The sequence below is a fragment of the Phalacrocorax carbo genome, chromosome 3 (assembly GCF_963921805.1).
Source record: "Phalacrocorax carbo chromosome 3, bPhaCar2.1, whole genome shotgun sequence".
Lineage (NCBI taxonomy): Eukaryota > Metazoa > Chordata > Aves > Suliformes > Phalacrocoracidae > Phalacrocorax > Phalacrocorax carbo.
Window position 1 is genome coordinate 22041577 of NC_087515.1, and position 72089 is coordinate 22113665.

General features: G+C 39.0%; 1 long non-coding RNA gene across 1 annotated transcript; it reads left to right on the forward strand.

The window, feature by feature from the left end:
* The first annotated feature begins 3888 nt into the window (after window positions 1–3888).
* On the forward strand, window positions 3889–35298 carry LOC135312823 (uncharacterized). Its single transcript, XR_010372440.1, has 3 exons — window positions 3889–4027; window positions 31502–31694; window positions 32904–35298. It is a non-coding gene; the product is annotated as an uncharacterized LOC135312823 (long non-coding RNA).
* The last annotated feature ends 36791 nt before the right edge of the window (window positions 35299–72089 follow it).

Here is a 72089-nt window from a genome sequence, read left to right on the forward strand (position 1 = left end):
AACACAGTGACAGCACTTGTTAGTTATAAATAATTATTTATCAGCAATGGGAAGCCCGTGGTAGCAGCGGAAGCCCAGGGCTGGTTGCCTTCCAGGTACCTGGCACATGGAGCGCGGTGGGAATACCACCGTGGCTTCTCCCCTCGGCAGGCTGAGTGCAAGGTGTAAACTACTGAAACAGAACAGGGGTAACAGCTTATTCATGGCATTGCAAGGCCTTCTTTCTACTCATTTATCCTCAGTCTGTCAGGAAGGTCTAATTTTTCTCTGAGACGCAGTTAAGTCCAGAAGGAGCAGGGCGAGCTCCCATTCAGTTCAGCCTAAAACTGAAAATGAAGTGCTTCTGAGCACCACTTCTCCACCTGTATTAGGAAGACTTAAATCCCTTTTAAAAAAAAAATCCCTGAAATCTGTTTTTCCAAATTCGAGCCTGATGCTGTTGCCACTCATTTGGTTGGATCAACATGTCTACTACACCAACACCCAGTTTTTCAGCTTTCCCTGCAAGAAATGAAGTCCTGGACATCACAAGACAGTTTTGGACAGGTAGCATATCTAAAGTTTAGCTTTTTGGAATTTTCCCCACTAGCAACTAGCCAGAGTCTGACTCTCTCAATCTGTTCACGGCCTATGATGGTGGCAGTATTATTACATTTAACATAAATGCAATAATCCAAAGAAAAGCAAAATAACTTTTGGTGCATTTTCAGGTACCAAGGGATCACCATTTACTGCTGTGGTTATTTAGAGATACATACATGTAACCTTTTTAATTCTTTCAAAAAGAAAAAATAAAGAGCTGGTTTATATCAAGACAAACTAGCTAAACAACTGTTAATGTAACTAAAATAATTCATGATTCATCCCACTGTTACGACCTGTTTGTATACTAAAGTTTGATTCATTTCTCTCAGACAGACTTCTACCTTTCTCCCTATCACTGAGAAAGGATTGGGATAATCTTCGCATTTGCACCAGGTCAGGTAGGACACTGACAGCAGCAGCCCTTTTGCTGACACTGCAACACTTTTTGGGTTCCAAACAGCTGAAATGTGGTAGATGCATCCCTGACAACTGTAATATATTAGGAAAAATAAAACATCCCTGAAAGTTTCTGTTCAAATTTTAGCCAGCAACAGATTTGGCATAATTTGTTTTTCAGAGATAAACATGTGAGTGCTTAGAAGGAAATACTCCTGAACACATGTAGCTGTTGAAGTTTACCTCTGATGACATCTTGGGGAAACATACCAAAACAGCCCACAGGTACAAAGCATGCATAAAGCCTACCAGCTCTTTACCAGGTGGAAAAGCCATTCTGTGCCAGCTAAGGACGAGATGAAACAAGACTGAGTTCAACAAAGCACACACATGCACTTTCTGAATGAAGTCAACTAAAAGGTCAAGAGAATAATCTGAGGATAAGCAATGTAGTGAGGTACATACTATTTTTAGATGTGATTCCAATCAGCTTCTTTTTTTAAGAAAACATAATTTCAACCTTATTTTTTGCACCTGCAAGCTAGTTACCTGGATTAGCTTAATACTTAACATGTGCCCGGGTACTTCACTCTCTTTCCAGTCAGGGTTGACTGTGCTGGCACCTGGTCTTAGTGCTTAGAGGTTGGGTTCAGGGTACTGTGCACTTTGCTTAGGTGTTCCAACACTTACATTGCTATTTCCTTGGCTTTGCTTCCAGAAATCTATCAACAAACCTCTTAATATTTTTCTTTTTCATCATTTGCTATTTCTTTTTCTGTAAAATGATATCTGTTACATCTTGAAGCTCAATAATGTCCTTTATTTTGCAAATTCTGCTCAAAATTCTTTGAGTTCTGTGTAATCCCTTGCTCTGAATGAGCTACTTGCTTTTAATTTCTAGTTACAGTATTTTCCTCATCTTCTGTCTCAAACACTTTGCTTCTCAGATAGTAGGATTTTTAATTTCTAACTTTGTTCTCTCTGGTGTTTCAAAGTGCTTGAAACTTTCTGATCCCACTTATCACAGCCTTTGCCTTAGACATACTTTTTCAGAGACTCAGCTTCTCACACCATATATTTTCTAAGATTTTCTTATTCCAGTGATTATTATCCCAACAGATGGATTTTCTATCTCTTCTGTTTGAATCTGGTAAGTAATCTAACAAAGGTTAGGGTGCATTTGTGTTGCTTGTGAGTTTAGGATTTAATTTCTTTTTTCTTTTACCAACAGCCAAGACTGTCATTGGTTTCTAAAGTGAATATGAAAAGTATGAGCCCTTCAAGTTAAACTGAGGTTCTGGAGGGACCATAGTCTTAAAAGCAGTGAATTTAGGAGGCAAATGTAAACTTTCTTAGAGTGATGAAACATCGTACACTCCTGTGAAATGTGCTTTAAAAAAATGAGATGTGCTAATTAATCATTTTTTGAACTTGGTATACAAGTTGACTTTTCAACTCTGACCTTGACTTAATTAGTTGGCAAAATACTGTTAATTAAAACACTCTTTAAATTTTTTTGTAAAAGATTCTTTATATGTTGCCTTGATGAAGATCATAACATAAATTTAAGCAGCTGTAAAACTCGTCATTCCATTTCTAAGCATTTACTCCTGGAACGAATCCTGCTAAGTCCCTGGGAGTAAGGGAGTAAACCACCTGGCCTGCAAGCTGGGAGACTTGCTACTCTCATTCTTACCATAGCTCTGTCTTGACTGGTATCCTGCTCTGTTTCTGTCAGGTTAATTATGAAAATAAATTATCCTTTGTCAGTATGTTTTTGGTAAATTTAAATAATTCTTAGCAGATTAGTGAGACACTAGTTTTCTCTGCAGAAATCCTGCTGATAACTCTGTGGTGTACTGAACATCCAGCTGTTTTATTACTTTGCTTTTAATGACCATTTCAAAGTAATGCCCTGAATAACTAGGAGACTCTTCTAAATAAAGGTACAGCACTTGCTACCTTCAGTCTTCTGGAACAGTGGTTGTTTTTGTAAAATTTTAGTTCCTTCATAACTTGCATGCCTTGTGGGTCTGGTAAATTTTCTTTGTTTCATATATTGGCAATTCAAAATCTTGTATAGATGCTCATCTTTACTGCAAAACCAAGCAACCAAAAAAAGCCCAACACGAAGGTTTGAGATTAGTAATCCTCTGATGTTCTGAGCAAAGAAAACTGATGCAGGAAAATAATTTAGCTCTTCAATAAAATACCTCAGCTTTTCTAACTGCTTTCTTTAGGCCTTTCTGATCTAAGACAATCACTGACTGTTGTGTGAGCCTTTTACTTCTAATGGACTTACTGATTTTTTTCACTAGCTTTCAGCTTCTGATAAACCCTCCAATTCGTGCCCCAGCTTCCTGTTTCTGATATGCAGAACACATCAGAACAATTGGCCTAACTAGACATGAAAAATAGTGACAGAAACTATAAGATGTAAGTAAGGAGAATTACAAACACCAATTCAGTATGAGCTTTAGGGTGTAAAAATTGAGATTCTAGAGCTTCAGCTGTCATGTAAATGAATCTGAGAATTTTTTGCTGTTAATATATAATTCTTTGGGTTGTAAAAGATTCAATGAACGCATGGCTGTTTCTCATTAGTGGTGGCTGTCACTAAAATGAATATGTTGCTGAGTGTTCAGTTTCTGGGAAACGTGGTTGAAACATGAGCAGCTCTCTCAATGCAGAGCTCAGAGTCAGATGTTTTCAGAGGGGATGTTCTCCATTAAGTAATGACGGAGAACCATACGGAACACATTACAAATCGAAATACTGATTGATGAAGTGCCTGTGGTCAGCTTTCTACAGAAATGAGAATTTTGAACGTATTATCACATCAGCATGGAACTGATCTCACGTACAATCACATTCTGTTTTAATTTCTTTTTTGCTTCACAGTCTCACACGTGCTGTTCCAGATCACGTTTATAGCAAGCAGAACATCAGACTGAAGGAAATAAAGCATCAAGTTTGAGCTCTGATGTTTCATTGATTCAGCCCAGTTCACAGAAGCCCAATAAGTCTGAGTTTGTTCACACAGCTGGTAAGCTATAAACTCTTTCTCCCCATACCAAACTTCTCCCCTCTCTCCCAAGAGCTGGGAGAGGTGACTTGGAGATTGCTGGAGCATGGTGTCAGAGAGGGAGAAGTGGGGTCACCTGGTAAGGCAGGGTGGGTCCTGTGCAGGTTTGAATTTATCAGACTAAAAGCTCTGTTTGGGCTTCCCAAAAGTAGATGTTTTCCTTTTCATGCTGAGCTCATTTCAGGGGGTACAGTGAGGAAAATCTACTCATTCATGCTGACTTTGGGGTGAGATTGCTTGATTTGTTTGCATTCAGGTTACTTATTACAGTAGCTTCAGGTTCAGGTTTGTTTCAGGTACAGTGATCTCTTCTGTTTTACGCAGAAAGGAAACAGGGCTGGTGATATGAAATGCATATAGCTATTCACTGTGTACACAGGTTGCAAGTGAATGTGTGGCTGAGTCACAGCACATTTAAAGAAAAATATATGGTCAAATGGTAAATTTAGAAACTTAGGTCAAACTATCAAATTCTTTTTTTGCCAAGCAATTCTTAAATGGTGCTTTGTAAAAGCCTGAACAGGAATAGACTTAGACACATATTTAGCACAGTGTTATGAACACTTGAGCATTTTTGTTTCTGAGATCTCAGCATGGGATTATTATAGTGCTAAGGCATGTCAGGTGTGAAAGCCAAGTCTTGCTTACACCTTTGCTAATGGAAACTCACTCAAGTGAATAGAGTTCCTTGGTTTACCGTAGCACAGCTGAGGCCGTGGGTTGGCCCAGGACCTAAAAATTTGAACATGGGGGGAGTAAAATCAAATATCTACTAATGCCTGGAAATGTGGACTGGGTCTAAAACTAAAAACAAGGAGAGAGAAATATCAGGTGTTCATGTAAAAACTGTGGAGAAATTTTAAGATCTAATTTTTCATAATCACTGATTTCAGACAATCAGGACCTGATTATTCAGAATTGTTAAGAATGCACAATCCTTAGCTCAAGTATTTTAAAACTAATTCTTCTAGGCTTACAGCAAAAAATTATAACAGTTGCCTAGCCTTCTTAAAAACAAGTAAGTTTTTTTCTTTTTCAAAAAGTTAGCTGTGGCAAACTGTTTCAGGGATCCGATTTCTGCCCTTCAGACTTCTACAGATGTTCTTGAACACGCAGAACAAATGTACCTTGCCAATAAGCAATTTGTTAGTTTTCACTTTGTGTTTATTCATGGCAGAAATCATGGCAGTATTTGTATGTATGCAAACAATAGTGTTTAAGTGCTTCATTAATTCAAATGATAAATAAATGTAGAATAATATCAGCAAACGTATTCAAGCTGTTCAAGGATATAAAATGTTAAGCTATCTGTAACCTTCATAATTATTTTGATGTTCTTCCTGTTATGAAAAAAAATACAATGCAGACATTATAATGATAGTCATGATCAATAATTAGCTGAGATTCTACTACCTTTCAGATATTTAAGTCATGAAATACTAGAAATATTTTTCATAGTGACAGCTAGTCATTGGTAACAGATACAGACTTTTAATGAGGCTGAAGAGCTTCATGGCAGGAGGAATGCTGAGAGAGGTGCAACCACCATTCGGGTCACCTTCCTCATGTATGGTTGTTTTACCGTACAAAAGACCCTACCAGTCTTCATGGCTCCTCATACCAGAGCCATGAGCTCTGCTCTCAGATGAGACTGTTGCAATTGTAGTTTTGGTACTGTCCAGAAGCACACGTTTGGGCTTAGATGGGGCACAGATCAGGAAAGACTCACTGAGTTGGTACCTGGCATGACCTTCAGATCTCATGTAATCCTGCTAGTCTTGGAGGATCAAAAGTTCCACAGGCCCCACTGAAACGACTCCCCTAGCCTAAGATGAGGAATAGGAATGACCCTTATCTAGACAGGAGAGCAGCTCAGATAAGGAGAGGAAAACGCTGATGGCATTTTCTCAAATCTTGTGTGACCCTCCAGCAGAAATGTCAGTGTGGGACATTTCCCATAGTATACCATTTGGCTTGGGATAGATGATTGAGGCTTTGGTGCCAGACCACCCCTGGACTGGGTGCCTACTAGCATGGGCACACAACCACATTTCTGACAGTGTAGCCAGAAGATAGGTTTTGTGACCTCTAGACTTCTTCTGTTATGGCATGTAGCAAGGATGTGGTCCCCTGGCGCTCAAAGCTGCTCCAAGCTAGAGCTGAGCAGGCTTGCTGTCCTGCCTAGCCGTGCATTTGAGCTGCTCTCCTGAGCTGGAGCTGATGTGAATGTGTGGTGAACAAATTTAGAGCTGTAGAGAGATCAGTCAAATCAGTTATCTGCAGGCTGATCTTTCCAGCGTTAGGTACTCTAAAACTGATAGACTATATTAATAAACCTGAGGTTCTCCCATGGATCAGATAAAATAAGGAAATTCCTCTTTCTCCCTCCACTGAAAGTTTCTAAGATTCTAGTGGGACTTAAATCAGGGAATTAAGAGTCTAGATATTATTGAATTTATCTTTTCCAGGGCTCAGCTTCTTGTATACATGGAGATAACACATTTTCTCTCAGATAAAAATGCTGGAACATAATTATATGTATTACTCTAGATGTTGTTACCATTTTCCACAAGTATGTGTTATGGAGAGGGAAGAATATAATCAGCATTATTACAGATTTCTACTTCCTTTAGTTATTGTATCTTCATATTGGCTTTGTTTGATTCTGTTCCTTTTGAGGAGGATTGCTTTATTTTTTTAACTTGCCAATTCTTATACATTCCATAAGCCTTAAAAATAATATTTTCAAAATGCTCAAGTAACTTAAGACCTTGTGTCTTTCTCAGATGTGATCTGGTGCTTACATGTGGGCCTGGAAATGTTATTACCTGCCAAAATTGTAGTGAAACTGGTGTGATATAGACATCTAAGACTTCTGAGACTCTTGGTCTCCTATAGAAGATCTGGCACTAGTACAACCATTTAAGTTACTGGTATGTGTTTTTATTGAGAAACATCCCAGTACAACCGCATTTATAGATATAAAGACATCCTATGTTGTTGCTTCCCTATATTGCTATTTCATTTCTAGACTGAAGTAGGTGTTACTGCTAAGAGTACCAGTATAACTGCATCAATATTAAATGCTGCATTAACTAAACCTGACATCTTGCTGAAAGTTGTGACAGAGGCTCCTAAGTGCCACTCTGTTTTGAAACTGAGATTTAAGGTCTAGTTCCACAGAACTTCTCTCTCTTCTTAGATTGGGGCTTTTTGTCTATTTGGCGCTCTCAAAAGTTTTTACAGCTAAGTTTATCCTGCTAAATCGGATCAGGATTCAGACTTCGGGTAGGATTTTGGGGGTTATTATTTCTGTCTCATAATAATATGACAAGGATTAGGAACAGTGTGAATGAAAGGTGAGGCTCAAAGCTTTTTAGAGCAGAACTAGCTCTTACCAGAGGTGAGTTCATGCTAATGCTGCACTTCTTTTATGGGGCTTATTTTGAGCTTCCTTAGAATATTTCTCAGTCATCTGAGAACTAAACAGCAGAGCTGCCTAAAAAGTAAACAAATGCTTTTAGATGTGGTGGGCAGGTCAGACTGGGTATGAGTTCTAAGAATGTACAAAATCAAGTCAGCTTTATTTAGCAACAGAACAGTTACTGCACAGCGGTAACACCACATGTGGCTCATCCCCAGTGTTGCAACACCATTAACCAGAGAGTTTGGACACAGAGATGACTGTTCTTGGCCTTGCTGAGAATACCAGTAAGATGTCTAACCGCTGCCAGTTGTACTGTTTCTCAGCTCACGTGTTAGTAATATACAGGAGAAATAATAAGGGAAAAAAAAAATCAAAATTCGGTTGTTCCCTACTAAGTCACACTGAGTAACACCAAGTATTACAGCTGCTAGATTTCCATAGGCCACTCCAGGACTCCTCCCATCAGAACACCACAGCTGGATGATCACATCTGGCCATCAGGGAGCAACTTTGGGCCTTCTGACTCAACAAGAAAACTAGTTTGGACCCAAGCTTCCCTGCAACTGTTGCAGTCACAGAGTCAGCCAGTCTATCATGTACTGATCTGCAGTCTCTGTCCTATTAGAGTATTGATTATGTGACATTAATCATTACTTGCTGTCAGAGTGCTGTGAAGTTTCCAGCACTTTTACTTTTCTGGGATGATGTGGGACATCTACCCCCTATTCCCCAAAAAATCCTTAAACCCCTTCTTTTTCTGCCCGTCTCATCTGTACAGTTCATAATCCCCTTTGCTAGAAAGGCCAGCAGTTGTTGCAAACCCCATCGTGTATTTTAAAATTCTGCTTCTTTTACCCTCTGATTTTTTGCTGAATTGTCTGATTACTGAAAAGCATTAAAGACAAAAGGAGAACATAAAGCAAAGGTAGGACTTCTTTCTTTTTCTCAGGGCCACTTAGCTTCCAAGAGATCTGAAACAAGAGGGCCCTTCTAAGTCCCTCAGCAAGAGCATGTTTTTCTGTAAATGCTCTCTCATTCTCTCTTGCTCTCACTTGCTTTAAAGCATACATCTGACACAAATTAATCTGCAGGGTTTTTAGTCATTTCCCATCCGCTACTGGGGCAAATTAGACTTGCTGATGATGTTTTGGCCTAAGCCTGAAGCAGCATGAAAGGAATGGCCCAGAGTGAGAGCGAGCATGTTCTCTTTGGCGCTTCTTCCATGTGCTCTCTGGCCTTTTCAACAAAAAAATTAGTTCAATTGACCTGAAAGGCACTGGGAGATTGAAAACCCCTCTGTAGTACCTTAAAGAACCAAAATTACTTAATTAATGTGGAGGCCATTATGTGCGGTTACCATATGAATGAGTAAGTGGACTGCCTGAGTTACAGAGCAGGAAAGAGGAGAGGATATCTGAGGTCAGCCTTGTCAGGGTAAAGGAATCCTAAACAATGAGGGCATTGGTTTAAGATTTGAGGAAGAATCTGAAAAAGAGCCCTGAGAGTGAAATTAAATGAAGCATGGGAGAGTATTAGTGGAGATTAGCAGTGCTGTGAAGGAACCCAGAGCAGACTGCCAATCGCCCCTAAGTGCAGGCAGCTTTAACTGGGCTGCTGCAGACAGGAATTAGGCAGTACGCTGCTGGAGTTTGACTGAAAAGTATTTTCCTGGGCAACGTTAAAGGGTTTCTGTTCCACACCCCCTTTCTTTCATTGACTACTGAAAGTGAACATGCCCCTTTCAGCTGCCCTTTTTATTTTTTCTTTTTTTTTGCCAGGCAAACTTATGACAGAAGTAGAAAAAAAGAGTCTCTGGCACTCTCAGTGTAAATGTGAGATTCACTTAGTAGCACAGGGTTGTCATCACAAATGTACTGCTTTAGATGAGCAGAGGACAAAGCCTAGCGAAACTAATAACATTAATGGCTGTGTTTCTAGTTGAATTTGATTAACAAACTGATGAGATGCATTTGCTCATATATAGATTGAAAAGGATGGATATTGTTTTAGTGAAAACTAGATTATTTTTCCAAAGTCTGAATCCTTTCAGTGATCTAAATTTTTTAGTTCTTTGAGGTCATTTCAAGATTTTTCTCTCTGGAGTTCATCTTATCAGCCATAAGTTCCAAAAAGCAGTACCTGCAATAGAACAAGCATGCATAGGACAAGAATGAGCTGAAGGCAGGCATATTTTGGATTATGTTGACTACAGCATTTATTTTCTTGGCTTTGGTTTCATTTGATGTCTTTTTGAAACAGTCTTGACTTACATGTTCCAGAGTAACATTCCTGACTGCTGGATATCAGTTTCTAGCACTTACTTTTCCTACCAGCTAAAACAGAATTGTTGCTAAAATCAATGAATCACCTCTCTGAAAATACTTTGATTGTGTTTTAAGTTTTCCAGAAGACAGTGGACTAGATCTTGAGTAACATTTGCAAAAGTAATCACAGAATCCCAAGGTGAGACCTGCCAGACCCTGTAGGGAGTCAGGGTTCATATCTAGACCACATTTTTCAGTTGTAACTAATGATCTTGATTGACTGTATGGATTGGTAGTGCCTAACAGCCTTGGAGAATTGTCATTTGGTGCTTTGGTGTCAAATGCTGTTGTACTGTGGTACCCAATAGCTGGTGGTATGGACATAATCTTAAGTATTCATCTTTGGAAATCTGCATTGTATCCTTCTCTATGTCTTTATTCCTAAAGACTGTACGTAATCTTGTATTTTGCAACTCTAAACTCAGTCACTGGGGCTTAGCCCTCCAAGGCAGCTCCTGCATGCTCCTAAGACACCAAGGGGAACCCATGTGCCTAAACTGCCTCTGAAGAATGGACCTAAATGCTTAAGCTGCCTCATGAATGAATAGGCACACTTAAAACCTCACAGATTTATGCCCCTAAAACTTTTAGGCCTTTCTGGGAAGGGGGGTGACAGAGGGAGGTCACAACACCAACTAGCTCTGACTGTTAATAATCCTAGGAGTTTTGAAGTAACACTAAAACTGGAGTCTGGTGGTGTTTTAAATTGGAGTAAATTAGTGGAATCCACACAAATGGTGCTTCATTGCAAAAACTGCCTTTCAGAAGCAGATTGGATGACATTTTCCAATGTTCCCTCTGCAGCAATTGTTTCATTCCTCTGCAAAAGAACAATTTAAATAATTGAATTTTCCCTTAGGATAGGAAAAAATTACTCCCCTTCCAGCCCTTTCTTTTTTATTTTCCCTTCTATTAATTTAATTGAAACCAAAATTGTTTGAAATATTAAATACCATTGGAGGCCTCCCATTACTAAGACTGGAGCTGTGTGGGAAATACTTTCCTAACCTGCAAAATGTTTGTGTTTTCCTAAACATTCCTGTCCTGCTCTGAGATAAAACCAACCCCCTTCAAAGGCAGGAGTATGTGTGCTTGTGTTTATATACAGGTGTTGGCATTATGAGAGTGGTATGTAACCCCCTCCCCCCGACATTTCAACTTCAAAATATCATCTTTTTTCCCTGACCAAGAGAAGAAAAAGTTGCCAAAAAAAAGTGAATGGATCCATGATCTCATTCTCTACCCAGAGCTTGAGCAGGCTTGCTGGCAGGGCACTGCCTTCCAGCCAAGTGCTCTGCAGGTTAACCTGAAGGCCATCAGAAGTCTGGAATGAGTAGAAATTATCACAGGCATGGCCCCACAAGTAATTAGCTAGGCTACCTTCAAAACATACCTTGTAACTTGGCTGAGCCAGAACTAAAGAAACATGGTTTCCAAAGGTAATTTAAAAGACTTGTGACTCACTGGTCACCAGTGCTATAGCTGGCACACAGGACTTCACGGGTAGTTTTCCAGGCTAGGCCTGACTAACATGTTCCACCTGGTCTAACGGAGTGTATACAAGTGGCTTAAGCTGAACGTTGCAGTGAAGCAGAGAAGGTCTGTTCAGGCAGTTGGCTGCAGGCCCAGCTGGGAGTTAGAAGTACCTGTTGTGCCATAGATGAAGCCAGTCCCTGACGGCATGTGAATTTGGACACAGCAGAAACAGGTCAGAAAGCCCTTCAGGCAAAACCCCTGACCAAATCTGTTGTGTGTTTCTGCCTTTTCTTTTTTTTTTTAACATAAAAAAGGAAAATCCCATCATAAAGATGAGAAACAAAGTTGAAGCTAGTTTGGGATTTTTAGTGTTTTGTTTGTTCGTTTTGGGGTGTGTTTTTTTGGTGTTTTTGGGGGGGGGGGGTTGCTTGTGTTGGTGGTTTTTTTTGGTTTAGTTTTTTTTGTTTAACTCCAGAGATAAAAAAGCTGACAGAGGGATTGCACACCCTCTAAACTGTCTGCATTGCTTCTGGTAACAATAACATATGTGATGCTTCTGCTAATCCTGAATTGACCATGGAGTTACTCAACATATCCTCCTGCACTGCAGCACTGATTGCTCAACATATGGCCTAAACAGAGCTCATAGTTGAGCGTAACTTTCTGTTAATGTGATGTATAATGACCAAATTTTGCCAAGTATTAATCTAATCAGCACTGGAGGACATGTTTAATTAAAATGCTTTTTCTACTAAACATATTGCAGGCAATATATGCCCGAACGATAAACTATCCCTGTTTCTCTACTCCCATCTGAATAAAACACATTTGAATAAAACTCTTTACTGAAAGATTTTTGTATTACTTCAAACAGACTTTAACTCTGACACTGCTTCTTAATGAAATGTAATTACAGAAATATGATTTGATTTTAAAAGATTTTTCTGTCCTTGCCAGTTCATAGCAATAAGAAATACTTTGCCTTAGACGGAGACTTGTATTACTTAAACTTTCAAGTCATCTTTTTCATGTGTGAACCACAAATATATTAATTTTCGGTGATTCACAAATTAAGCTAATAAAAATAAAGGCAGGGAGGCTGGTAGCTTCATACTTTCTAAGAGTTTGGGAAGGTTTTTTTATTCTAAAACTAGAAAACCAACTGAAGTCTCAAGAAAAATCGAGCCACGCATGAGATCAAAACCTATATAGTTCTTTTAAAGGATTCTGAATAATCCATTATTAAGATTCCTTTTAATGGCTGGTGCTCCTTCTAATTGGTTAAAGTACTTAAGGAAGTATTTCAGTGCAATCATTAGCATAGAAAGCCTGATTGTTTATGCCTTTTGATCACTGATGCTATCAGGGAAGAAGTTGGAGTTTAATATTCTTAAGAAGGATGAGCAGAGTTCTGAAAGCCATCCAGGCTTCTTGGTTGTAACATTATATGTCTAAAATCCTTAAGTTGCACAGACATATCACATTATTTCCTCTTATCAAATGTTTTAATAATAAATGCCCTTTTTGTACTATTTATTATATGCTATCCAGTGAGCTCCTTGGGAATTAAATGACTAAGAAGCAATGGGAAGAGAACACGTTCCCCCTTTTTTTAGGCTGTATGGACTATATTGTGTCCTGGAGATAATACTAGCTTTGGGATTTTTAATGAAGTATCTGACTTTCTATGATTCAGCGTGAGTAGTTGTAGAGGCTAAGTTGTCTGCCATCTGCATTCAATCTGCTCACATTTGACCCAGGTCTACCAGAGTAGGGATAAAGAGGTATTTATGCAAAGAAATGTATCAGCTAGTTTTGGTTTGGCAAGTTTACCAGCATGTTCTTTTGCTCTGAAAATTGAGAAGGAATCCTTCCAGGTGAAGCTTTCCTACAATATTTCTAGTGCTTTCAGCTTTGAGACACTGTTGCCTTACTGGGTTTTAGTTCTTTCAAATCAGCCCAGAGGAGAGATGGACACCATGAAGAAAGTAATATTAAAAGCTGGGTGGTCTGAGGAAATGTTGAAAGTACCCAAAATAGTCCATGGTATTTGTCATGGGCTAAATTCATTCTTAGCATCAGCAGGTACCCTAAAGGTGCTTGGTCCTTAGTGACACCTGGTAGTAGAAATCAATCATCTTCAGCCTAAATTGCTTAGGAACTATAATTATACTGTCAGGGATATGTAGCTGTACCTTTTCTGGACTGAAACCAGTGAAAAAGTCATACCAAAGAAATCTATTACACGTGCACACATGAAGCTGAAATTTTGATCTAGAGAGAAACTGTACCAGTTGTACAGTCCCATGGCCTTGGATAGTGGCCAACAGCAAAGCTGATTTTTAAAAGTCTGTCAAAGCTAGTATCAAAACATTCTTTGTTAGGTAGGCAGATAGGGTAATTTTATGTTAATCTGCTTCAGAGTGAGGCTAGAAAGTGGTTTTTAAAAACACATTTTTTACTGAATTCAAAACTGTGTTCTGTGAATCATTAGCTCAGATTGTGCTCATAGGTAGGCTCCATTATTTGGGCTGACTTTCAAAATGCTGATGGGAGCACACCCACGTAAGTAGAACTGAGTGAATAATGAAACAGCAAGTAATTTATCTGATACATTTTGGTTAGGTTCAGGATGTTTGCAAGAATATTGATTTGGGGGGTAGTATTTTACACTGATGAACACCTACCAAGTCCTGGAAATAAAAGCTGTGCTGTCTAGCTGCTCTCTGCCCACGTGTGTGCACATGCAGCTCTGGCATGCAAGCTGGTGGATGCAAGCGAAACCTTTGGTTCTGGAAAACCACATCTGCCACTCTCCCCCTCCCCCAAACCTGCTTTCTGCTGATATGTTTGCCAGTAAAACCCAACCCTGTGAACATTTGCAGATACCAGTCATAAAAACAGGCCAGGCACAGCAACAGTTAAAGGTTAGTAAAAAAAATATTAAGCATCACAGAAAATAGGTGGGTTTTGGTTTATTCCCTGTGCCCCTCTCCGTCCCCTTAGGAGCATTTCACTGGGAAGGAAAATAATTATCATGACTGCTGGTATAGGCTGCTGAATGTTTGATTTAGACAAAACTTACAAAATCTTTCCCGTATTTCTGCTCACACAGACTTTATAATGCCTTTTGGAGAATCCTTTTTAAAAGGTCATTGAATCATTGCAACTTAATTGCATCTGAAAGTTCAGGCATAGTCATTCAGTTTCCAGTCATGGCCATTGCAATTAGACCTTAAGGAAAAAGAAACTTGAGGAGGGTGGCTGTTTCAGAATGAAAGGCGTGATGGCTGCCCACTTTCAGCTATTTAGTCAGAAGTCATCTTTAACACTGTCCTGAATTACAGGAATTCTGTATTTAGCAGCTTGTTGTCTCCCACATGTATGTGGAAAGCCTCCGTCAGCAACCATGGGGAGAAGAGACAGTTTCATGAGGTGAGTAGGAGGTTATCCCTAATTGTAAAGATATTATACTAGCATTTTATTTCAAACCCTTCTGCTCATGTGCATGAATCATTCAATAAACTATGTGACTCTGCCTGACTTGTGAACTTAAGTGGCAACTAGGAAATTCCTAACTTGGGGAAGCATCTGTGGTACCAAATTCGTACAAAGTTCCTAGGTTCATCGGAACAAAAGATAACACTTAACTTGCTGACTGCTCAGGCGCCTGATTCTGTAATGAGCAGAAAAATAGATATGGACACCGCACACTTACCAGAGAGGAGTTAAAGTTGAGTATCTGAAGCGGTCGGGCAATTCCCTCTGGACTCAGATGCATCAGTTGCCATTAGTATAGGAGCAAACACTTTTTAAAATATAGATGAGAAAATGCTAGAAATCTCTACTGCACCTTGAAAATGTGTTTGCAGGCCTGAAATTTTTCTTCTGGTTCTAACAGCTGGCCTAAAAAGTTTTTCTTTCACCATGCAAACACTGCCTCAGAAATGTCACAGGTTATCACTTATTTCCAAATCCTCCTTTCAGAGTAGGGTATATATCCACATGTGTTTCAGTACCGGAAAGCGTCAGTTTTGAGTGGGATCCATAACTAATGTTACAACAACTAAAACTCAACAGCCTTCTGTGCAAGGGAACCCAAACACTGTCTTTAGTTCACTCTTGATCACTGTGCCTAAATAAAGGGCTAACATTAATTTAGATCCAGATTGAGCATGGCTGTCTTACCCTCATCCATAAATCCCGAACAGTTACAGCTCTCATATATAACTTTCCTGTTTATTTACTGTTCCTTACAAAAAGTATAAGAGCAAGAAGTTAAACACAGTTCTTCAGAATAAACGCTGGACTTTTACACAGTCTGAAGCGTTACAGCTTCAAATGATAAAAATGGTTTGCCCTTTGGTAGTCTAGGCCTAGAGAGATGGTTTACCTGTCCAATTTACTTAAAAAAAGCAGGCCAGACTGCAGATGTGTTACCCGGAGGAAACGTAATGGTCTGAAAATATGTGTCTGGCCCATAAATTGCTTGTCCTAAAGCAGAAGAATGTTATTAATTTGATAGGTTGCTTTGTTTAATTAAAAGAAATTATTTAGCTAAACTGCAGCTTTCCTGGCTGATAGAGCTGCAACTATCACAGAAGAATTTCTGCCTAATGGGTATTTTAAGTAGGTGCTGAATTATGCTGTGTTCTTCTTTCAGTGTAGATCTCTGTTTTTAAGATATTATTAGACCATGGTTGCATTCTGTACAGTTATATTTATTACCACTTTAAAACTTTGACTTAATCGAATTTTCGTAGTCTCATAGGAATTATCATGGTGATTTACACTGCTTTATATTCTCTAACTAGTAACAAGCACTGGTCCCCATCTCCCTTTTGTGTTCTGAGCACTTGATGTGCGATGCTTTTTTAGCTGGCTTGGTATTGTGCTGCCCTGAATAAATATTTCCACAGTTTTTCATCACTGGATTTAATACAACCAGCATAGCACCTGACACTGTCCTGAGTTGCAAGGATCACTATCAAGGCTAGAGTCCCTGGCTATTTTACACTCACAGCTTATTAGGCCATTTTTGTTGTATGGGTCTTGGAAACTAGTCTGGAATCATCACCTTCTTTTCAGATACTTTTGAGTGGTCCCAGAGATGAGCTGGCACAAGGAAACACGCAGTGAGGTAGAAAATCAGTCTAGAAGATGCATTTAATAAACTGGTATTTTAAAAAATTCTCCTTTTCCGCTGTCCAACTGCCTGGTCACATCTGTTTGGGTACATCCCTGTAATCTAATGAAACTGATAGATTGAATGTTTGCAATGAATAATTCATATCCCTCTGAATTCCCCAGCTCTTTACTTTCCCCACGAATTTCCAAGTGATTTGAAGAAATAGATTTACCCCATGGAACTGTTTAGCAACCCAAATTCACCCATCCCAAGCTGAGATGCTTATGTTTTAGGAGGAATGTAACTGTTGAAAGTACATGGTTAATCTTTTAAGTGAGCATCCTCATTTCATTCAGGATGAAGAGATTAAATTTGGGACTGTATTTTGAGTTTTGTATGAGGTTTAAAAATTATCAGGGGAAGCTGGCAGTCTGATTAATATCGCAGTTTCTACAGAGTCTGTATCAGACTCTTTTTAAACAAGTCACAGCTACAATTATTATCATGTTCATTGCTCTTCTGTTATAGTTTTTCCATGTCTGAGTGTAGTAAGAATAGGTTGACAGTGGCATTTCACTTTGCATTGTGTTTCCACATCTCCTAAAATCTGCCATTGTCTGCTTCCCTGAAAAGATACGCCAAAGAATCCCAGAATCCCATGTCTCCTTCCCGGTCTGTTCACATTTTTAATAGATCATCACCAATAACCCTTTTGTTTACAGATTCAAGCTATAAAACACAATGCACAAATTGCTACCCATAGAATAAATTTGGGCATGTATGTTGTATAATTAACTCCAAGAGTTCCAAATTATGTATTTTACTAATTACATATAAAGAAGCTAATTACATGGCTAGAGTTGCTTGTTGCTGCTTGTGCAAGTTCACAAAGTGCGGAACCTCCTTTAAGTACATCATGATTCTACAGCTATCAACCTACTGAGGTCTGATGATTCAGAAGCAACTTTTTCTAGGATCAAAACAGGTCATTGGAGTATCCTGAAAGATTTAAGTAGTGGCTTTTTTTATATCCTGATTCAGCTAGGTTTCTGACTGTAGGTTCAGACTTGCAACCTTCCCTTTTTTTCTTTTTAGATCATGGAAGTTGCTAAACACAGGTGGAAAGCGTACATAGGAGAACCACATCTTCCATATAATTTCATTGCAGTCACTGAGATTGTCTTGGTACTAGTGCATTTCATTAAAGGTTAGGGTAGTTTCTGTTACTAAAATTATGGAGTGATATGAGGGCAACAAAGATGAAAGTATTTTCAACAGGACATCTTGATGAAGCAGAAAAAAAAGTAATTTAAACAGCATTTCAGGTGATAATTGTCCCTTTTATTTTCTAGCCAGCACTTAGCCAGGTTACTGTCCAGAATCTGAATATCACAACACTTGAAGTGAGACAACAAACAACTGAAGGAATGTCCAGATCGAAGTGCAAAAGCAAATATCTACCTTTGTGCATGCCTCCTTGATCTCAACACCACAGAACCTAAACATCTTAATACTATCTAGAAACACCACACCTTTCTAAAATCCACCCCAAAGTTGCCAAGGGATGAATGGCAGAAAATTCTTGATTGTACTGTCATTACAGTCCTTGCAAACTTTGAGCATCGTTCATCTACACTTTGCCTCATGGGGAATGAAACTCTGATATAATGCTTACTCTAGTACAGGGCAGATCTAAAACAAGGACAATTGCAGTGAGCAATATATATTTTCTTCAAAAGAACAGCAGCACTTTTGGTGGAAACTAAGAGGTAACAAGCTGGAGAGACACACATAAAGGAGGAGACCTCTTGTATCTGTTCAGCCTGTGTTCAAGTTAATCTCCCTAAGCAATGAAATGCATGTATTAGCATTTGTGTGAGTATGGACTCACTGTATAGTATGCTCAAGTGGTCATCCCTGTGTTCTGGCAAGTGGGTATTGATCAGAAACTCCTTTAAAAACTGACACTCTGGGCCCTCAACCCTATGACCACCTGGGAGAAGAGAGGATTACCTAAATGAAGTTTGAATAAATAGCAAGTAAGTGTGCAAGACTAGGGGCCATCAATGATTCAGCTCCTTCTGGAAATATCCAACATCATTGTGTTAGCATTAGAACATCCTTCTGTGACTGAAAACACTTGTAAGGTGGTGCCAGTGTGTTGCTGTTTGCATCCAAACAATAATCGGGATCTCGCACAGAGATAATTTGTTGTCAGCTATTTCTCCTGCACTAAACAGGTCTGACACAAGCAGCCCACAAGATAATTAACCTAAGTATCTGGCATGGGAGTCTACATTATAGATATCAGCAGAATATCCACAGAACTGAAATAACCAGCCATTTGGACTGACGCTCTTGGGAGATGAAGAGTGTCTCCTTGAGGCAGAAAAAAAGGATGAATGTTGGTAAACAGGATTTCTACTCCCCCCCACTGTCTGCCTCGACAAAATTTCTCTCTCGCTTTTTTTTTTTAACAAAACCTTGAAAGAATATTTTCTATACTCACTGAGCCAAGTGCTTCAGACTGAATATTGGTTACTTATCCTTTTAATCCCTTATTACCTTATACTTCTCTTTTCAACCTTTCTGGTTTACCTTTAGCCTGTTCATAACACACAGAACTGGATTCTGGCATCAGTTTACTTTTAATATCTGCCCAGGTTCCTTGATGAGACAAGATTGTGGGATGCCTTGCTGTTCAGACACTTTTGCTTCCTCAGGATACTGTTGACATCATCTGTTCATGGGGCAACTGGAATTATTCTGAATATAAAATATGAACATTAAAATAGGAAAAGTTTTAGGAATTCATCACTGTTGGTAAAGGATTGTAGTAAGCTGGAAGAGTTGAGCTGTCCAAGATGAAAACATAAGAAGAACAAACTGAATGAACAGGACTTTAATATTTTGACACCTTGTCAAGGGGTCCATATTTCAATATTTTTTCTATATCTTACAGAATTGGAAGAACATTCATCTGGTTCTTTGTCATTCCCACCGAATTCAAGCAGAACTATGGATTCTCAGTCTCTTTAAGAGCAGGGCCTGCGTTGTCTTCTAAGCAGGGAAAAAATGCTGCAATAGTATCTTCTTGAAAGATAACTTCTCTTTTTAAAAAAAACACCATGATCATGTGTCTCATAATGAGCAAGGAATATGTAAAGATAGGTCTATACAAAAAGCCTTGTTTAGTAAGCATAGGCAGGTCCCAGGAGAGCTAATGGAGACATATATTTTTTAATTAAAGTAAATTAGATCACTTCTGAGCAGACAGGCAGGAACTGTTGGGTCCATATCCATTACAGAATTTAAGCATTTGGCTCACAGGGTCATATTTACACACCAAAATTAAATACTTATGAGCACTATTTAGTAGAGAGTTGCTGTACCTGGTAGAGGCTCTTGAGAATCACAGACCAGCCAGAAAGTATGCAGAAGAGAGGGCTGCTTCTGAAAACATGCCACTTTGCTAAGCATGTCTTCACAGTCAGATGTTTCTCACTAAAGTTGTGGTACAGTAATCTGTTCCCATCTCTCTGTTCTATAACACATATTGGCACAGAGTAAGAGTTCAAAAAGATATTTCTTACCTTCACAGCCAGAAGAGTTAGAGGTGAATCATTCTGTTAAAACTGAATTCATTGTGTGAAAGGGAATACAAGATTCATTAATTCCCAAGAGACTATAAGCAGAGGGATAATGACGTGTCAGACCTGCAAGGAAGATGCTCCCTTGGAGCAAAGAAAGCCTGAATAACTGTTTAAATCCGTAACGAGCATATCCACAATTCTGTTTTGGGCCTTGGACTACTCCTAGAGTTACTAAGGAGGGAGTCTACACTGTCATTCGAAAACACCATTACATCAGACAACATGTCAACTTGCTGTCAGTTGAACTAACTCTAGAATCAACAGTAATGTAAGTGCTGCAGCATTAAACTCATTTCAAGATCTGAGCAAATTTTGCTGAAATCAGTGCTGCAGTAGGCTAGAAGGTAAGAGAGTTAGTCCCCCCTTTCCCTACTCTTGAGCTCTTAAACTGCCCTGTGTGGTCTGGTATTGATAGTCCCCAGAAATCTGGTGCTAAACTCTGTATGTTTTGGGTCTGATCCACTATGGCCAGTCCAGCTTTTCTTCAAGGGAAACTGAATGGTTATGTTAAGTTACACCTTTGGCAAGTCAGAAGTAGACGTGAGGCTGGCTTTACCCATTTGCCCTGTCCAGATTCAAAATTATCTCAGCTTCCTAGCCAATTTCAAACCATGACTAAACACAGAAGGGAAAAAAAATCCTCAAACCCAAAACAAACCACCATAAACTTGAACTCTTGTTGTCTTGCCACTGTTTAATTGTGGGTTGACATGAAAATTTAGTTGTACATCTGTGGCAGTGTTAAATTACATTATTAAGAAATAACTTTTGCAGCAATGTGTACGCTTTCTCTTGCTCACTTTTGCATTGAGCTATAAGGTTTCACTGCAACATTCTTTTCCAGGTTGCTGGCATGCAATTTGAACGTTAATCATCAAGTGAATTTCTGCTTCTGCTGGGCCCTCCATGATATTTTCTTTTTTTTTTGTTTTTATTTCCCAAGCATTGCTTTCATCTTGCCTTGGATCATTTACTGTTATTCAGTTAATCCACTCTAGCGGAGTGGTACTGAAGGTATGCCTGCTGCCGATTCCCAGCATTTTTTTAATGTCATAATAGCACCAGAGGACACTGTGAAACTAAACTTCATCCTTGTAACATAGTACATCTCTGAGCTATATGTAGAGTGATCATGAGTAAGTCCTCGTCAGCTACAGGACACTAAATTAAAATATTAAATTAAAGGAAGTTAGTTATGTGGAATCTGTCAGTTGCGTGCATCAAAACTGAAATGATCACATTAATGAAGTCTGGCGTGCTGTTGTATTTTTAGAAATATTTTTTGTTAGAGGATAGCTTCTGAAAACAACAACAAAAAGGAATGTTGCATGCAACAGTGATTTTGGAAGGTCCCATTGTTCCCTTTTCCCCATGCTTGCTCTTTCCCTCGTACATGTCATAGCCTACACATTCAAAAGTTCCTAACTAGATAATGCAAGTCCATGTGTAGGAAAGGCAAAGGCCTCTCCTATAGGTGCAAGTGCCCTAAAACTCAGAGGCACAAACTCCTTTGAAAAAGATACCTCCCAGTTTCAGACTACCCACATTTGGGAACTATTTGGGCTAGGTCTGTTAAAGCCGCCGGAGAAATGTCTTTAGGAATTGCACATCCTGATTGCAGTGTGGGCATAAAGTGAGTCAGTCATGAGACATCCTGCGTGTATTATGAAACTACGGAGGAGTCAGATCAGTATGCACATTAAGGTACTAAGTGCAATCATGCCTTAATGAATGTCTATGCCTAGAGACGTGTTGTGAAGTGTCTTCAATAAGAAGACCCCACCAATATTTTTATAGCTTAAGTTCTTTAACAGGCTGCTGAATGATTTAATGAAGTTTTTTTTAAGATGACATAACCATTCTGCAAACAATGTGCCACATACTTAATAGTTCAACACTAAGGAAGGCAAGCTGAGGGCATGTCAGTAAAGAAGAGCTTCCCATTTTGTTTTGATTTAAAGTTGATTCCTGTCACAAAGTGTATTCTAGTACTTTGCTAAAAGCATAATTTTGTCAGATTCCCCTCAATTTCCAGGAAAAGGTCCTTTAAGCTATGCTGTTAACTTTGTCCAGAGAGAATGAGAAATAAAATTGGTTAGAGCAAGGATCAAGCAGCACTCTCCTTTGAAGCTATGATTGTCATTGTATTTATTGTGTGTCATTATACATACAGGAACACTGCAATATAGTGATTCCCAGAGTTACGAGATCAACATGTGTCGACATCTTTTATATCTCTACACTCAGGCTTCTGCAAATGCAGGATTCCAGATAGATGAGCTGAATCAATTAGTTTATTCATGAAAAAAACAAAGCAAATGCTAATTCAAAAGTTCCTATACTCTGCAGTTACAGGACAGGGACAAATGGAAATGCCTCTGTCTTGCTAACTAGTGTGTAGTGCTTATAAATGTTTTAACCATGGTCCCTCAAAAGGAGCAGAATGCATATTTCTCCCTGGTAACTAGTCCTTGGGGGAAAATGACTATGCTGAGCAAAGGTAGTGTTGGTATGGCCCAAGGAGCGAGACGTGTTGCAGTCTCAGCACCAGCTTTGCATACAGGGAAGTCAGAGCAAGGGGGTGCAAGCAGTTTAAATATAGGAAAAATCTAATTGCCAGTAAACATGTGATTATTTACAATTACTTAATATAGCTCTGAAATTAAAAATATATCACATAGGCATTGATATATAATCTTGGCATAAAGATGTACTTTTGGCAAATGTGTACTGTAAACACATAGTAAGTGGAAAGCCACTGCCTTAAGGAGCTATCAGTCTTGGTTTTATAACAAGATGCAATCGGAGAAGGAAACAAACAAATGGATAGAAGCTGAAATGGAGAAGGATGTGGGAAGAATAGTACAAGCATGCTTTTTCATAAACATGCTGTGTGCATAAGTGAGCAAGTGAGCAAGGGGGCCCTGGGAGTCTCCTGCTTCATTTGTGGCTTATTTAGGCACAACTTTCATAGACTTCAGAAAGGGTTTTGCCTTAAAAATAACCAAGGAGGGGAAATAGGGGCTTGTCACAATGTGATGATCAGGTATGTACAAATGAATTGATGTGCTTCCCACTATGCTGGCTTAGAGTTGCACAGAAAAACAAAGCTTGGGAGGAACAAAACCCAGCTTTTTATAATTATGGATCTTTTTTAGTTATCCTGAGCCCTCCCCTTTCCTTCCTTTACCTTCCATTTCTCCTCCCAAAATAATAACCCATTTTGCCAATAATTTTGAGGAAGTCTCAGCGGGCCAGGTGGAATATGGAGAGAGGGATCTGATGGAATTTCATTTCACTCGTCTTGCTCCTACTTTTTGCCCCTCCCCTGATTTTTTACTTGTGATTTCTTTCTTTGGCCTGTTGCATGACATGGAGGTGATGAGGCAAAAATAGAAGTTAATGGTACTACCACTGTTTGTTTCTATTAGCGTTTACATGTGAAATGAAGGCATTTTGGAAGAGAACCAGACTGGCCAGTAAAACCTTTCACCCTCATAAACTGTACATTTGGTTTGACTTTGGCTTAGATCCCAGAACTTGTCACAAGCTTTATTATAAAGCTGTAGTTCAGCTAGAGTTTTGTTAGCGTTATTACAACAGCTCCTCTCCTCAAACAAAAAAAAAAAAAAAAAGGAAAAGAAAAAGAAAGTGAGCAAGAAAGAAAAGCTTGTGTTCATTTTGAATACTTCAAATTCTGGAGGAAATATACTAGAAAATGCAGTTAACCAGATAACTGGTCAGCATCAATCATCAGAAAATAAATGAAGTTTATCTGAAATTTACAAAAATTATACATCACCTCCTTAAAATAGTCCAAGAGTGACTAATTTTATAAACAATAAGGCAACCACCAACATTCAAGCTTGTTACAACATCTGAGAAAGCACAGGCCTAAGTCTGCCAAAGAAGAGTCTACAGATTGACTGGAGAATGATAGGGACATCTGGAGGGAAGATGCATGTTACACTTCAAGAAGAGATTTTTCTTTTTTTAATATGCTTTCCTAAAGGGGTAGTTTAGCTCTACATTAATTCACTCAGGGAATATATAAATAAAAAAAGAAGAGGAAAAGGAATGTGTTACACAGTATACAATTATAAAACTATTGGTCTCATCCTGCTTTCATGCATCCTGTGTCTCTCATGCACAGCCCCCCCCTTGGTTCAGGACCAAGTACACATGAGAGCAGTATAGGATTTACACGATGATAATGGGATTTAAGGGGACTGCTTTATACAATAACTGTTCATGAATTTTTAAAACCTATCACTCCACATTGAACAGTTATCAAGAGGATATGTAGAACTGCACTGAAAGATCAGTTAGTTCATAGCACTTGGCAGGAATTTGAAACATGGTCTTGTAGCTAAGAGACTAATTTGAGACACAGAAGATCTAAGTTTGAATCTTGCTCTTGTCAGTCAATTCCCATGTGATCCTTGAGTAAGTGACTTATACTACCTATGTTTTAATTCCCAGCTGAGGAAATGGTGACCCAAAATTCTTATTCAAGTCTAATTTAGACTAGTCTAAAATGTTTAGATTGGTCTTCTAGTGTAGAAATTTTTACGCTTTTAAATTTCTTAGGTCAGGAACAGTTAATTTTATATGATGCCTTGATTTTTATTGGAATTTATAGAAACCAGATTCTTAAAAATTATTTAATTCCCCAAAAATGCAAACGGGCACATCAACTCAAATTTTTCACAATACTTTGATGTTTAATTCCAACAGGAATAATTATAACCCTGCACTTTTCAATGTAGCACCACACTGATGGTAATTCCTTATACTCCCATTGGAAAATACAAATTCACAAGATCTTAAAGTTCCCTGGAAACCTCTTGAATTGAGTCCTGTGTCTCCTTTGGTAGTTGCTGCGCCGAGCTGCTTGGAACCAGGGTACCCAGGGAGCAGGACTACTTGAATATCTCTCTTCTCATGCAAAATATTTAGCGTTTGGATGTGAGCGGTATTTTTTGTGGGGGAAGGAAATGCATTTTTTTATGACTACTCATCGAAAGCAAGCAGATTTGGCTCACCAGCAATTATGCCTGGCTCCCATGCCAAGGCTGTGGTTGGTAATGGCTGCAGGCTGCCTTGGTACTTGGTACTGCCTGTGGAGCTGGGCTGAAAGCTTCAACTTGCTGGGATCAAAGATGGGCCTGGTAAAATCATTGTCATCACTGGTGAATAAATCACTGCCAGAACTTTCCCTCCTCTCTTTCTTGTAGAACAACATTGTCTGATGGTGCTTTGCTATGGGTCATCTAACAGAACGTTAACCATTCTTCTATACTAGTGCATTAGTGATGTCCATCAGCAACCTATTGCAGTGATAATTTGTGTAGCAGATGAAGGTTGTATGCAAATGGTCATTGGCTTTAGTCAAGTAGAAAAATCAGTTATGTAAGAAGTGCCATGTAATACATTGATACTGAATTTCAGTTCACAAGCAATTTGTGCAACTCTCAAGAAGTCTTTGGTAGATATTGATTTGCTAATTTTAATCTGCTAATCGGGAATTTTCAAACTATACTTGAATGGTTGTTTGAATTACAAGTAAAGAATGTAAAAAATAATTATGAAGAGCTTGCTTATATCAATAAAAGGAAGTCAAAATACAGAATGAAACTAAGGGCTCACTGCTGTACGACATAGCACATATTCTGTGAAGTGTTGAGGATGAGATTGTTTTAACAGTCAGCGGGAGTCAGAGCCTCAATACCTCTAAAACATCTGTCTCTCTGTGCTTTACATTCTTATTGCTTTCTTTGAGGGGGAGAGAGGTTTGAAGGTCACAGAATCGGGCCATTTGTGTAACCAGAACCAGATGATTAATTACTTTTTTAGGGATTTTGTTCCTCTGAAAATTTTATCCCAGAAAAGCATGAGGACACACAAAGTCTGTGGTTGAAAGAAAATTATATTAAGATTACAGAAATCTTGTACGTCACAGTTCTATGGGAAGTAGCTTTTCATTGTTTAGCATAAGAAAAAGAAATACTAACAAGTCAGGCTACACAGCTGGGGTTTGTGCTGTGTAATAAACTCCAGATAAAGGAGTTTTATAGTGAACCTTTAAATATTGCACCCAAGCTGAAAGTACCTATATTAGAAAGTCTCAGACTGAAAAGAAATTGGTTAGCACAATTAACATTCAAAGTAGATTAACTGTCATTTTAGCTTAAAAAACTCCCATTCCTTTCTTTCATGCTCCCCCCCTCCAAAAAATTTTGAATTCATCACTGGAAATATCACCTCAAAAATCTTTTTCTGCTTTCTATTATTTAAACCAGAGACGTATGTACTCGTTTGAGCAAAATAAGAATGAATCTAATTTTTTTCTTAAATCAGAAACAGATCCAGATGAGGATTTCAAAATTATGAGGACACTTTTTTATTTAGATTTCTGTGCATTTAAGTGGTATGTTCTAGGGAAAATGCTGATTATTGTCAAATGTTGAAAACCAGGTTGCAAAGCCTGTTGAAACCGCTGGGAAAACTGCAAACAATTTTGATGTGCTTTGAATCAGGCCCTTTCTGGAACAGTCCCTGAACATAACACATGGGATAGGCTGAAACATATCTCATTATGCTGCTCTAAAGGCTCTGTTTATCATGGCAAACTGACAGGTTTGAGCACCATCACACAGTCTGTTTCCTTCTTTGCACTTTGGCCCAGTTTGGGCCTGGGCTGACCACCTTCTCTCAGTTAATGACCAAACATACCAAACATTGTTTGGGTGACTATTGCGGACCTAAGTCTCTTCCCGAGAAGTAGCATCGTTGTGGTAACTGGATTTAGGTACAAAGAGGAAGGCTGGTTGCCATTCATCCTCAGAGCTGGAGAGGGGTTCTGGACACATTAACAGGCCAAAGGTTTAGCAGAAGGGAGGCCCCTGTCAACTCTTATCCAAAAATCACTTTTTTCAATGAAATCTCTCTGTTTTCAGCTGGGTTTACTCCAGAACACTATTTTGTAGTTTCTCGTTTCTCCACTCATTTCCCCTGACCTTGTTCAGCATATGAGTTAATCACAGCAGCAAATGGGTATGGAGACAGTTAAACAATACTGCAACAGACAGAATTATAAAGAGTTCATGCTGTCTTCTGCAGGTCCTCTTCTGTGTGTATAAAATCCCATACGTGAGTATGTTTCTAGGAGCCAGCCACACTGAGCCTGGATGAGGGAACACAAAAGGGCTGGTGCCATACCAGGCATTTGCTTCTCCAGAGCTTGGCTTACCTTAGTCAAACACTGCTTTGCAGCCTACCATCCAGGCTGTGAGAGAGGGGACGAGCAGCAGTGCTGTGCTGCTGCTGAGCTGCTCCACAATTCCCTTAGAAGAAAGCAAATCCTCAGCTACTTTTCTTCTGGACTGCTTTCTGGTGATTTTGTCTTGCCCTTCCTCAGCACCAGGAGCCAGTTGAGCCCAGTGCTTCTAAAAGCCCCGTTCTTCATGAATGCCCCTGAATGGGCTTTTTACAAGGTAAAGTTTGACCTAAGCCTTTTGGTACTCTGAAAGGAATATCTTTTACAATCAGTGGCATTACATTAAAAGGACAATTCTATTCTTTCACTGGAGTGAGATCAGAATTGAGGTTTCTGCAATTTTTCTGTCCACTGTAGCTTTGATATAACACAATCCCCCTGATGTTTTTGGTGCTGATAAATAAATGTATTTATATGTTATGCTCTTACATTCTTGGTACTAACTGAGGAAGCAGAACAATAACATACTCTTGTCAATACAAGCACTGCCCTGGGAATTGACTAATTAACATAAAACTCAGCCCTGCAGGGACATTTCCAGGTTCAGTTTTTGCTGCCTCAGCAAACTACAGGGTTTGGGCTGTTAACTACTTTCAGATGCTCTTTGTCTTTTAAGAAAGAAATAAAGAACATCCACATTGCTTTAGGCAAGTTAATGATTCTACAGAACACTTACCTTTTTTTACCATATGCTTCATGGCAGATCAAAATCCTGAAGGAGCTAAGGATTATGTACCATGTATGGTCCTTTGGCAGAAAAACATGTAGTCTGAACTAAAAGTGAATGCTGAATGTGACAAATATATTCGTCGTTTTTTCCAGAAGTGCATGCTGAGGATGTGTGAATTTACTAAATCCCACAGCCGAGGTTTCGTAGGTGCTTTGATCTCCCAGCACAAGCAGTTCACAGTGGCTACTGAGAAAACTGGAGACACTTGCATAACCATTTCTGTAAAATTAGAAAGAAATCTGGCCTAACTCGGCAAAAGATGATGTGCCTTAAATTTTGAGAAACCTGGAATTCTTGGGTTTGGTGTGTGAGCATATGTGTTTGCGTGAGTTATGTAGTTTTCATTCACATTCTTTGCCTTGGACCACAAAAGTTTCTTGTCTACAGGAAAAATATGAGAGAAAAGAGAAAGAAATTAAAATGAAATGAAATTTGAATCTCACAGGTAAATAAAACTTTGCTGTTTTTCATTTTCTCTAGACCTGGATGTTATAGCAAATTGCTCTCCTTGTACTCTTTGTCGGTTATTATTAATTTTTATTATTAATCTATTATTAATGGACAAGTCTGACCATTGCTGCTATTTATGAATGAACAAAATCACATTCTGGATTCATAGAAATCATCTGTAGAAAGTAACAAAAGAATAATTTTCTATCAGACCGTTGAAAATTGTTTGCTAGGTACTCAACTGCTACAGCTACATGGACTCAGAAGTTGAATTTGAATGAGCACAAATACTTTCAAAGTGTTTTGTAAGAGCAGAAAAATAAGCGTATGTGCAAAGTGCAAGTTTGAGAAAGCCAATGCCACGGCACATGCAGATACATGCAGTATTCATAGTTCTGTTTTGTACACACATTTGCTTGTTGGTGCATGAGTATGCTTATTTTGTGAGTGCACTTTAGGCATGATTATCAGAAGACCATGTGTGCATATATATATAAAACTGCGTGCCTATTGGCACAAGTTATTAAGGTTGTCCAAGCCTATCTGATTCTGGTGTATAAGCTTCCCAAACTTTACCCATTTGGAATAAAATTTTACATGATATATGTCTGCCTGCCCCTTTTTTTTTTTTCTGCAAATTTCAAACATTATAATTCAACATTAGCTAAAAAAGGAAGAAAAACCCCCTAAGAATACACATACTGTTTCACCAATCAGACATCCTAGAAAGGTTTAATTTCTGTCACTGTGGCTTTTGGGTTTCAGAATAGTAAATTGGTTTGAAGGGAAATTTGAATTGAACTAAGAGGACTTAAAGAAATCAGGAAGGTGGGGGAAAGTGAAATCTGATGAGAAGCCAACACGTAGCCAGGACTATCTGGCCAAGGTGACTCTTAAGTAAAGAAGAGAGACTTATTGTAAGGCATGAGTGACCACAGGATGATGAGTCAAAGACAGGGAAAGGGAAAGATTGCTGCAGCAGTATTTTGAAGAGGACGAGGCAGCAAGTGTCAGTCTTGGGGTGATCAGAGGAAAAAACAGCCTTTTTGCCCTGCTGGCTCTTGAAATGGCACCAAGTATCTGGGAAAGTTACTGAAAAGGTCTTCTTTTCCTCTTATTCCCATCCACACCAGCACTAGCAATTTACTACTGCTATCATCTACTATGACAACTATCATGCCAGTCGTAGAGGTCTGCGCAATGGTTTCAGTATTTCCAGCACTGCTGATTCTGGGAGTCAGCAAATGCAAAAATGCCAAAAATATGCTGACAAAGTCTTAGTATTCTTCTTTATTTCCATTAGATACCACTCTCATGAGCAGTATAATAATTTTTCATTTGTTTAGTCTGCCTTTATTATCCTGAAAAGCTTAGGGAAAGTTAGGCATAGGTTTTATTTAACTTTTCCCTGGAGATTCTTCCCTGCACACAGCAACAGTGGCTGCCTGTCAAATAACTACAGTATGCTAGAACAGAGGGAACACTGCATTTTGCCTTTATTGTGAGGAAGTGTCAAAAGTATTAATAGCATAAATTTTGCTAGTTAGCTAAAATTCTCACACTGCAATCTTGTGCATCAGCATTTTTTTTTACCGCAGATGGTCATTTATGTAACACTGTTGGAAATTGTGGCTGTGTTCCACAGCAACAGGAAAATGGAATACATCTGCACTGTGTGGGGAAAAATACAAATGAACTAGAAGCTAGGAAACATTTAAATTAAAGGGAAACGGGACTGCGATAAGCCCTGAACTACATGAGCAGGAAAGAGTGTCAGCCTCACCCATGCCCTGAAAAAATGGTCACATTTATGGGCTACTCTATTGTACTGAGTGGAAGTTTATTTATGTGGGACCTTCCTTCCTTCAGGACTTCCTCTGAGAGGAAATGTCGTCACTGTTCAGTAGGGGTCAATTGTTATGCATTCAAAACTCAAACATAAAATACTATCCCTGAATGCATCAAAGTGGAAAGGAATAAATAAGATTTCTCCATTTACATATTTAGAAACATTTGCAACAGTTATTCTTGCTCACCAATACTTTCAGAGACCTGAGAAAAATCAAACAGGTCTTGAGTAGTTAGAATGAGATTGTTTTACAGGTACTCCAGACACTACCCAGTATTTGATGAATCCCACCACTTTTGTCAGCTCTGCTGCTGCTCTGTGGGAATATGTTTTAAATGGAAGAAGGCTAAAAAGTCCACAGATGTAAAACCAGAGTCATGCTCTTATGGGAATACTTGGCTAAGCCTGGTCTGTGTTTTGGACCAAAGTCCTCTGAATCTGAAGTGCTCTGGATGAGCACTTTTCTGAGGCCACATTTGCAGCTAAGATGTTCCCTGGGTTTTTTTTTTTTTTTTCTCACAGTAAAACAGGAATATTTTTTGAGATAAAAGAGCTAATATTAGTGTTGCTTTCCCTTCGCTATTGTCATTGTGCTGTCAGTCAAATGAAATAACTACAGATGAGACTTGTGGGTGGGGAATACACTGAGCTCTTGGAGTGACAGAATGACACAATGGCTGAGGTTGGAAGAAGCCTCTGCAGATCACCTCATCCAGCCCCTTGCTCAGGCAGGGTCAGCTAGAGCTGCTTGCCCAGGGCAGTGTCCAGTTGCATTTTGAGTGTCTCTACAGTGTGGAGACTCCACAGCTTCTCTGTGCAACCTGCTCCAGTGTTTGGTCACCCTCATAGTAAAAAAAGTATTTTTCTTATGTTTAAATGGAATTTTCTGTAGTTCAGTTTGTGTCCATTGCCCGTGTGCTTTTGTCAAGCTCGTGCTAACTGTGCTGTTCTGACACCAGCCACGCTGGAAAGGTGCTGGGCACCAGCTGGCCGAAGGCACAATTGAAAATTTTTGTTCCCCGCTCACAAGAGGCTGATAGTAAACTTTTCTCTCTTAGGTGAGTAGACTTTGTTTCCATGTATGTATTGGCTTACGCATTTGTATCCATTTTGCATTAGGTTGGGGAACACCTGAAATCAAAGGAATGTGGGGAACTGCCCAGGCTCCACTGCAGTCTGCAGGGCACATTTGTGTTCAGAAGAGGCACTGCAACCATGAGCAATGTTGAACTCTCTTGACAGCCTGTCTCTTGAAGTTTTAGGTTTCAACATCCATGAATTCTTCTTCCTTATTGCATGGTCTATACTAAAAGTAAGTCGTCTGTCCTGACTCAGATAAATTTTCCTGAGGGTGAGGTAAAACAATCAATGGGGCAAGAAGATGTTATTTAGACTTTCCAGTGGAGCACTTAAAAATTATCCTCCAAGGACAATATATAAAATAAAGCACAGCACAACATTACAAGCTGGTGTCAACCTGATTAAAACTCTGTTAGATAAAGCATGGTAGTCTACAAGCTAATTTTATGCCAGCTAGAGACCTGGTCCAACATGTCTAAGCCAATTCCTCCCTCCTTCCTCCCTTTCTCTCCCGCCCTCCCCCCCACACATGCGGGGATTACCCAGGTTTTCAGCCTCTCAGTGAAGGAATAAGTGGAGGGGCTTTCATTTTGCACGTACCCTTTCTGCCAAGCCGTGCAACCCTAGCAGCCCCGGCTCCCGGCCGTGTCCAGGCCACCAGCCCCTTGCATCACATCTGAAAGAACGTGGCCTGTGAGGCAGAAATTCCCACCAGGAGAATCGGGCCTCTGTGTTGCGCAACAAAGGCCACCGCATTGTCTCCCTGTAAAGCGGGTGTTAAAATGCGCATATGTTGCCAGGGCTATTGCATATGAGGGTCCATTTAGGAAGCAGTAGTTTTTCCTGACCGCTGACTGCTCTGAATCCCCTCATATTAGCACATTAGCACACATGCAGGCCTTCTTATCAGATTAGCTACAGTTGTCACAGATTAGTTCACCCTGTGAAGGAGCCGCAAAGGTACCTTTGACGATTTTTTTCATTCAAAAAAGCCAGAAAGCATTTTTCTTGCTTTTAACCATCAGAGTGCAATGCAAGTTAAAAGGAAAGTCCCTCTTTCTTTCTCTCTCTCTCTCATTTTGGTAACAGGCTAGCTGAAGGATGGATATTAGGGTGGACTAAACACACAGGCGTTAGTGGATACCTAATATTAATCTAGAAAATATTTATTTAACCACTTAAAAACATTTCTGTGTCTTCTTTCTTCACCAATGACAATACTCTTTTGTTGAGATACAACCTTTCTGAAGCTCAAAGTTGATTTTTAATGTTTGCTTCTCTTTTTTTTTTGCTTTTCTTTTTTATTACAGGTAAAATTAGCTGTAGTATATTTGCAGTATGGTTCAATGATCGCTATTATACAGATTGGGGGTGGGGGAGAGGAAAAGACTTGCTAGTAGCCTGTTACATTATTTATTTAACCCATCTTGTTCCTTAAAAGGTTGTGATAGCTGGTAAAATAAACAGTGACTCAAAATACCTTCGGCATGACTTGCAGTCTACACAGGCATCAAGACTGAGCCTAGAGAAGACATAACACCTTGGAAGTGTAGTGACAGCAGAAATTTCAACAGTCGTCTCTGAATGAGCTTGGTGGTAAGGGAGGCCTAAAAAGTTACAAAAACATATAGCTGAAACTGTCGGTTAGCATTCACACCTTTGGCACAAAAAAAATCATGGAAGGAAACTGTGGTGAGGAAGGAACACAGCAATTCCTTACACCTCGGTGCTTTCTACGAGAGGTGTTCCACATCCTTGCTGCCAAGTGTAACATTACTGTGCTCAGTTTGAGCTTGTCCATGAGCCAGAGAAGAATCAGAGGGCAGTGTTGGTGCCCTTAATGACCTCTACAGATCAGCTGTGCTGCCTGCGTATGGGAGACAGAGGGGACAGCCCTCAGTTCCAGGACTGGTGTTCCCTTTGTCATACAGGTGAGCTTTCAGAGTAGACCTGCAGTCTCTGCTCATTGGTCTGGTGCAGAATATTTTTCTCTAGGAAGTGAAGAAGAAATCAAAAACTCAGCTGTGACTTTTTTTCTGACTGCAGGTAACCAAACTGTGTTACCATTACTAGGGCTTTAATTGGTAAATCTTCATTCAACTTCTCCCACAAATACTGGAGCACAATCTTAGCAATATCCTTTATGAGTCTGTTTCTCTGCACAGGCTTAAACCTGCCTGGTTCAATGTGCTCAGTTTGTAAACAGTAGAAAGTACAATAGATCATTTGTAAGGGCACTAGCACATTAACAGAGGCTGGAGTTTCTGTGCTTCTGAGCAAACAGCCTGCCTGTGTGTTCTCAAGTGCATGCAATCATACTCTTGTCAGAGTAGAACTTCAGGCTCAGAGCATGAACTTTTTGGTCCTGGAGTTGTATCTGACAGTGAAACCCTAAAATACTCCCAACCTAGTTCTGACTCACTTGGTAGATCCTGTTGAAATGCAACAATACTTCTACTACAGTCATTCTTTATTTTATTTTATTTTATTGTTTTCAAAGCATAGTGCCACATCTGTAAGAGACGGCTGTCAAGGATGTGGCAAAACCATCCCTTGGATCCCTATGTCAAGAAAACATACATCACTGCTGGTGCTTCCCAGCTCTAAGTTCTAAACAACTTCAATTTATAATCAGATAGTGAGGCAACAACAGTAATAACAAAGCAGGGTGTATGGGGGAGAAATCAAGCAGTTGCACCCTGCTTTTGCTTTAAGTGTTTGCATCTTATCAGTTGAGGAAAACGGCCTCCATGCTGTAAAGTTACAAGAGTTCATTGTGACATCTGTTTCTTCTTTTGTCAGATAGGATGATAAAACTTACATTATTAATTTCCTGTGTTGTTTTCTGTTAAAAAGCGTCAGTGTTTATATTTTTATATTTCCACATGGACCTAGTTCTGTATGGTCATTTAAAAATTCTATTTCATTGTTTATATACATATATAGAGAAATATATATACACACATATAACAGATTTGTTCCAGTTTTGAATTTCTCTTTTGAATGGGTGTGATATGAAAAGTAGCAGTGAAAGTAGAATTGTAGTTCTCAAATTGATTATTTCTCTATCGATCTAGAAATTACTTTCTCTGTTTCTGTGAAAAATATTTTTTCAGTCCTCCACTGACACCTTTCAAATGCACTCACTGTATTTCTATGTAGTTTACGTGCCAACTTCAGTCATTGATCTGATTTTAGCAAAGCTGTTTTGTTAATGATCCTTCTGTCTTTATCCCAAAGCAAGTAAATAGGTGCAGAGCTAAAGGCTTAAATTCACAGTAATTACATCTCTTTGACTTCTTTAAATAAACACACAGGAGTCGAGGTCAGAATATGAATCTTCTGTTTTTGTTAATTAGTGTTACTACATTGTTCCAAGTGTTACCTGTCTTGCTAGTGTGAGTAAAGAGTCCCTGTTCGAGACACCCCATGGAATGTGAAAATGCTGATTTTCACATAGTCCTCTTAATGAAGTTAAGCGACTGCTGTTTGCAGCAATGCATTTTGGTGCTGAGGATGTAAATTAGAGTCTTTTCCAGAATGCCAATTCAAATCCAAACAGTAATCTTCAATGCCCCCAAAGCAAAATTTAACCTCAGTCTACTAAACGTTTGATTTTTATCTAAATGATAAAACAGTCTGTCTTGCTTGCCTTGGGCAAAAGAGACTAGGATTGAAACCTGTGGCATTTTATGCTTTGATTCATGTAACTGAGTCCCTTGGCAGCTAACCCTGCATCTCATTTCTCTTATGACATTATGGCTTTCTCCCCTTCCACAAGCCCAGGCAGTGTGGCAGCCTGATCTGTCAGCTGCCGATGCAGTCATGACATATAACATGTGGGGTCAGAAAATGGTGGGGAGGCAATGTCACTGGGGAGGGGTATGGAGATGGAGAGCTGCTGCCTGCCGTGATCCATGCCTGAAGAAAGAACAAGGCCGGACAGCACGCTCCCTGGCAGGAGCCGAGCACCACTGCCTCCTCCCCTGGCCCTGTCACCTACCTCCTTGCTTTTGTCACCTCAAGTGGTCTGGCACATTGGAACAGCAGAAACTTGACACATCTGCATGAGACACGACTTTGACCCATTTTTGTTTCCTTGATGCAGCTCACAGAAGAAACTTCTTGGCTTTGGTCATTTTATGACCTAGTCAAAAGCAACACAATTTTATTTTAAATATCCATGAACTTTTAAAAACTTATTTCTATCAAAATATCAACAACACGTTAATTAATATTTTCAGTTGCCCTTGCTTGTTTCAACAAGGATCTCATGATTTTATCACACTGGATTAAACTCAGGCTTCATCCAACGTGAATAGTAAATCAATTATTTTAAATACAGGAGAGCTGCTTCACTTAAAACAAGTTTTCCCCATTCTGATGAACTCCCGCAAGCTCCATGGCTGCTGACCTGGTCTGGGGAGACTTGTTCTCATTGATAATGTTGCTTATTGTGAGAATACTTGCTGCTCAAATCCTGACGCTCGGTGTGCAGATTTGCATTCCAGTACTCAGAGTGCTCTGTAAGGGTGCGCAGGCCTGGTATGCTGGCTCTCGAAGCACAATGGGAATTATGGATATGTGTCTCTGGGCCAACAATTATTTCCATGTGCTTGCTAAATGAGTGCGGGGCGGGAAGACTCCTCTTGTTTAGTCTCTATCACTGTCTTTGGTGCTGTATTGCATTTTAATATAAACCTCCCCCACCACCACTACCTCAGCCCAGCCCTATTAGATATTTGCCTGGCTTTCCTTAAAACACTAGTGCGTGAATAGCTGTAAGTTCACAGGGCTGGAGGGCATCTTCGCTGAAGCTGGAATCTTTGGTATATAACTTGCTGCACTTCTGGAGGTGTTGAAAGTAACTAAGCACTTGGTGAATGAGTACCTGAACAATAGAGTTAGTCAAACTACTCCCACTATTCTTTTTTGCCAGTAAAAGTAAATAAATAGAAAATGTTTTTTTCAACCACTATATATTGTTGGCAGCTCAGACTCCCTATCATATGTGTGTAGGTTCACAGGACTAAAGACTATCATACTAGTGGATAGTGTCCTGTCTAGCTATCAAAAGCAACAGTTCTGTGGGCAGACTTAGGCTTTTTCTTCTGTCAGAATAGGCTGGGCTACAAAAATAACAGTATCAGAGCAACAGCTGGCTTAGTCACATAGCACTCTGCTATATAGTCTGGACTTCTTGTTTTCATTTCACTTTCCTTTGTTTTAGAGACAAAAAAGGAAGCCCTTGGGGGAGAAGACTTCCAAGTTTATTGCTTGACCAAAGTTAGCTGACTCTGACATCAGCAGAGTTTATTAATTGGAGCTTTAACATTTCTGTCTCTGAATGTAACATTGACACTGGCACCTCTGTTCAGCCACCGAATAGTACCAAACAGGCCCTGGTCCAGGGCAGCAGGCTTTCTCATGTTGCTTTTTCAATTACACAGAATCACAGAATCACAGGTTGGAAGGGACCTCAGGGATCATCTAGTCCAACCTTTCTAGGAAGAGCAGAGTCTAGACAAGATGGCCCAGCACCCTGTCCAGACAACTCTTGAAGGTGTCCAATGTGGCCGAGTCAACCACTTCCTTGGGGAGATTATTCCAGTGGTTGACTGTCCTCACTGTGAAAAATTTCCCTCTCGTGTCCAATCGGAATCGCCCCAAGAGCAACTTGTGTCCATTCCTCCTTGTCCTCTGCATGTGACTCCGTGTAAAAAGGTACATGGTGATGAGATCCCCTCTAAGCCTTTGTTGGTAGACTCTAAGCAATTGTTGTAGTGTCATCTGCCATGGACTATCCCTAGGGTTACAGATAAATCATTCTGTACAGTCATAAACATCCTAGACCCTGCCCTTAGACTGCCTAGGTATCACCCTGTGCTGTGTGGCTTCTGTTTTAGGAATGGTATGAGATCACCAGACTCTTCTTCACATGGAAGCAACAAGCATTTGCCAGGGCCAGCTCTACTATAATTTGGAGTCTGTGGCCTGTATCAGGGACTGATGGAGTTACTGTAGGGCTGGGAAAGGGGGAGAGCTGGACTGTGCAACAGCAGCTCCTCTGTCAAGTGACAAGTCCTTCTCCTTATCACACTCCTGCCACACTGGACTGTGCTAGTTGAGGGCAGTCCAGTTACTGAGCCAGCTGTACCAGCCATCTAATTTCAGGGCACTGCTCTTATGGAAACGAAACAGTGATTTCCTGATCAGTCTTATCAATATGTGAAGTGAGAAAAAGCTGTAGTGAAGAAAATACTCTGTGCACATACAAAGAAACCTAAATATTATTGCCATAAAGGACACTTTCTAGTTAATAATACTGGCCCCAAATTAGACTATTGTTCTTGCTAAAAGGGCCAACTCTATTGCTTCAGCCCTTTGATGGAAGATCACATAAAAAGATCACATAAAAGAAGAATGAAGATAACACTAGAATTTTTATCCCAGGTGCCTGTAATACTGTATATTGGTGACAGATGACTAAATATTTTTGAGTCATCATGGCATTTTGCAGCTCAGCAGAGTGCTATACACAGTCTTCTTTTGCTTTTTATGCTGAGCTATATGAACAGCAGTCTGAGTTCCTGAAGCAGCAAGTTAAATATTTTGTCTATAAGGTCACTTTTGTTATCACATATGGTGTTGCAAGGAAATTTCCAACTTAGTTTCAAAATAGCTTTGGCAGAACATAAGATTCAAGCCAAGAAATCCTCCTACTCCTTTTCCCATCTTCTGTCAACACCCGATCAAGGGTTGGCAACCTAAACCCGGCTCATACATAGCTGGCTAGCTCATTTTTTCATTTCTCCAGGGACAAAAGCAGACTTCATTGCTAAGATAATGGCCCTCCCTTCCTGCAGTGACTGAGGTCTAGAAACCCTCTTCTTAGGTACATTGCATAATATAGATTTTTGCTTTCTGTACTTGGGTTGGGCATACAGCATATATTTCAGTTAAAACAAACGCTGCTCCCAACATGTCTGGCTTGTTCTTTTGACACAGTTTCTTGAACAGGATTTTACTTGCCAGTTAGCTGTCAAAAGGTTGGAGAAAAGATAAATCTTTATTTGGATAAGCTGTACTGTGTTAGATGCTTATATTCGAGCTCACCTTTTTTAATAACCACCTTATGTTTTTCTTATACTGTATCTAATGTGTTTTGCTATAAATTTGTCCTTTAGATTTTTTGTGTCTCTGAGTCTGTCAAAAATAGAAACAGGAATATAAATTGTGTTCTCTGTCCTGTTTCCTGCCTTTGAAGAATCTCTAAACACTGAAGGATCAGTAATATTCAGGAACAGGTAAATTTAAGACAGGTACTGATCATTGCCCATATGGATCTGGTCACCAACAAAGTGCAAGTAAGTCTTCAGGCAAGGTCACAGATCAGGCTTCTCTTCCTCACTCAGCAGGCAGCTGAATTTTAATACAAGTACTGGATCCATGAGCCTTGAAGTTTCCCTGCATCTGGTCAGGCTCAAACAGTGTTTCAAAGACTTCCTGAAGATCCACCTTTTTTCCTTCCTGAACTTCGGTCATGCTACTGTTTAAGGTCTTATTATCTTGGGAGACAGTTGTCCATTGATTTTCAGGTTTTCTCTTCTCTGATACTCACCAGCTGATTAATTTTACTCTGACACCTTCAACAGTGCAACAGTTTAATCATATATACGGGATTCAAACCATTTCCTAGAGTATCTACTTCTCATTCACAACTGCCTCATCACTCGACTAGAGGCTTATAGAGACAAAGCCTAGTTTTCAGAGAAACTGAGTATCAAAGTGATCAAGAGGAGCCCTGAATTTTCTAATTTGACATTTTACTGATATTGCAGGATAAAGATCACTTGCCCTTGCTCAGTTCTGTAAAGAAACCAACTCTATATATAAACTGAAGTGCAGAAGCTGGACGTTGAATAAAACTGAACTGAAACTGGTTGGGATAGTTGAGGAAGTTTAGGAAGAGAAAGGAAGAAGGTGTTGGTGAAGATAAGAGGTAGTCACAGAGCTAATTTATGAAGTGTCTTCTTTTTAAAAACAAAAACCAAACCAAACCAACCAAACAAACAAAAAAGAAAAAAAAAAAGGATTGTAGTGGAGAGGGTTGCTATAGTGAGAGTAATCTTACAGCCTAATGTGTGACTGCTCTCAAAAGACTGGATGTTCCAGTTCAGTGAAGCAAGATGGCCCCCTGCAGTATTGTTAGCCCCCTCACAAAGAAATTTTGCTTCTGATCTAGGAACATCACTGTACAATACAGTAACAGATCTGCTGTGATTTACCATTAGTTTCATTCAAAACACAAGGCAAACATTTTTTATGTTAAAACATCAGTCAAAAATAAAAGTCCTCTGTTACCAGCTTTGCTCCCTATGCTTCCAAATGCCTCCTGTGCGGTTCCGATGTGAGACTGAAACAAAATTGGCTTTAGAGTAATGCCTCTGAACCCCCAGGAAACAAAAATGCTCTCTCAAACTCCTGTGGTAAAGACTGCAATAGAATAAAGGTAAAGACTAAAAATAAAGTCTTGCTGGAGTTGAGAAGGTGGGAGAGAAGTAAAACTTCTTCACGGATGAGAAGGTAAACCTCAGAAAAAAAGCTCTCTGCTCTACATGCATTCGGAATAGGAACTTTGATGTGTATTATGTGAATTAAAAGCTTTTTATTTCTCCCATCCTATTACATTTCCCTGACAGTAGTGAGAATGGGATAGCACACTTTTCAGAAAAGAAGGCTGTTTTTCTAATATATTGGTATTTTGGCAATAATTTGGGCTTTCAGTTATAAAATTCTTTTCACTGACACAATGACTCGCTATAAATTATGTGCTTTGTTAGAGCACGAACATGTCATGCTTTAGAACCTGTACATATTGTGGAGTTGTACATGTATAATCAATATACATTTCTAACCCATGCCTGATAATATGCAGCAAAATGCAGCATTTACTGTTTATTTAGTAGTTATGCAGGGATAGGCAGTTAGCTTCCATCTGAAGTACATGAGACTTCTCTGACTGGTATCTGCAACTTAAAGCATCCACCCAGGTCACACATTGCAAAAGCAAGGAAAAGGAGAGGAGGTCCAGCTAAAAAAAGGGACTCAAGTGTTTTCTTAGCAATTAAATACAATGGTTCATAATGTTCATGAAGTCGAATGAATTCCTTTCCTAGTCCTGTTTCCTCTCCTCCCTCCCCCTGCTTTGTATACCTCTATGATTTCTATCACTGTTATTTGCAAGGCAGCAAGACTACACCCAGTGCTTGAGAGAGAGATGTGCCAGACAACCAGAAGTAAAAGCATTAAAAAGGTTGTCTCATAATATTTCTAAATCACACTTCAGTTTATTCCCATCAGTTTTCCAACCTAACTCAGAAAATCAAAAATGGGCCTGGGAAGTTTGAATGAGTGTAAACTTTAATAAAAATTAATTTCCTCTGTACCTCCCAATGCTGAACTTAACACATCACTCACAGAAACCCACCCAAGACTTCTAAAGACTCAGTGTTGTGAGGCCTGTGTGGCCTTCTACAGACTGCTTTGGTGTGGGAGCTTGGATTGTTTTTGACCCTGTGACACTGAATGGCCAAGAGCTTCCATGCAAGCACAATGGTGCTGTTAGTGCCCATTACTAAAAGCCTTCTTGTTTCTTTCAACTGCTCACAGGCCTCCTAAACAATGAAAGAAATCCATACATCATTAATAAGGAGATTTAATTTAAATTCTGCTCTAAGAGAATTCTCAGATATCGTCCTCATTTTTTTTTTTAAGTGAAAATTGCTGAAGTCTGATGTAAGGCAGAATCTTAATGCAGAGAAGTGCTGGGCCTTATTTAGGAATGCCTGGAAACTAGTGGGAATTGTAATCATGGAGCAAACTGGAAAGCAGTACTGTCACACCAGTGAGCAGCTCCCGTGGAATGAAAGCTCACTGAGCATGGGGATATGTTAGCTAGTGAAAAAAAGTCCATGAGCCTTCCCATAAAGTGATCTCTTTTGACTTGAGGGATTTTATGACTTTTACATTTCTAATGATGGTAACTTAATTTTTATTGGGTCTACATGTATTCAGAATTTCTAACAGCCATTTGTCACTCAAAATGGACTAATTTTCACTAGAAAAGAGAACTGCTAAATTCCAACAGAAAGTTGACGTGAAAGAAAATGGAACAGGATAACCCGTATTCACATTTGTAGTGAAAGGTCGTTAATATGCACATCAATAGTTTTACTTCTAATTGTGAACGCCTGACAGAGTTAAAAATCAGCCAGTACAAAAGAATCAGGGTTACTTGTCACATGAAAATTATGTGAGTTAACTTTGCCTTAGCTCTATCTCTACTGTCTACAGTGGGATTAATTACATGAGGAATAGATGCTGATTAGGGATTTCAAAAGGTTTTATTCTGTTGTCACTTTGAATTTGAAACTAATTTTGATATTCTTTTAGGAAAATAAATAACAGCAGAAGATTTCAGAAAAACCTCTAAGTTGGACAACCTTGTGTGAGGGATGGGTTTGTATTGCTAAGATCAGTCCATCTGCCAGAGTAAAGCCAAAAACAACTAATGCTGCCTTCGGTGTAGATGTATGTAACATCTTTAAAAGTTTAAAACAGAGTGTAATGCATATGTAATCTGGAATGAGCCAGCATACTAATGATTAGGTAGAGAAAAACTATTGTATCATGCTTATTCTTCACAGTTTCCAATAACTGTGCTCAATTCCTCATTGAGTGTGTTTTGGTAATGTAGCGGATAACTATCTATGTATCCATCTATGTATCTATCTATGCATGCATGCATGTGTGTGTACACACACACAGAAATATATATAAATATATTTAGAGAGAGAGAAAACTTGGAAAAGAAATTCTTCTTCTCATGCCATTAAATCTAATTGAATGCCTTTCAATTAAATAGAGTTATTCTGTAGTTATACTAGACTAACTCAGAGGAGACTTTCTATTTTGGCAGATAGAAATTTTGTTATATAAACTGAATTCTCACTCTAAATGCAATCCTCATACAGTTCATACATAATTCTTTCTAAGTTAGGTGAATAAAACTGGGTCATAAAAAGGTTATATATATTAAAAAAAAATTATAAATAAATAAATTTAAGTTTTTGAGATATATACTATAGATATCTCTCCAAGCCTGGTCTCTATGCATGTTATGGCTTCCAATACAGGTAGCTGCAAACAAAATCCAGAGACCTCTCCAAGGCACATTCAGTGAGTGTTTTAACCCAGGCCCCTTGATCTCTGTAAACCTGATGAGGGTCTTATCAAAGATGTCTCATTCAGTTTAAAGATTCTTAAATTCTTTTGAAGCTACTCATAACATGACTTGAGGAAGACACAATCTCCAGCCTCTGTGGCAACATTTCTTTTTGGAGGGGATTCTGGAACTTGTCTCTATGTTAGGTTTTCATACTATGCTCAGCAAGTACATGGTTGCTTTACAGAGCAGTGAAATATGGTTTCTTTGCCATTAATGTTCAGGCAGCAATACCAAACATCAGCTTAAAACAGGAAATTAAGGATACTTTTTGACTGATTTTGTTTTGGAAAGTTAAGATAGGAAAAATTATATATGCTTCTGAGGATGAAATAATTCTTTGGAATTTGGGTACATCCTCATTAGCATTTCAGTGTGGGCCCGGACCGTGCTTTTAAAGTGAATCTCTTGCTTGTCCCCAGCTATCATGGGTTGGTTCATATCAGAGATAGCACAAACTGGATTCTTTTAGGATGTCATTAAGCCAGAAGATGCAAACATAATACACTCCAAACCACCAACTGGCGAATCAATTCACACTTGAATATTCCTTTGAATGTGTAAATAAGTTCATGTTGAGCATGTACAAGTCCTTGCTATGTTTGTTTTCACAAATATTTGAGCAACTGAGCCTCATTAACTAGAACAGTACCAGAGCCTCGATCACAAAGTCACTTGAATGAATATGCATGAAATCACCATTAGTTTTGCATTTAGAGTAATTATTCTGCACACATATTTAACCAGGAAATGAACAGCAAAGAAACCACTCGACTTATTCCCTTGTGCTCAAGTGAGAAAGGTATTTCAGGCCTGATTTTCTACTGCTTTGCATCTTGTATATTTCTGCAAAATGAGTGTGAAACATCATCCATTCTGTTTTGAAAACATTTCACAACAATGAATAATGCTGTTTCAGTTAGTAGTTATGTTGTTCATCTGTCTGTATCTAATTCTTGCTTATGCTTAGAATGTAAACTTTTGAGAACAGGGACATACCATATTGGTACCATGCCAAGCAGAGTAGGATCTTTTTCCATGTCTGGAACTCCTATGCACTATTGCAATATTACAGTGTAGTTTTGCAATGTTCAAGGTGCTGGAGACTCAGCCATCTCATATTTAGAATCTTGTAAGTTATAGAGGATATATGCAATCAATCTATATGTTAATATAAGAGTCGAGAGAATATTGATCACTACATTGTACAAAGGGCAATCACAGATATTAATTCCATAAGCAGAAGGAAAGGCAAAATTTACTGAATAAGACGGGAATTAGGAATTACTACCTGTGCTCTAGTAAACACATAGAAGGGACAACATTATGATCATGTTATACCATACCAAAAATGGAGATTCTAGTATGGGAAACATTATTTTCTACTCCCTCCTTTCCTTCTCTCCTTCTCCACCCCCACTCTTTTGTTCTTTGCCATTCAGTGTTTTGGTTCAAGTTAATTAAAGATTCCTTTTGCAGCCTCCTGGAGTGAAATTCTGGCAGTATGCCCAGTGCCGCCATAGTCATGTGTACGCAGCCCCTCCAGTGAGCTCCATAATGTCTCTAAGAAACTATACAAAGAGGAAGAAAGAAACTGAATCCAGATGGAATGGGAAATCAGATATTTCTTCCATTTGTGCTGAAATCTGTGAAGGCTGCCCCATAGGTTGAAAGAGAAGGCAATTCACATACTCCACAGTCTCAGCGAAAGCATGTTTTCTCCCCCACCCTTCCACCCTTCACTGAAGATGAATCTGTGAGAAAGCTTACAGTGAGACTGTGAACTCCATAATGCAAAACATGTTTTCCCAACCCTGCTTTACTCTGCAAGCTATAGAAAGGTGTAGGATAGACCTGTCAGGGGAACACAAAAAAAAACAAACCAAAAGAATCAAAAGAGTGACTCAGGCAGACAAAGACTTTTCCTAATGACAGGGTTATGAGGGAATTTGATACCCAAACCAAAATTTTGACACACAATTCATCGTGAAAAGAGGATTCATGGCATTTTAAATGCCCAACAGGAGAGTAAACATGTCTAACACACTAAGAAATAACCACATCCTGAACTACTTGTTGCTAAGAGGCACATTAAAAAGATTACAAAGTTGTATGGTACATAGTCATTTCTTAGATCTCACAAGCATAACAAAAATCAGGAATATCCCTGGAGAAGCATAGATGTGGTGTATTCTCTGCTTGTGAGACTTTGTCAAATTCAGTGCTTGGCTCTTAAAACATAGCGCTACACTTGGTAGGGTATTACTGAAGAATTAATCTGGATTAATGACAGTATCATTAGAAATCGAAACTGTGTATATTTGCAGGTATGTTTTATATATAAATTACAGTTTACTTTGTGGCAGATTCTGTGCTTATTAGGGATGTTCTGGAATTTAGTGGGAGAAAGGAATAAATAATGAAAATATCTGCAGTATTGCTTGGTTTCTCTATTATTTCATTTTACTGTTATCACAATGTGAATTTGCTGCTTTCCAATGGCCTGTTTAGTTTTTCAGGATTTTGGTTGTTTGGGGGTGGGAGGCATTACATGAAGATTAAACATTGGCCAAGGCAATTATGGAAAAGCAGTCTTAAATTTAACAGCTGATTTCTATGGCAAAGGACTAATTTTTAATTTTAAAATATCAGGGCAGAGTGATTTCTTGGCAGAGGGAATGACCTGTTGAAACACAGGAGATGCCCATTTGAGGTTCAGACTTGGGGCAGAGGTTATGATTCAAGGGAGGAGAGTTTTAGCTGATGGTTTAGAGCAATACTTCAGGTGAAATGAACCCGATAATTGCAGTGCAGATTTCCCCAAATAGCGGGATGACTGGAATAGCTCTGGTTCCCTGTGACTAATTGGATGTTTTGTTTCCACTTTTTTTTTTTAAGCAACAAAAATAGTCCAAAAAGCTGTCCAGGTGAAAGGCGTAATAGATGTATGCTGATATGGGTATGTGTGTTTCTTGCCCTTTCAAAGCTTTGAAGCCAGGCTGGGGTCAAATTACTCAAGCAGAACAGCTCTGTTGACAAACACACAGTCTTCAAAAAACAATCCCAGTATGAGAGGTGCTGCTAATTTAAAATAACAGAGGGGGAGGGGAAAAAAAAAATAGAAGAGAGAGGGAAAACCAGCCCCAGAGTACAAGATATCCAACCCAACTGCCACCTTCCCTGCAAGCCTCCTTTTGTAAGCCTGCATTCCCTGCCGCGTGAATCAGCCATGGTTGGGGTTAAATGGGTAGCTTTTGTCTCCTCACAATGGCCGAGAGTGACAGGTTGAGCTAAATGATTTACTGGTGGAGATGATTTGAAGGACAGAGCCGGGCAGCCTTGGGAACACATGCACAAGAAAAGGACAGTAGCGAATCAGCCTCTCCTCCCCCTCCCGCTTTCATGGTTTTGACTGAAAGATCACAGAGCAAGACTCTGACAGACACAAGGACCATTGAGAAGCTATTTTTATTACATATCCATGGCAGCCTTGCTTTGCTGAGAACAGAGCTGAGGTTAATTAACCTTTACTTTTTTTATATATATGTTTTTTAAATGTTGGTTTTTTTACTGGGGATGCAAGCCCATAAGTTGGCAGGGTCACATGCCATGGGCAAAGGGAAAGTCTCTGTGTGAGACTTCAGTGCAAGAAAGCGCAACAAACCCGTCCCTAGCCAAAACAAAGCTTTCCACACAGAAAGGCGATGCAATGGGGCCGCACTGAAGGCAGCTGCTCCGAGCAGAGCCGTCCCAGCTGTTGTCAATTGGAATGTGCTAGAAAGAGTGCCTCCCCCCCTCCCCGCTTAAACTGCCCTGGCGGCGACAGTACTGAGCGCTAATATGGATCCCAGATTGTTTCCTAAACACTGTTTGATCTGGCTGTGTGGGTGGGAATGAACCGGTTTGTTGGGATGCGGGGCATACTAGGGTGCTGGCGCACTGCATGTTGCCCGTCTCCTCAAGAGCATTTGGGGTACGTGGGGACAAGATGGCAGGCTGGCTGTGGGCCCTCAGCACCAACTCAGGAGAAGGCAGCTCCAATCCCCCTCCCTGCCTGCAAAGTAGGGAGCAGGGTGACTTGAGAAATCAGACGGCAGAGTCCCTAACACAGCAGAGGCTGGCAGGGAAGGGGAACAGCAAAGAGCAGCTGGGAAGCGCCTGCTGGCCACCATGTTGCCTCCACCTAGTGGGGGTGCCCGCCAAGTTTTGCGTGCAGCCAGACAGTCCAGCAGCCCCCAGCACGGTCCCCAAGGAGCTTGCCCTCCTTCGTGCACCCATGATCCTGCTGGCTCGGTGGGACCAGCTGCAGGACAAGTGCTATTTGCCATCCAAGGCAGTGGGTAGAATGGGGCCTGGCCTATAAAGTGGAGTAGGAGATTGCAGCCCTGTGGCCTCTCAGTAACTGTATTGAGATGCTTTTTTCAGAAGCAGCCCCAAGAAATGTTTGCAAGGAAAAGTTAAAATTCTCTTAATAGGAAAAGGACTTTTTCAGACAGTTGCTGTGAATTAGTCTGAAAAAAAAAACTCATAAGGCAGGCCATAGAAAATATTAAGGTTAAGTTTATGGATAAATCAGAGCTCAGAAGAACCACATTACACAGAAGAGGCAACACTTTCTTTCTTTTCCATATTTTATTTGATCTACAATAGTTTATGAGCTATTCCTCAAAAGCAGTGGAATAAAATATCCCATCACAAGTTATAATCTGCAATTGTCTTGTCGTTATTTGGTTCTGATAAACAGATAGCAACAACAAAATACCTTCATGTAATTTTGCTAGTGCCTAACACCTAATGGCATCCAAAATCCTGCGAATTGCTTCCTATGAATGTGCAGAAAAGGTTTATTCTGATATATTCAGCTAACAAAAAAAAATTCACTCAACAAATATCTCGGTTGTCCTAAGTAGTTAGGGAAGAAGTTTGAACAATAAGCCCACTGTGTGCAGTGACACATAACTTTTTGCTGGCTAGCTTTCAATAATATTCTCATTTTTATAGTAATTTTAATGAAATCTTGTAGTTATTCAAAAGAAACAATGTGAACATGGTGACAAAGCAGCATTTCGTATCAGCAAGCTTGAAAGACATGACTTGAATTAATGGAAAAATGAAAGGATCTATAAAATGGCAACTTTAGAGAACAGAAGTGTTTACTGTCAGTTAATCTGTTGTACTGTAGATTTGCAGTACTGTAGAGTTGCAGTGTGCTGTCACATGAGACATTTCTAATGGCCTCTTGAATGCTCAGTTGCGAATAAACACTTCTGTTTTAAAATACAAAGAGAAAAACAAACTAAATCTAAAAATAAAAGAGGGAACTATGTTTTTTTTTTTTTTCCTGTGAAAGAAAGCAGTGTTTGCAAAGCATGAAGCAACTCTAAAAAAAGCTTACTCGACAGGCTTCCAAATATGGATTTGCCACTGTAAGAATTATGGCAGGTGAAAATAGAAGAAGAAACTTTTCTCTTGCATATTCTTCAGGCAAAATCACTGCCACTGTCCCAGTGTGCATAGGAAGTATTGGGATTACTTCCTTCTTGAAATCCCAGAGGAATAAGTGTACTGATTCCTGTAAGATGCTGATTAGTTTGAGGAATGCGTTTCATAAGTCTTATTCATGACTGGCTCTGTATTAAAAAATCTGGTGAGAAAGATCTTACAATTATATTTTGCATCTACTTCTGTCCAGGCTGACTTTCTGATGCTTCTCCAAGCACTTATCTCTCTCAACTTCTGCCTCCACACCTCAAGTCTAGTAATGCTCCTATAGACATCATCATCTCCAGAACTGGGTACACAGTACTCCTGTAGGCCTGGGCTACAATCCATTGCATGCTGAGCCCTGCTTTAAAAAGTGTCTTCCATAAGTGGTGAAGTTTATAGACTGCTTTCAAAAATAAAGGAAAACATCTTTTATATTGCACAGGATGAAAGATATGATTTGAAGCTCAAGCGTGGCCTTCTAAATTCAGGACTGCACAATAACAGTTATGCTTGCTCGATGTTACCAGTGTCATTTATGTTAAGTTCTCACCTTACCCCTCTAGTTTGTATGAAATTAGTGTAAAATTCCTACAACTTTTTAAGCCTTTACTATGGATAATATGTCCTGTTCCTTCTTTTTCTGTGATTTTTCTCCTTACTTTCATTCTTTGTTTCCTCCACTTTCCCCAGCCCTAGTTCTGTCTTCCTCTTCTCTTTCATCTGCCTTTTCTCTGAATCCTTTACATGTTTTCTTGTCTCATACTTTTCTGGAGCCACTGCAGCTGTAATAGCATTCAGATGCCAGAGGGTCCGAGACAGTTGGCTTTGAAAGTAAAGATGGGAAGACGATGTAAGGGTGGGAAAGGAACACCTGTAGCATGCAGGGTCCCCATTTCATTCCTTACTTTTCATGCTATGCCAATAGTATCGCCATTTTGCTGCCTCTCTTGTTTGTCTGTGCCTGATGAACGCCTTGGCTGACCCCAGCTGAGTGGCTGGATACATTCTCTTGGCAAAGATAAAGCATGGAATAGGGCTGTGTTGAGTCACCCAAAGGAGAAGCAAGATGGTGTCCCCACAGCCAAGGGGACAGAGCACAGTACAGGCTGCATGGGCTCTGTACTACAGCTTCTCCCAGACAGCTGGGAAACAGGGTCCCCTCCAGCCACCTGGCACTCACCAGTGGCCTCTGGTGCTGAGGTGGGACATGTGGATCTGTTCCTTCCAGCCAGCCAAAATCCTGGACCACTGCTTGGAGTCAGCAGTTAGTGCTTTGGTTACACCAGCCATTTGGTTTCTTCCCATGCTCAACAATTAGTTCCTTCTAGCAGATCTTTCAAAAGCCTTTCTTTACATTACAATTCTTTCATTGCTTTGTAAAAGGTTACGTCATATCACAAGACCAAAAAGCACAGTGCAGCTTAGTGTAACTTGACCCTGATCTGGCATTTCTTTGTGATGTGTCATGTCAGAAATGTAAAGAAAACAGCATTGTCCTTTTCCTATTGGTTTGTACAGCAGTGGCCACTAAAGGTTGCCTTACGTTCTGCCTGGAAGATGTGTGTTATTTATGAGACTAATGAGGATTCTGTACTGGAAGTAGGAGAAACCATGTTTATGAAAATGTACATACTTTCTGGAGAGCTGCATGTGACTTTAACAGAAAGTGGGCTCTGAGTCAGTGCTGCTGTGGTGATTGCAAAGAAGCTGGCAAGAAAGTAAATAGCATTTACAATTGCTGCTACTTGAGAATGAAGGATGATGAGGGAAAATGCAATAACATACTGTTTTGTAATTTCTGTGGATTTTCTTTTTTGGCCTACTGAATTTCAACTAATTTTAAATACGCATTTTCCAAAAGGGATTTAAGACAGCCAGAAAAGGCTGAAATTACCCTTAAAAATTTGAAGAGTAAGACATTCTAGAGCATCCTAGACACAGTAACAAAGTTCTTCCTTGTAATGAGCCTAAGCAAGAGCTGACAAACATGACCTCCTATAGGCTAGGCCCAGTCCTGATCACATTGAAAGGAATCACACCTGTATTAGCTTTTTTCATGTGTGCACAGGACATTATAAGCCCAACTCCAATTGCACAGTGTGCTGACCTTTTGTTGTTTACTATGATGAGCCTATCTTTTATGTCCTCATTACTACAGCCTATTTGCTTTGAAATATCACACTCTCAAGAGCCTTGCTGCTTCCCATGCAAGGACCTGGTACTTCTTGTTTTTAAAAGACGACTTATCACTTTATCACCTTAGGGACGATAAGTATGAAGCCTTGATTTAAAAGGTGAATGTGATAATAGGAATTAAGGATGCTTTGCAGATAAAGCATTCTAGGGGGGCCTCAAGTGCTCAGTTTCCAGTCCTGCTACTAACCTGTTGAGTTACCTCAGTTCACATTGCTATAGCTCTGATTTTCCATTGAGTTTTTTGTTTATTTATTTAACTTGCATTATGCTGGAAGCCTTTCTATAGCATCCTGTGAAATGAGTCCTGATCTCATTTTGGTTGTTTTAAGCAGGTTATTAACCCTTGCTGAGGCCCCTCTATTTTAGCAGACCACAGTGCCTTACTGAAGCATGTGGCCATTTTTCTTGAAATATTGTAGCAGCACATCAGTCATTCTGGGTTTCTGCTGACAGAAAAGCCTTAGGTCAATCACATCCATTATAAAACTATGATACAGTTGTATATACATTTTTCAGCTTGAAGCCATAGTTGGATCAGTACAACCAAAGTACTAGTAAGGCAGTGGCAGAAGGAAGTAGCTAGCACAGGAGAAAGCAATTTCTGTGGAGGGAAAAATAGGGAAAAATATCCAAGTATGTATGTAACATAGCTATACTGTGTGGATCTTTAAAGGTGAGGAGAGTTGGAACAGACTGAGTTAGAGGAAACAAAGACATTGTCCATTAAAATAATATTTTGAAATATGTACGAAAGTGGGAGTTGTTCTGAGTTTCCATACTTTCTCTGCAGGGAAGAAATATTCACATACTTTAAGTCCAGTCTATAGGGCTAGCAGTTCTTCAGCTATCAGGCTTCCTGATTTTGCAGAAGAGATTTTCTGTATTACAGTCTTGTCTTCTCACCTGTACTTTCTCAGGCAGTTCAGGTGAATAACTGTACCTGAGTCATATTCCAGCTCATTGAAATGTCTTTCTTCCACTGATGTTTTGCCTTTGTCTGTGGAAAAAAGGTGAGACCTTTCTGATTGCTACATATTACGGAAAACATTGGAGTGAATAGGACTGTGGTAATTTTGAATCTAATGTCTAATACTAGGTTCTTTATACAGTGGCTCTCTTTTGCCAGAAGAGGCAAAAAACCACCAAACCCAAATACCAAGCCCCCCAAAACCCCTCTTACCCAATGATAGAAAAAAAATTACAAAAAGCACTTATAAGATTACTTGTGGTTCCAGGGAATAAAACATAAAGGTACTTTTATTTAATTTCCAATATTTCAAGTTTATTTCATTCATTTAAGAATCTTTCTTTTCCTGAAAATTTTGATTAAATTAATGTCACAAAGTGTAAGAGCCATCTCTAACATTTTAAAATGTTTCCTGTGCAGCTACCTAGGTCTGGCTTTTGCCAGACCTGTAAAACAGGCACCTTGAGGGTAAACTTGTTTAATTAGATGTTCACTGGACTTATTAAAGATCTACTTTAACTGGAGATGAATGGTACCTTAGAAGTGTTATTTCTCTCCATTTACTATAAAGGCAGAATAGATGTTTAATCCAGATGTAGACAGGGACATTGCAGGTGGCTGTGTTTGATCAGATGAATTGACCAAAATACTTGTACAGGAGCTTCAGACAACAAATGCCTGAAAGATGTGTGCTAAGTTAAATGGAGGTTTGATTCAAAAGCCTGTTAAAGTCTCTAGACATCCTTTATTATCTCTGAAAATGTCTATCCTTTAGTTAGTCAAAGTAGAAATGGGATTTGTTAGTGTTTGTTATTTTCTACCTGTTTTCTAATTGTGAATCTTTGTCTTCCTTATGTGCGAATCCGTCTTCTTGTTTAGCTCATTTGTGTGTGCATGTGCATCCGCATCCAAACATTGTGTGTGCATGTATGTACTGGCTCAAAGCCTCCGCAAGGTTGTGGACAGCATTGGCGTCTTATGCTCCACAGATGGGGCAGCAAGAAGGGTTAGAGGTCAGGCCGGAACAGGAGGGGAGCTGGTGACAAGTAGCAGGGGAAAAGGGTTCTCTTTCCTCTTTCAGGTGTAAGTAAAGGTGCACCTTTATGCCTTCCTCACTGGCAGCAACTGCCAGATGACTGCTCCTACTGGGACTGGTTCCAGCCTGTTGAATGTGTGTGATCACGTGCCTCTGTCAGTATGGCCATGCTGGTATTTCTAGCAGTCCTAACGTACTGCCCTCTCTGTTACTCTTGGAGTGAGTAAGGATATTATACCTTTTTTTAAACATTGAATGATATTAACATTCTTTTTTTTTTCCTATATCAGAAGGTTTAACATTAAAAGTGTTAAACTGTCTACTTAGGTGCCTGTGATGATGGCCATAGATCGGCTTGTTTAAATTCTGTTAATGATAGATGCACTGGTTGCATATTACTAAGGGCTACCTGGTCATAGAAATTCCTAAGTTGCCATTTTAGACCACAGAGTTCCCAGGATGTCTAAATATAGATTTGCGCTCATGATCAGAGATATCCCATTCTGGCCTGGCAGTCACATAAATAGCCCCCCCTTTCCTGCCAGAGCAGCCCCGGTCTCCAGAGAGCAGAGCAGTTCTGGCAGACAGAGCAGAGACTTGAGGCAGCCTGCACTGTGTTTGGTATGGATCTCCCAGACTGCCTGAAGTGGAGCCTACTGAAAAGTAGCAAACATTTCCATGATTCTGGCTTTCAGTTTTCAAGCTGTAACGAAATCCTTTTTGTGGGAATGTGCTTTAAAGTCCTATGATCTATTTTAGCTGGATTACCAGGGGCAGTTTTTTAAAAACTGCACTGCCAACTGTGAAAATTCATCTCAAGTTACAGCAAGGATATCAACAGCGTATGAATGTGCACCTTTAGGTTAGCATCATTAGAAGTAATAAGTAAACAAATAGTAAGTTATGTTATTCTTAGTAGGCTTAGAATATCTTTCAATTATTAAATATATGCCAGTACGTTATTTACAAATATTCGACACTATTGTTTCAGGAAACCTGCCCTCCAGTTAGAGGTAAAATATTTTTCCATATTTTTTAAATGGGAAAAAATAAGGATGACAAGCAAAACCTGGCTGAAGAACTCCAGGCTGTGCCTTTCTCTGCACAGCTTGAACTCTCCCTATATTTATCTGAAGCAGATGTTCCAGGCAGGATGCACGCTGCAGCCAGAGGTGAGGATGGAGGTGTACAGGACTAGAATACATTTCAGTACAGCTCCCACATCCTGTTTATACATAGCCTCTGGCCTGAGAACAACACACGGGAAAAAAAAGGAAGGTGTGGGGGGCTGTGATAGGAAGGAATGGTTGATTGGATTCATGATACTGACACCACTGCTAGCCATGCATATTGAGAGTGCTGTAGATTTGTGGTTCTCTTTGCATCTACCGTTGCCAGCAACATTTTCTTTGCTACTTTGGCAGGTGTTGGTAAGCATGTTGTCTTCTGTCTTAGGGGAGGAAGAAGGAAGAGAGGGAGCAGTTCATTTAAAAAAAAAAGACAGCTCACCTGCAGAAAAACTATACTTTCTCCTCTATTCAGCAATGCTATCCAGACTCAAGAGAAAACACAACTGGAATTTACTGAACCAACTTTTCTGTCTCATTAAAATCATGGACTGGTTTTTAATAGTAGAAAGGCACTTACTGAACCACTAGTGGGCAATGACAAATATTAATAATGCTAAGCCCCATTTAAACGGTCATTCTGCTGGAGGATGGAATTCTTTTTTTCAGGCAATTTGATGTCTACACACACAAAGCAGTGAAAGGTCCACTTTTCTGTGCACTGGACATGCATTCTCATTTCATGCCTTATTCCCAACTTATTACATCTATTCCACACCATCCAAACATAGTTCTGTTTGATGTTAGGGAGATAAGGAAGAAACATGTAGGTACTGTCTATCTTTTTTTTAAAAAAATATTTATTTAAACAAGACCACTAAGGGAACAGCTTTTCCACGTCACAGATTCATAAAGCTGCTAATGGCAAAATTCCCAGGAGGCAGAAATGGAAGAAGCAGTTTTTCAAGGTTGTTTTTCAGAAAGTTCACAACGCAGGCTGGGAACACTATGTATCTGTTAGGTGTCCTTGTAATATTATATTCTGCAGAGACTGGCTACTGGCTTCACATCTACATGGTCATGCACACATAAAACATGGGTTAGTTTGAAGGACATGTACTTTCTTGTGCTTAAATGGCATGAACCTATCAACACCACAGATCAACCAATGTCTCATCAGCTCATATTTTAAAGTGCTTGCGAGGCAGAACGTATGTGAGACACGTTTAAAGCCAGAAATAATTAACTAATTTGTTTTACTAAGACAATGTAAAAGAAAGTCAAACCATAAAAAAACCTCTGGAAAGCTATATTATTATGAGTTATTATAATCTATTTATTCTATCTCTTACTAATTAGAATATAAAAATGCTAAAATTACAGCATGAAAGTTTCTATTCTCTCAGCCCAGACCATATTAACTTCTTTAGCACTTTTTTTTTTCTTCTTTTTTTCCCAAAAGGAAAGGAACCATCTTAGTGCTCAAGGCTCCTCTTCTTTATGCATTGAGTTCCAGTAGGAGACAGATACTTCTAAGTGCTGAGATAAGCTACATTTCCCTGGATGCCTTGTTTTTCTTTACCCTATTATATTTAGATTATTTTCTTATCCAAGCAACTGCCATGGTATTAAGGTTTGATTTTGTTATTTCAGATAATCTAGAAGACCAGAAATTTGGAATCAGATTGGAAGATAGAAGGAAAATTTAAATTCCGATTTATTCTCAAGCCTTTCTTCTAATCTTCAATCTATTTAGCACTTGAAACTTGATCTTCAGCTAAGGAGCAATAAGATAAGGAGTCAACCTCTGTTGCTTCCCATTTGTTTTTGTATAAGACAGCCTATCAAGTTCCTCTTTCCCTGAAAAGACTATAAAAAAAGATTAATTAAGACCTTACTGTATTATTACTAGTAATCCCAGCTCATATTTACATAGTTTTGTAATTACAATGTTTGTTAAAAGCTTTTCAAGCTGTGTATGGAAAAGGCACCACATCTGTGTTAAAAGCATCCATCTTAGGGTCAGGCAGAGGCTGCCTGAACAGTGTTTAATTTTGTGTTACAAAAAGGTTTAGAACAGGGTGAAGCACTGTAATTGGAAATACAGACATTATTTAGGGAAAAAGGATATTTTACCTTTCCTAATATTTTCTATTTCCCGATCTTTTACAGTATTTCATTGGAGAATCTTGTTTTTTACACCAGTTTTGTAGAGGTGTCTTCTACCTTCTTGCATAAAACTCGGTGTTAAACTTAACAAAAAATAAAAAGTCATCAAAGATTTTACTAGAGTTACTAGTAGACAAACAGCAATATACCAGTTTCTGACTTACACCTTTGGCCTTCAATCAGAGGGTATGCTTTGCAGCTTTGTGGATTAATGTAGCCACTTGGAAATACTCCCAGGATGGTCCCCAAGGCTATGAATGACAACATGATATCAAAGATGTGTAGAAAATGGAGAATTACAATCAAACTTGTGGTATAATACATCCCTTTCAAGCCAAAAAGACGCTAGGAGACAGAAAATCACTAGGGAGGCAGCACAAGTATCAGCTCAGTGTTATAACAGAGGTATGAGTTTTAAAACAGATTCCACTTCTCTTCATCTCTTACTGGCATTTCCAAAAAGGCTAAGATATTTTAAAATAAGATACTTAAAGATATGAAGGATAGCCTTCTACTTATTAGTAAGAAAAGAAACTCAGCTAGGCAGCATGAATACTGGACATGGGCATTGTATAATGGATTCCAGCAACAGCATCCAAGGCAATCTTCCTTAATTGGGTTAAAATAATGGATCATAGAAAGGTCAGAATACAACACGTGTGGTCTGCAGTCAGGAAGGATTTCTATATAATTTGCTTATGATAAATAGAGAAAACATTAACGGCAAGATGCCAATACTATTTTGCTGTTTCCCACTTCTACATTGTATGTCTGGAGGTCCTCGTTTACAAAGTAAAAGTAGAAAGAATTTCAGAATTGGCCTCTAACAATTACTGTGCCCATTTTTCTCCTTACCTATTTATACTGTAATCATGCACAATGGTCAGGACTGGTACCTGACTGCTGGCAGCTGTATGATATTTGAGATGACAAACCTTTTGTTCCAAGAACCCTGTTGTCCTGTGGTTGGAATGGGCACTGAAAAATTTCAGTAATCAGCCTATTTTGATCATTTCAAGAAAGCTTTTTGATTCTATGTAAATTCCTTTGTATTTTGCATTATAGGAAAGAACCTTAATATTCATATATACCTAAGGATGTCTTCTTCCTTTTTGTATTATTTATCTTGCTTCACCTGAGCTGTGTCTAAATACTTCCCTATTCTTGGTTTTATATCCAAGCTGATGCCTGACCTGCCACCAGATCTCTGTTTTCTCAAATTTTTCTTATGGCCCTTGTTGCCAATATATATAATCAGCTACAGTATTTTCTTGTAACCTTTTTTTCTCTTTGGGACTCAGTATATAGGGTATTTTTTAATATATAAAAACAGAATTAGTCCCTTTTCTTGATCATGACTGTTTTTTCCTTTGTCACTGAAGAGCGCTCCAGGACTTCACATCTGAAGTCTTTCATTTCTCATACAAAATATAAAATGTGAAAGAGATGAGGGAATGTTATACTGCTAGCTTACGCAAAGGGAGGATAAAATCCTGAACAAGTCATACACTGAGCTGAAAACAGTTTAGTCTGCAGGGTCTGACTGGCCTGTGCTTATGGCCAGCAGACAGTGTATGTCCACAAGGAGAAGAGGTATACCTGAAAGCCTATGTTAACCTGAGCTGTCTGAATCACCTTGATCAGTACCTTCACTTAAGCACAGGATAATTTATGAGACATAGATTAAATTTGTATTTAAGATGTACAATAGATACTTCAGATTCCAGAATTTTTGAATACTCTTTTTGTAAAATCAAAACCAATTGATTGACAATTAGAGAAAATAATAATGTTTTTACAAAACTGAAATACACCCATGAATGTTTCATGGATAAATACTAACTCATTATTAACTCTCACGTACCAACGTAAACTTGTTCAGAGTGAGGTCCCTGTGTAGCTGATAACACCACTGAGGTGGGGTATAAATATTTCAGTAGTCCAAATGCCCACAAAACCAGTAGAAAATCAGAGGTGACAGACACCTTGCCGTTGGCACCCATTTCCTGGATAGGCTGAAGAATTCTTTTGCTCTTTCTTCAGTAGCTGAGATGATGAGAATGAACAGGGATAGCCATCAATTTGGTGGAGGATTAGTTACAAATTATGTAGAAAACATTAAAAGCATTTGGCATTCATACGAGTCTGCAGTAATACTGAAACTGTTCATTCTCATCAAGGGGATAAATGCTTCAATAATGCTTAATGTTCACTTTGCAGTCATTATTCTGGAATGGGAATAACTCAGAAATACAATTATGAACCTACCGTGTCTGATGACAGTTTTAATTCCATTAACAGTGAACTTGGCCACAGTGAGAATCTTTTATTCTTACTGCACTTTTTCTGCAATGATATCTATAGCCAGTTCATTTGACTCAGTGTATGTTATGAGCAATACATTATTCATATTGTTCACACCTTCTGCTTGGGAACTTTACTTGTAGACTTAATTCCATGGTTAGTGACTTAATTGTGAGAGCAGTAAGGACAGATAGAAAAAATACAGAATAATTTCAGTTTGTTTAGCCTTAAAGAGCATTGTAAAATATAAAGCAAGGAAAGTTAGCAAATCCAGTGCTGCAAATAGAAGATTACAAGCCATGTCGCTGCCAGCAAAGTTTTCATGTTTGCTCGTCTTGTGATTTTAGTGCAGAAAAGACAGGTTATACTTCCAAAATAAAAAAAAGCTGCCACTATATGATTAGTTCTGATGAGTGTCCAGTGTTTGCACTTTATAAAACCAGAAGGAGGGTATGACACCAAAAGATCATGTGTTAGTACCCCATTTTCTGCCATTTCAGTTCCAATCCTATGTCCGAAGTGCTGAATAACTGAATTTAGCTGTTCTCCAACTTTTGCTAATGACATTTTTGATCTAAGTGTCAGGAGCTGCCTTGTTTTCTTGCCTGATAAGATAAGCACATCCTTTAAAATATTTTAAGGTAAAACTGTTAATAGAGCGAAGTATACATACTATGCCAAGTCTTGCACACAAACCTATCATTAGCCAACTGAAACCAACTACAGGTGCCTGTGAAAGAAGTAAATGCATAAAGTTTAAATGCATCAGTAAATGTAAAGCTAAAGATATTGACCAACCAGGTAGAGTTACATGCATGATAACAACATTTTAGAGATTTATTTTAGTACATTATTTTTAGAAAACTACACTAATTACAATACATCAGTGACTATGCATTTTTAACAGTACTGGTCTTCATAATATTTTAAAACTGTCATAGCTAATATCATTGAATTATTTAGCTTTTTAATTAGGAAGGAAAAAGCTGTCAGTGGCCTTTGCAGAGTTTGCATCGTAGGAAAGAGGAAAGCAAAAAAATTCTTCAGTGGAAAACTAAAATACCATTAAAAGAGATCTGCTTTATATTTATGATTTAAAAGGGATTACTCTGTGTCACATCAACCAAACTGTCTAACAGGAGAATTTATTTTAGGGAGTGTAGAGATTAGTGTTATTCAAAACCCATCTGCTAACTGGGGAACCATACATGAAGGTATCAACCTCCTCTTACATGTTTTGCAGAGCCGCTTTCCATTTTCTGTCTTCAGCATGTTCCACAATATCTGCACATTCATAGGCTACTCAGACATGTTAACCTTTGACATACAACGGATTTTGTCTTCAGAAGGTGCTCATTTGCACTACACACACAACTATCTAAGTCTGTAACATCCGTATCTATCTGTGTATCTGCATCTAATCTATCTATCTTAGCTTTCCTTTAGCCACCTTGCTTAGTTTTACTAATGAGCTGACTCATTAGGGTGGTATCAGGGTGATATGTACAAGACAGACTTTAGGAGTGATGAAACAGGGCAAAAGGAGGCCCATTGACAGGGTATGTAAGCAAATGCCCACAGCCAGTGAAAAAGCCAGCATGAACTAGAGCTCTGCTTGTGGTCACCAAATTACATCATCACTGGGATAACTGTAGTGGGACAGCTCACATGTCTGAAAGGTTGTGATGGCTGGATACACAATATTCAGTATAAAGAGACAGGGAAGACAATGGGGACTCACCCTTTAAGTGAAGTAGGAACCTGCATGTATGGAGCTTCTCTATGAGATGGATGACAATCTGGTTGAGAGTTTATGGATCAGGGTCAAAAGAGAGTCCAGCAAAGGCGAGGCTGTTGTGGAAACTTCAAAGAGCAAAGAACTCAGAAAATTTTGCAGATCCTTAATGACAGTATCCTCCATGTACAGGAATGGTCCATCCCAATACACAGGAAGGCAAGTAGGTGTATCAGGAGTCCATATTGTCTAAGCGGAAAACTGATGAAGGAGCTCCAGTGCAAAAAGGAGCCAAAGCTCAAATGGATGCACCAAAGGGAAACAAGGGTAGCCTTTACCACTACATTAGTAGTAAAAGACTGGAAAAAAAAAAGATAATTGGATGACAAGCTGGGTAAAAAATTAGTTAATTAATCAGGCTTTGAGGGAAGTGGATAATAGACCTACCCTGCCTGGAGGTTGATGATGAGTACAGCAGGGGTCTGTTCTGGACCTGACCTGTTTCATATCTTTACCAAGAATTTGCCAGAGGTGATGCAGTACCTGCTTACTGAGTTTCCAGATGACATTAAACTGAGAGGACCAGTCAATAAAGTCTAGGGAAGAGCTGCCATCCAGAGAGACCTAGACAAATGGAGGAATGGGCTGACAGGAACCTTCTGAAACTCAGCAAGGAAGAATGCCATGTCCTGCATTTGGAAACAAATGAACTGCAGCAATACAGGCTAGGGACTGACTAGCTGAGGAGCATCTCTGCAGGAGAGGACTTGCGGGTCTCGGTAGCAAGGTGGACATGAGCTAGTAGTGTGCCCTGGCAACAAAGGTGACCAATAACATTCTGGGCTGTATAACTGTGAGCACAGACAGTAGATCAGGGGAAGTGAAAGAAGTCCTTTACTTGGCAGTCATGGGACCACATCTAAATGCTAAGTGCAGTTTTGGGCCCCCCAATATGGAAAAGATGCTGTTGCCATCCTTGGACGTTTCGAATATGTCTGAATAAAGCCCTGAATAACATGATCTGACCTCAAAGCTGAGCCTACTTTCAGGAGGAGGTTGGACTAGAGACCTCCTGAGGTGCCTTACAACTTTAATTATCCTCTAGTTCTATGATTAGGAGGGCCAGAAACACAAGGCTTGGAAAGAGAAGAAAGAAGGTTCAGATCCAGAAGAAATGGACCCTTTTTTCATGATTCTGCCTCCTAACCTTTGCACCCTAAAAGAAAAAGAGCAGATGTGACTTCCCCACCTAGGTAAGCACACAAGACAATCTCCTTGCAAAACAGCTGCCAACCAGAAACATCACAGTATTGAGGGGGTCCCAGGAGCACAGAGAGGTTCAGCCACAATCCCTACACTAGCAAAAGGGAAATGGGTAGAAGTAAAAGCCAGTTACAGCTTTCCATCCAAGGAAGATGTGAATAGTCATTAGGAAAGTATTTCTTCCTCAGACATTTGCATATTAATGCCTTGCTGACAACAAATCTGTCTTTCCTGTAAAGAAAATTCTAAGGGTTCCAAAATGCAATTTGTTTGTAACATACTGTTTTATCTTGATATTAGGCTGTCGCTGGCACTATATTGTATAACAGGTTTCCCTTCATTTGTCTCTCAGTTTTGCAGAATGACTAATATGAACCCAGAGGTATCTGGCATTATTCTACCAAATATTACCTACTGATGGGACAGGAGAAGGACATGCAGCATATTTCTATATCTCAGACTTTCTGGAGATGGAGTTTGAGGTTTATTTAGCCCTTGAAAGTAAACAGTGAGAGGAATGAATCTCAAAATTTAACAGAGGTAAATGTTCCCTAATATTAGCAGCTCTGTTGTTACCTCAGCCATATATCAGAGGACATACTACATCCTTGTTTGAAAAAATATTTTCTTCAACCTAGGTTCAATGGCATAATATAGAATAGATAAAAAGATTAGCAGAAGGTAATGCTTGGTCAGCCATTTGATGTTATGAATAATATAGTTGCTTGTAAGTCAGCTGGGTATTTACAAAAATTTTCCTTGTGAGACGGACTATTGGTAAATGCTACCAATAAAACTTTAAAATAACAATAATAATATCTTTCATTTTTAATAGCATTTTTGATCCTAAAGAGGCAGCTACTTTACTGCAAGTTTTTCAATTAAAAAGGGCAGTCGTGTTTTATGGCCTTCATTCTATTCAACCTGCTTACTGCCTGTTTAAGGAGAAGGAGTAAACCTGTAGCTCTGGAAAACCTAAGACTACTTCACATTTCTGTATTCCCTCTTCATTGCAAGGTCTCTGCAGGCTTTCCACGCAGAGTGCTGTAGGGTGACTCTGTTTATCTCCAGTTTTTGATATGATATGACATAGTATTAGGCCTCATAATGTTTGTATTCTATCCTTTTTAATTAAGATCTCCAGACAGGTAATCACACTCCATCGTGCTAGATGCTGTATAGAGATTTATCAGAAAATGCAGGCCATAGTCCAGAGAGTCTGTAGTCTAAACCAAGCAGGGCACTGGAAAACATAGATATTTAATCCAGTAAGGGCCTCAAACACAGAAGCAGACTTTAAACAACTTACCAGATTCATACAGGAAGTCTGTGGAAGAATAGGGAACAAATGATCTCTGGGCTCAGTTCTGCTTTCACATAGGATAAATTTGGTAAAGTTCAATTCTGTACTTAGGTCATGAACCAACAGAAAGTGAAGCACTGGGCTAGACTCCCTGAATGTCAGGATCATCTGAGGTTTACAAATGCTTAGCTTTAGACCAGAATATTCTAGACTATAGCAATCCATTTACTAAAATAACTTGAGGAATCAAAAGACTTTTGCCCTGAGCTGAATCTTTCCTCCAGATAGTAGTTTTTTGTCAGGCTGAAGTCTATCTAGAAAATATAATATTTTTATGGGAATAGCTCTTCAAATTAACCACTTTTCTTTACCCTTTTTTACATCATTCAGGAAGAGTTTAGACAAGAATAAGGACTTACATAGCCTTCTCTAGACCATGTTGCACTGCAAGCTTTACTGTAGCCCTCATATAGAGGAGGAGTTCTCTATGGAACTGTCTCAGCTTCCCCTTCTGTAGTACCAGGGAGATGTGGTAAGTTGCAGGAGTGAAACTGTGACACCCCTTGAGACTTCACTGCACCCCTTGTCCAAAAGTGATACTGCTTGAGTCTGGGGTTTAGTTTCTTGGTTTCTGCATCATGAGAGATTCAAACACTATGGCACACTTCTGTTTGCAAGGAGACCATAACAAAAGTGCATTAAAATGGTATAACTCTGCCCAGTGGTGATTCTGCCAAACAAGTAACAGCTTGAAGAAGGTCAGCAGAGGGTTCTAAAACAAGGCTGATTTTTCAAATATGGCATGTATTTAGAAACAAATGGCCTGATTCTTTGATTAGGCCTTTTGGGGCCCTTGAAGAATCAGGATTTTCTTGCTTTTGGGCTGATATGACAGTAGAATTAGACTGGTCAGGTATGTCAGTTGCTATAGTCCATGTAGATTTTTAGATCAGCCAGAAATTAATAAAGCAGATGTCACCCCAACAAGAGTCACTTTTCTAAACCGTAACACCACTGCTGCAGAAGGGCATTGTGCTAAGCCAAAGCCACTATGTCTGTGGAATCCTCTATGCAAAAAAAAGCCCCAAAGTTTTCTCTTGAAATCAGCCTTATGACCCTTGCAGCCTGAAGAAAGGCAGAAGATAACATAGGCTAGGATCAGATCGCTGTATAGATTAGATGTCCAGCAGTTTGAATGCTTATCAAAATCTTGTCCTCAGCTTCCTGCCCTTAGAAATCATTTAGGCAAACTTACACTTCCTGCAGCATTCTGGTGTTGAACTGGAAGAGGAATATGAAAAAGGAAGAGTTTTAAACTGAATTGAACAGATGTTTTAATCAATTTCAAATTATAATGAGTTCCGATATTGAATTTCAACGTATCTATTAATAATAGTTCAAAACTCTTCCCAGCGGTGCATGTAAAGGTAATATACTTCTCATCTTTTTTTCAGAAAAAGAACTTTTTGTTCACCAGTTTTTCTATTATCTTGGCCTTTGGAATACTAAGTTATACTTTCTCAAATATTCATCGGAAGTATGTGTGTATATGTATATTTAGATACGGTAGTGGAGTTTCTTTTAGATCAGACTTAATACTTGCTTCATCCAAATTAAAACAATCTTAAGTCTTGAGAAGCTTTTGCATTCTTCGAAAGTGGATGGATTTATAAATCCACAGCTGGAACAAAATGAATTGCAAACCTTACAAGACAGATTATGTTTCCAAAACATGAGGACAAGTATGACCTTACTGTAAAACTATGTGCTTTAGCCTATGGGTAAATGTGGTACATGAGGGGATTATTTATGTTTAGGTGTGTAAATAAATAGTAAGCCTTTGGACCCCCTTCTCATATTTCCAGTGGAGCCTTCCAGCAGTCTTTTATTTCTGTTATGGCTTCAGGACATTAAGACCACAGGAACATAGCTAAATGAAATGCTGCAAATGCAAAAGTGTCTGTGGCACCTCTCACTTCACATCTAAGGGGCCTGATTCAGCTGAACATGTGTTTTACTTAAATATAGTGACAGTACCATGACACTGGTATGCTGCTCCCAGACTAAACCATTGGTTTATGTAAAGGTAGGAGAACTGAGCCTTTGGTATTGTATTTATCTGTTCATGAGAGAAGTTTAATCCTATACTGATCATGACTGTAGATTGGAAATAATTCGAGGGAAATTGACTGCATTTGTACAAATACTTTGCTTTGTTTTGTTGGGCTGTAGGAGGAATAGAACTAAGTTGGTCATACAGTGATACACTTAGTAGATTTTGTAGAGGCAAAATAGTTCTGAAATAATTGAAGGTGAGCTGTAAAGACAATCAGTCATCAGAAAATTATATCCTTCCAATGTTTAACTTATCAAAATCCCTGATCTTCCTGAAGTATTTTTCCATTACTTTGAAACGTTAGAACAATAACAACAAAAACTCCCACGCTATTATATCCTCTGAAATGACCATCACCAATCATAGGCCATCATTGTTTTAGTGTCTTCCATGATTAATAAATTTTACTTATGGACAAGATTAACACAGTCTGATATATATAGATATAGATATAGATATATAGATATATATTTTGTACTTAGCCTGGAATCTCCCTGCCTGATTGAAAGTGCCTGCTCTGGAATGTCAACCCTGTACCATATCTTGCATAGTACTCTGCTGTAGTCCAAGTTTAGGCAGGTTGTCATAAAAAATCCACCTTAATCTTCTATGAAGTTAGATGTGATGACATACAAACACTCAGACACCTCAGTATCTACCCTTTTGCATAATATTTCACTAACTCATCCAGCAATTAGCAGTTTTGTGCTTTCTTCAAGCAGAGAATGCTTGAACCCCTATCTTTCATATGTTAGCGAAGTCCTCAGGCCATCAGATATTCTGGTTAACTTGTTCCCCACCCCTTCTCTTGAAATGCAGCCAGAAATGCTAGCATCATGGGCCAGAAGGAGCACAGCCAAGAAGAAACCTGACTCTAGCTTTAGGTTCAGACATTTGGTTAGAAAATGAAAAAAAAAAAAACAAAAACCAGGGATGCCAGACACTCCTCCCTAATATGTATGCACACTATATAACCATTAAAACAGTCCTGGGAGCAGAGTTAAAAGCCATAAAGTTTATTATTATTAAGCACCCACCTGAGAAGATGGCTAAATAAGTATTGTATTTTTCTGCTTGTAGTAGCCCTGAGTAGTACAGCTTCAATGAATTGTCATCTGTACTTTCTCAAGTCCATGGGTAAGATCATTGCAACATTCATTGCCTTCCTCTTTTTCTTTTAATTAGCACTTGATTCCTGCTAAGGGCTTTTGAACATGTTCACATGTGCCTGGTTGCCAAGCAGATCATCACTTGGTAGCTATTGTGTATTTGGAAGGCAGTTTTCTTGGGCCATTTATTAAGGAAGTACAAGAACACTCATGTTTTGATCTGCCAACACCAAATATGATGAAACACCAAAGGTTAAAATGAGAGGCAGAGGAAACAATTGCATAAGAATTTTAGAATATAGTTTTCAGAGTCCTCACAGGTATTCACTGGGATATAAGTGCTATGTACCGTTCAAACAATTAAATATAATCTTTACCCTGAAAGGAAGACATCCTAAGTAAACAGGGAAGACTAAAACTGTATTAAGAAATTGAGGTACAGAAGAGCAAGATGACATGTTTTAGATCAAAAAAAACCAGAGACAGAGCCAGCAAGATGCTCCCATGTTTCTGGCATCCAGCTCGGTGCCCAGTATGGCATACATATCATATTTCCTTACCTGGATATGTTTCCTTGTTTGAAATACATACATTCCTGAAAACTCTGCTTAGACAAAGTCTACCCTTTCATGCAATTAGGCAAGCTATTAAAGTTGTGCCTTGAGAACAATGCTTCATAGTGTTCCTGGTCCCATTGATGTGCCTTTTCCAACAAGAAACACAAGCATTATTTGACCTAAAAAGAATTTTGAGAGCTTAACCATAAAAAATCAATAAAAATCTCTATGGGAAAATTTTGAGTGGCCTGATGATAAATAAAATAGCTGATGTTTTCTATTTTTAACAGTTCTTTAGAATGGACTTTTATGCAGACTTTTAGACATGCATACATATAAATGTATGTATACATATAAATGTGTGTACATATAATATAGTTATGTGTATATATCTCCATATATATGTATGGACAAATTCTGCTGTTCCTAACCAGACAATATTCCTACTGAAGAGCATAGAATTTGGCTCTGAGAATACCAATGGAAGAAGTTAAATCCTGTCTGAAGTGCAGAATATCTTCTTGGACATCCTTCACCTTTACTGTATATGCAATTAATAATTCAAGATTCAGAAAATAGAAACAAAGAAGAGGAAGCTCGCCAAACATGGTTTTGCTTGAGAAACACAGAGAAAATCTCCCGAAGGTTTTACTAACATTGAAAGATTATGGAAATTCTTGACCTTTCAGTGGTCAGGATTATGGTTAGATTATGCTATATATGATATGATCTCTTAGTGGGGCATCTTTTCAAGGGTCAGCTGCTCAAAGAAAAGGTTAATGTTTACTGGCATGTACAAAATGGGCCCTGCAAAACTTCAGCCAACTGGAAACCCTTGTCAGTTGGAAGTTTAATTAGATTAATTCAGCTTAATTATGTACAGTATTCAATAACAGTTCAACAGAATCTAATTAATATACTTTAAATATCCTATTCCTAAAATTATTCTCAGCCTTAAGTAGTCTATGTCATGGATACCAGTTTGAATATTGTTCAGTTTATATAGAATGTATTACTATTACTACATTATGTCAGCCTTGTCTACCATGTGGAATATGATGTGTCAACTGCTTATTTCAGTTTTTGAACCAAAGTGAATAGTTGCTACAGCAGTTGTTACATCACAGATTATTTGGCATGCTCTAATGATTCAGGAAAACAATGGCTGAGGTTTTAAGCATTTTTGTCACCTGTGTAGTAAAAGCAGAGGAGGACATAAGCCTGAAAACTTGAAAACTACAGTCTTCCTGCTGACACATGGTTTGAAATTGAATTCTGTAATGCTAGGCAGAAGATTTTCTGTACTATTTTCAAACTGAGCTGAGGAAAAAAAAAGAATCAAATGCATTTAAGATATATAATTAAGTTTTCTAAGCTGTTCATTACAGCTGTGTGAAAATACAGATCTTCTCAGTTCAACAGCAGATATATGACCTCTCCCCAGAACATTGCTACATTTTAGATACATGACTTTGAAGTGGTCCAATGCAAACAAAATGTATAGCAAACTTTTGATTTGCTCTGTGTTGTGCCTCACACCTTTCACTGGTGCCATTTTTCTTTCTAGCATGCTGGACTTAGGTAGAGCTTCCTGGGAAAAGTACTGTGTTTTGTCAAGTGATAGTTCAGGACCGGAAAGGGGAATCTTCACTAATCACTTGTGAATAACATAACTAACTGCTGTGTTCAGTATTGAACCAGAGAGGGATATGGATCATAACTCACAATACAGTACTGGCCTCTTGTCAGAGGCTTCCTCACCTTTTGTCTTCACTTTTCCCATGGATCTTAACAGCTAAGTTTTATTGGTAGAAACCTGGCATTAACAAATTTAAGTTTACATGGGCAACTATTCACAAAAGCTGTTACCTCCGTAGGAAAGGACAATGTTTCACAGAGCTTTCTATTAAGCACTTCCAGGGATTTTGGCACAAGTCAGGGCTGGTGAGCCAGATAAGCCTCTGACCTGTACTTCTGAGATGTATTTCAAACCACCAAGGAGTGGAGGGACACCGTAGGACAAAACATGACTTCACACTTATCACACAAGAGAGTTGAGGGGTATCAGTTCAATCCAAGAAGACTGTAAAAAAACCCATGTGTCTTCAATTATTTTCATTTCTATAGTATATTCAATTGACTAAATTATATATTTCATGTTACATATGCATGGAGAGAGAAAGCTTTTTCCATTTTCCATTACTTCCATTTAAAATTGTATTAAAATTTTCTTGTTCTCTGGAAATGTGTATGACAATATGAATAAAATGCAGCAGAAAAGAGTGCAAAAAGTGTAAGTATTGAATTCTCATGAATAGAAGAAACTCCTTGTTTCCCTCCTTCCCAGTTCTTGTTTGGTTGATTCGTTTCTGTTCCTTGGAAAATTCCTTACAACATGACCATGAATCTGATCAATGTATTCAGGTCACAGGAAATAACAGAGAGAAAAAGATTGAAAGTGATTTCTTGACTAAAAGAGCTAGTTCTCTAGTACCCCCTCCAGCCTTCAACCCATCCTAATTCACTTAGTAATAGTGGTAAGAATGTCACAAATTGCTGCAATTGCTGCAGCAAAAAGGGAGGAAGATGACAGAAAAGGTACGTACCCCTGACCTATGTGGGACTTACTTACCCAAAATAACTCAATTGCATGTTATAAAAATAACTGTTACCTATACTGCGTAGTGGTGGTAGCTATGTGGGAAACAGCATTTTTAAAGCACCTTTGACCACTTCACCTGACCCCAGATCACTAATCCATCTGGCCTGGGACAATTTCCAACACTCCCAATCTGTCAACAGTTCCAAACAGCTGCCATTTCAAAAATAAAGCCAGCCTTTCAGACAAATGTCTTCTTCTTTCCCTTAAGATGTGGCAATATTCTTTTCTTTCCTCCTCTCATAAATTCCACAGATGTGATGTGGGATCAGTAACTGGTCCTTGGAAAGGTGACTGAAGAAGTGGCAGATCCAGTAGCTGATAAACCGTCTTAACCTGAGATGATAAAAGATTATTCACACTCATGATCTGGGACTCCATTTTCTAAAGAAGTATGGGAATCATTCCTGCCTGAAAGAAAGAGTGAAACATACTTGAAAGTGCAAAAAGGGTACATAAAAATCTAATTCAGACTATTTTTTGCCCAAGATTTTTGTTTATATGCTTATGAAAATTCTGTGGGATGATGTTCTATCTTTATTGTAATACTGCAGTCAGTGGAATTTAAATTAGATTTATATGTGAACAGAAGTGATGACAGTGGACTGTTTGATTGGAGCAGGGACAAGACATTCCACTTGTCCCATTTGCTCCAAATTTTCACCCACAAAATTTCCATAGTTTTTAATACAGCCAGGATTTTATCTTTGGGAGTCATCTGGGAGTAAAACAAGTTCATCCGTAGGTATAGGGTATAAGGAGGTTGTGTGGACGTGAACCTCCTTCTCAAAGCAGGATTTATACTTATTGAAGGCTGCTTCCTTCTGGTTAAGTTCCTCCAGCATGTCTCCCTTGAAGTGGGAGAAAGGTCTTGCAGCTTTTAAAATGGTATAATTAGCTTTAGTACAGCTCTCTGCTGTTACTGCCAAACTGTTTCTAGGTGTGGAACTAGCTAGTTCAAATACTTCTGCATCATGATACCCTGTATAACTCAGACATTCCCTGCAACACACTGTCCAGAACAATGGTTGCCACCTTATGCTTTTACATCTGTCTATAGCATGCTGTTACAGGGGATAAGTACATGTAGCAGAGGAGTTTAAGCTCCTGTAGGGCCTCAATAGCAAAAAAAAAAAAAAGATTTTTCATTAAACATTTTCTTCCAGTTGTCTGGCATTTTTAACTTGAGGTAGACTGGTTATCCAGTTGCAGAGAGACAAAATAGCACTACCAAGAAAACTGTTTAAAAGATGCTAAAATGTTTTACAATAATTTTCCCTGCATTCCTGAGGAACATTGTACTAGCAAATAAGTGATGGTTGGAAGTATGGTTTTACTTTGTATTTATTTTTCTGTTACTTGAATCTTTAAGTCACAAGTAATATGATCATTCCCAATGAGTGCCAGCAACATGTTTATGTAACAGCAGAAATACAGCTAGTTACAAAAGCAAATGCAGCAATAGTATATTAACGGCCATGAACGTAATCATACCAGATCTACAGAAATAGTGAATTTCGCATCTGTGCCTCACATGGCATTGTGCTTTACAGAGGTTTTGAACCATCCCACAGAATTTAATGGATAAGGCTATGGTTGGTGTATGGCATGCAGGAACCTTTAAAAAGAAACCTTGCAAAGAATATATTCTATATCAAGTCCCCAAAGATTTTATATTAGTTTGTATGTGACCTTATTAAGTGTTAATATAAATACGACAGCTTCATTAATTCTATATTGTATTAGGCTTTTTCATCCCCAGGAGAAAATATTGAAGAAGATAATTTTTATTTCATGAACTCTCCAATACAGCAAAAACAAACAGAAAAAGAGACTTCAAGTCTTCCCTGGGACCAATCCTCCTAAAGAGCAATAGGTGATATCAGTTATCCCAGAACAACCCCTTTTCTTGATTCTTAAGTTTTTTAATAGAGCTGTTTAGAAAACTCACTTCTTGAAATCTGGATATTGTGCAAGTATGCAATTTATCTTGTTTTTATTTATCTAACTAGCTGTGGGTAAGAAAACATATTTTTTCTTTTATCTGAGCACTATTGAAATGAGTTTTTCCTTTAACAAGTAACATTTTACTGTATTAAGAAAAGGAATTATTATTCAGTTAAGTAAAGTTACTTTGATCCTGAAATGTTCCATTTTTAGAAAGGTTCAGTTTATGCTTAAAGCTTTGCTAACTGAGTAGTCTGTCATTGAGTGAGAAACACATTAATTCACATGGGACAGTGAAACCAGAAGTGGTGAAAATTTGTCACTGCTTCTTAATACAGTTGCTATGACAAAACAATAACTCTTTTAAAAAAATTATTTTGGTGTTAAATTTGGTGCCATAGCAGCTGCAGTAGAAATAGCCAAATTTCTAGCTAAAGTATCCCAGGACTTCTTTTTCAGCATTTCAGGTCTTGAAAAATATAGAAATTAATATTGTTATCTTTAAGGTGTGGCAAGCTGGCAGGAGTTAGTTTTTTTCACAAGCAGAGTTGGTTGTTCAGAATTTGGAAGGAGCTTAATGTCCAACAGTGTTCAGTGAAACGTCCTAAAATATGACTGAATTTTTGAGAATTCAACAACACTCAAAAATACTCCTGAGAATTTATTCTACTTTTAATTACAGAGCTGAGACTATGGAGTTTCCTAACGAACTGGCAACTGAAATTTCTTATGTGTGATAACCCTATATTCCCCCCCAAAATGGAAGGGTGTAGAATAAGCAATAGCAAGGTGTGGTGATGATAGCCCAAATGGCCTGTAAGAAGGCTTAGGATCAAAATGGCTTTACCTTAGAAGCTTCCTAGGTGACAGGAATAAAGAGCTGAAGAAAACAGTAATCTGTCACAATTTTTACACCTCTCTAAAAATATAAGCATAGTCACTGTGGATTCATGATGAAAACTTTATAATACCACAAAACCAAACAACGTACAACCGCCTACCTGGCTGCCCTTGTTAACCTCTGGATAGAACAGTTGTATGATTGATAGACACTAGCTATGGAAATATTTCACAAGGGGCATAAAAGGAAGGTTTTTTTTTCCATGGGGCTTATTGTTTTCAGAAACTGTCTTGGCTCTGTAAATAGGTCCGGTTCAAGTAAATGTAGAAGATGCTCTACAGATGTTTATCCCTGTGCTATAACCTGGGGAGGCTGCTGACTGGGCTGACAGCACTCCCACACATGCCACACAGGAAAAAAGACTCAAGGTACACAGCACAAATCCTCATGTGATAAAGGCTTCCAAGGGGAAAGGGGGTTCCATGAGTTTCCCCCTCACTTTTGGCTTCTGGAGTTGAGACTGTACATTGGGACACAGTTTGGACAAACTTCAGGTTTTGCTACTGTTGCATTACGGGCAGGTT